At 47.8% G+C, this 60,948-nt stretch overlaps 2 protein-coding genes across 2 annotated transcripts; one reads left to right on the top strand and one right to left on the bottom strand.

Moving 5' to 3' along the window:
- The first annotated feature begins 397 nt into the window (after positions 1-397).
- On the top strand, positions 398-8,610 carry UTP11 (UTP11 small subunit processome component). Its single transcript, XM_038377391.1, is given in 9 exon segments — positions 398-453; positions 455-473; positions 688-749; positions 1,502-1,604; positions 3,238-3,351; positions 4,604-4,697; positions 5,044-5,174; positions 7,611-7,721; positions 8,327-8,610. Coding segments are annotated over 9 exon segments (759 nt in total). The 5' UTR covers positions 398-412; the 3' UTR covers positions 8,411-8,610.
- Positions 8,611-41,395: 32,785 nt separating this feature from the next.
- LOC119845254 (40S ribosomal protein S16-like) lies at positions 41,396-41,925 on the bottom strand. Its single transcript, XM_038377241.2, is given in 2 exon segments — positions 41,396-41,769; positions 41,772-41,925. Coding segments are annotated over 2 exon segments (438 nt in total). The 5' UTR covers positions 41,902-41,925; the 3' UTR covers positions 41,396-41,461.
- Between the last annotated feature and the right edge of the window lie 19,023 nt (positions 41,926-60,948).

The raw sequence follows: 60,948 nt of genomic DNA, 5'->3' as shown, positions 1-60,948 counted from the left end.
GCCAAGGCCACCCCAGTCCAGTGAGGCAGGACGGGAAGGCAAAGGGCATTTGAGCCCTGTGACCCCTTTTACCCCAATTAACTATGCTCCCCTGGAGCCTCTGACCCCAGTAACCCCCTGACTCTTGGGAGTCTCTGTTCCCCGTGAGCCCTGACCCCGCAGGCGTCCCTGGAGCCTCTGACCCCCTGATAGCCACGCGCCCCCTGACCCCGGGGCACCTCGGCGCCCCCTGACCCCTGACCCCGGGGCACCTCGGCGCCCCCTGACCCCCTCGCCTCACTTGACGTTTTACAGGATAACTCGCCGGGAGCCAGCGCCGGGGGGAATCTGCGGCTGCGCGGCGCGCGCGCCTCCTTTCCCCGGATGCTGCGGGCGCTTCCGGGAGCGGCGCGGGCGCGATCCGGCCTGAGCCATGGCGGCCGCCTTCAAGAAAGCGGCCAAGGCCGGGCAGCGGGCACCGGGAGCGGGGACAGGTGAGGCCGCGAGCGAGCCGCGTCGGGCCCTTCTGAGACCCGCCCCCCCCCGCGCGAGGCAGGGCCGCCCCCCCCGCCTCCCCTCTACCGGGGAGCCCCCCCGGCCCCCCTTCTACCCGGGAGCCCCCCTTCCGCCCGGGAGCGGGCCCCCCGGGAGCGGGGCCCCCCGCATGCAGCACCTCACTTAGCCCCGTTTCTCGCTTTGCTTTTCCAGCCCCGGTCCCGCAGGCAGCTGGGCCTGCTGGAGAAGAAGGAGGATTACAAGCGCCGCGCCGAGTGAGTCACGCTGCGCCCAGCTCGGGCGAGGTCCCTGCGACGGCGCGGGGCGGGGGTTCCCCCGGGGCAGGCCCGGTGGCTGCTCAGCCGGGCCCGCCTGGCCGTGGCTGCACCCGGCAGCTAAGAGCGGCCCCGGGCTCGCTGTGAGAGCGCGGTGCAGCCTGAGCAAAGGTCACCTTGTTAGGGGTTTCGTGTCGCCCCTGACTTCCCTGAGGCCCTGAGCCTGCAGACAGTTAAGCAGGTGCACAGCTTTACTCGTCTGGGTATCCTCCTAGACATCGGTGGGACTTCCAGGTGAAGTGTACCTATGCGAATACTTGAGTGTCTGTAGAGTTGAGATGTAAGAGAGCGGAGACAAGGATGGAGAAGAGCCCACCCTTACAGTTATTCTTGTGACTACCACCAACCTTACAAACAAAACAAAAACCGTTTCTTTGATGGAGTTAGTGGATGAGCTTCTTGCAGATCTGTGGGTTCGGATCTCACTGAGACTTGTGAGTGGGTGAGTGAGCCTCAGCTGCTACTTTAGCACTGAACATGGGGAGATGATCATGCTGGCAGCTTGGAGAAAGGAATAAATCCAGTAGATAAATGGTCTGTGGATTTCTCGTTCTTTTTAAATGTCTTTTATGCTGCTGCAAAGCTGCAATGCTCTTGAGGATTTAGCATCATTATTGAGTATTTAGTGTTTCATTTGATGTGTGTGCCCACATGAATGCAGGTGGTGGTAAATGTATTGTCTTGTTTTTCAGTGATTATCACAAGAAACAGAATGTGCTCAAAGCACTTCGCAAGAAAGCCCTGGAGAAAAATCCTGATGAGTTTTATTTTAAAATGACCCGTGTGCAGCTCCAGGTGAGAACCTGGTTTGTTGTATTCAGACAGGGTGGCCCTATTCTGCTTTGAGTAATGAATGTCTGGGTTTCTTGTGCCTCTCTTCCCCCCCCCCATGGAAAAAAAAATATGAAGGTTTAAATAGCCTGGTACCCACTGTGGCTGGCTGCAGAGTGGCCTGCTCCTGATATCAGGGGAGATGCTCATTTTACCCTCTGCAGTTTTTATTAGAAGAATGGGGCATTGAAGGGCTCTTTCTCTGCCCCAGTAGCTTAGGCTTTGTCTACACTACAAAGTTTTGTCGGCAAAAGGCAGCTTTTGTCGACAAAACAGGGGAGGTGTACACACTACAAAGCTACTTTTGGCAGCAAAACTCTGCTGTTTTGCTGACAAAACCACCTCAAGCTGCATAAAGCCTTTTGCTGTAAAGTTAAAGCAGCAAAGCGTCAGTGTAGACACTGCTGTTTGTTTTGTTGACAGAACTGGCTTCCGCCAGTATCCCACAATGCCTGCCATGACCGCTCTACTCGCTGGTTTGATCTGCAGGCATGTGCCCCTCCCTCTGAAAGTATCTTACAGCTGAGAGCGCAAAGAGCACATCGTTGGATGGCACCCTGTTCTGCCTGCACTAGTACACAGCAGCAGGCAGACTGCTGCTGGGCAGGGTGGGGGACTGCTTTGGCATTCTTCAGCACAGAGAGCTCACAGAGCGGCCCAGGATGCTGCTCCCAGAAGCTGTGGAGGCTGTGGGAAAACTTGGAGGGAATCACAGCCGCAGGCTGTGCTGAGCAAAGCTGGAAGCTGGCAAGGGAGAGGGCGAGGGGGGGATGGGGAGTGTTGGCTTACCCTCCCCTGCCTAGGATAGGTCAGTCCAGCCTGCTTCCTCCCCCCCACCCCCCCACTCTCCTCTCCCTTCTATCACAGATTCAGTTGAAAAAGCTACTGACAATCGACTAGGATGCCCCTTGAATGATGGGATTGAGAAACCTGCATCATGTGATGGCTATACCTGCCTCATGAGGCATTTCAAACCCTTCCCAAAGCACCCTGCAGCCAGTTGCACAGTGGGATAGCTACCACAGTGCATTTCTCTCTCTGTCGCTGCAAGAGCTGTTAGTATGGATGCACTCTGCTGACACAGGAACTAGTATGAACATGCAACAGCGGTTTAATTAAAGTGCTTATTAAAGAGGAATAACTCTTGCTGAGACAACTTTGTATTGTAGACCAGTGGTTCTCAAAGCCGTCCCCAAACCCCCCGGCCCCCCACTTGTTCAGGGGAAAGCCCCTGTCGGGCTGGGCCATTTGTTTATCTTGCCGCGCCGCAGGTTTGGCCAGATCGTGGCATCCCACTGGCCACCGGTTCCCTGCCTCCAGCCAATGGGGAGCTGCAGGAAGGGCTGCCCAGCAGAGCCCTTGCCCGTGCCGCTTCCCACAGCCCCCTTGGGGCGCCTGGAGCAAATCGAACGCGCGGCAGTGGGAGTCCGGCATGTCGGCCGAACCTGCGTATGCGGCAGGTAAACAACCGCCCGGCCCTGCCGAGGAGTTTCCGGAACAAGCGGATGGACCGACTTTGAGAACCATGGTATAGACAAGGCCTTGCCTTTTAGAAGCTGTTCATGCTCGGCAATTAATGTGCTTTCTTTGCTTTTAGGATGGAGTTCATGTAATTAAGCAGCCAAAGGAAGAGGTGACCCAGGAACAGCTGAAGGTGATGAGGACACAGGATCTCAAATATATAGAAATGAAAAGAGTGGCAGAGGCTAAGGTAATAGTCTTTATTGATCCTCTCATTATCGTCCAGTTTGTTCATAATGAATACATTTTAACTTAATTTGTCCCATCAGCTGATAGGCATTTGTTTGATCATGTCAGTTTTCAGTCATACCAGAAATGACAGAAGAAAATGTTAATACAGCTCAGTTGTTTATGGGCGTCTTTGATTGAAACCGAGTCCTAGACTGCTCTGTTGCTTAGACAGTGCATGGTATATTGGATAAACTATCGTAAAACATTATGTAGATTTTAGACATTAAATGCTTAGCCTCGTTTCTGATGTTTAGCATGAATTGAAAATTATTGATTCTGAAGTAACTGTTTAGTTTAAAAGGGATGCAGTCAATTCAGATCAAGTTCTGTCTGAAAATGTTATATCTGCTGTTAGAATAGCACGTAAGATCTCTGTAATGAGACTAGAGAAACAAAAGCCTTTGTGTCTTTGCCAGTACTTTGAGGATAGTCACTTCTATTCTTTTCTCTATGTGGTTAAAAAAAAAGAGTACTTTTGGCACCTTAGAGACTAACAAATTTATTTGAGCATAAACTTTTGTGAGCTACAGCTGAATGCATCCGATGAAGTGAGCTGTAGCTCAAGAAAGCTTATGCTCAAATAAATTTATTAGTCCTCTAAGGTGCCACAAGTACTCCTTTTCTTTTTGCGAATACAGACTTAACACGGCTGCTACTCTGAGATCTATGTGGTTAGTTTCCTCTTGTTTGTGTGGCTTCTCATGCAGCTAACAGGAGAAAAAAAGAAGAAAATGATTGTAAAATTACAAACCTAACCAGGAGTTCGGGGAGGGATAGTACTTTAAATTCTTCTTGAATTGACAAGTTTTAAAGAGACACAAATGTAAACAAAAAGAAAAGGAGTACTTGTGGCACCTTAGAGACTAACAAATTTATTAGAGCATAAGCTTTTGTGAGCTACAGCTCACTTCATCATTGATGCATCCGATGAAGTGAGCTGTAGCTCACGAAAGCTTATGCTCTAATAAATTTGTTAGTCTCTAAGGTGCCACAAGTACTCCTTTTCTTTTTGCGAATACAGACTAACACGGCTGCTACTCTGAAACCTGACAAATGTAAACAGTGGACTAATTGTCTGGTTATCTGTTTACAAAAGAATTAATAGGAATGAAGAGTTTAGATATTAAGAAAATGTTTGTTGCTGAGACACAAAGGAAGCATTGCCCACTGCTGAAGGCTAAGTTTTTTTTTTTTTTTTTTCCTCCCCACAGAAAATCGAAAGGATGAAATCGGAGCTCCACCTGCTGGACGCTCAGGGGAAGCAATCAAACAAACACGTGTTCTTTTTTGATACCAAAAAAGAAGGTAAGATTAGGGCTTTATTGAAAAAGAACTTCCCTTCAGCATCTTTAGGCTGTCCCCAAATCTTTAACATTGTGTGGTTGTTCCTTCACACCTTGCTCTGAGCGAGATCCTGTCTCAGAAATAGCGACATGTCTGAGGCTCTGGGGCTCATTATTGAACAGTGAAGGAAATGGATTGCCCCACTTGCTCAGGCAGTTGACACCTGCATAGGTCAAAAAGTGACCTAGTACTCTCCATCTCATAGCAAGTATAAGCCACATATTTGGATGAAATGCTGAATCTGTCCCAAGAAATTTGCTGAACTCTCATTACTAATCTTAAATTCTTTTAAAAAAATGTTTTTTAGTTCAAGAATTTGAAGTTGCAACTCATCTGAACACATCCCCAGAGCTAGTGGACAGAGTGTATAACCGACCTACCATTGAAACCCTGCAGAAGGAAACAGTAAAAGGAGCCACTCAGCCAGCCCATTTAAAGGTAAACTGTTTAGCCACCCTTTGTGATTCAGTAGCAAATGGGGTCCTTGCACTTTACTTTTAAAAATGTAACGGGCACTAGGAAGAGTCCATTGGAGTGTTCTCTGGGTGAACAAGTTTGCTTTTATAGTCTAAGGCTTTTTGGTGGTGATACCAGGGGGTTGAAGGGCACAGTTACTAAGAGTCGGACTGATTGGCATCAGTACTCATGGTGCCAGCCTTTCATATCTGGAATCCCGTAGTCAAATCTTCCCTAAGACCAGAAGCAGAAAAGCAGTTTAGTCACATCCTGGTCAATTAGGGACACTTGTCTAAACTGCAAAACAGTGGGCATGACAGGCATCCTTTCCTTACCAGAACAGGAGTAAGAAATGGTGCTGGATGTCAGGCTTGAGATGGATTGGCAGAACATATGTAGTAAGGTAGCATAGCATGGGTGCACACTATGCTGCTGAGTATGTCTCTTGCATAAGCTTCATTATCTTTTGAAAGTTTTGCTCCCTAAAAGAGGCAGTTTAAATGGATGCTAATAGCATTTGTGCTACATCTTACAAGTCCTGCATGGATGGTGGACTTTTTTCTTAGGAGTCTCTCTTTTTATGCCCCTGTTAATTCTCTTCTACTGAGGCAATCATCAGTATCCACTCCAAAAGTGCTATTGGGAAGTACAGCTTGAAGTACAGATAGAACTATTGGTGACTCCATGTGCAGATTTGGTATTTTACTGCTCTGTCTGTTCCTTATAGAAATGTTGTTTAATTGGGTTTCCAGGATTTTAAGAAGTCCTGGTATGGGGAGACTTCATTTGTTTTTTTGTTTTGTTTTGTTTTGTTTTTTATATAATAAAAAATAAGTGTAATAATGCTGCATCTGAGCACTTCAAAAAAAACAACAACAAAAAAAGAACCTTGTAGCCCTAAGTGGGGATACAGAGAAGCTTCCTGTGAAATGGGTGGCTTTAGTAGATACAAATATACAGACTCTGCTTCTTTCCTTTGCACCTGGCAATCATAATACCCTGGATATATGCAGAGATTTCTGTTTTCTGTTATTTCTATGGCTCTTGGTTAATAAATTTATACTTGGATTCTCTTTCCTTCTGTCTTTGAACACAGTGGGGTTTGTGATCCAGTACTCTGTCTCCTCCTCTTTCCTGTGAAGCTATTTAGGCTGAAATCTCATTTCCTAGCTGTCCTTTAATTTAAAATATGTTTCACACAGGCCTCTGTTCTCCAGCTTCAATTGCTTAGACAGCACCAGCTTTGCTCCTGATGTTTTAATTTCATAGCAGTTCTTGCGGTCTCAGAAGCAGCTAAGCATGGGTTTAGCAGTATAAATGCCTCCTAATTAGTTTGGATATATTGGGCAGTCTTGTAAGCTTGAGTCAGTATGTGCAATAAGGTAAAAATAAAGGTGTTTAAAATTGCTCATAAGATTGCAGCATGCTCTTCTTAAATCAGATGTCGGATAACGTTCCCCACTCCCCTCCCTCCTGCTAACCCTCTCACTCTGGCTTGACGTTAAAGTGGTTGGACTAGTTTCAACTGATGGGTTTTCTCCTCTTCTAAAGACTTAGTCACATTGGAAACATGTCAGAATCTGTCCTATTCAATGATATTAACGAGGTCACACCTGCAGCCATGCCACCTTGTGCTTTGAGTCCATCAGCTATCACAAGTTAAGCAGAATCAGGTGGGTTATTGTTTGGCTGGGAGGTCTCCAAGCAATATCTTGACTTCAGAAACTGGTCTTGGTGACCCTTTTTGCTCTGAATCAGTACAGAGCTAAAAACCAGCATGGTGCTAGAAGGTTATCCAGTTCAAGATTAGCTTCTGTGCCTCAAGATCCATATAGTGGCTGAGTGTAAACAGCAGCAGACTCAGCAGTTATAGACTGTAATCTCTTTCTCAGCACTGAGAAAGCTCTACCCTTCATTCAGAAAGGACTGCCACTCATTAACTGGTGGTCTTAGCCACAACCACACTTACAAGCTGTAAAACTGTCAGCATCATCTTTAGTCACAAAGGACAAGAAGAAGAAGCTAGGAGGTCCTTTGCTGCTGTGGCATATTGACTTTTGGATGAGCTGTGAAACCAAGGTTCCAGCCACATATCATTGGAGAAGACCTAGAGGCCTGTTGTCCTAATTATCTTGCCTATGTTAACCCCTTAGGTCCCTGCTAGGAATATGGTATGTGCAAGGAAATCTCAGTTCTGAGTCAAGGAGTTAAACAATGAGCCTTTTGGAAGAACACAAAATTGGTATTGGGTACTTTAATAGAACTTTTTGTTTGTGAAACTTGTGTGGTTTTTTGTTTAATCAAAAACTCAATGAGTCACCCTAAGTGTGATCCCTGGCAGCCTGGGATGAATTGAGGGAGCGAATACATTTTTCTTGTTCTTTTGCTCTACTAAAAAATGCTCTTTTCCTTCTTCAGAAATTAGCCCAACAAAGGAAGCACCAGTACAGCCTCCTGAAACAGCGTATTGAGCGTGAAAAGAAGATGTTTGTTATTGCTCAGAAGATCCAGGCACGCAAAGATCTCTTGGTGAGGGAGCAAAGACTTAACTCTTGTTCTTTGGACTCTGCTTGTTGAGGGTCTTAGAACTGAGAACAGGTTGTGTATGTGTTGTGTGCATGTTTCCTTACTTGTTGTGGAGCATTTTAGGTAGCTCCTTATAAAAGTTACCAAGAAACATTCCTGCTGTAATGATAGCACAGATAACTTGTTTATATGATATTGAACCCATTCAGGCCTTTGTTTCATAAATTTAGGGCAGAGTCAGTTCTCTGTGTAGCCTGTTCAATCTGTTGTAAAATGCTGTGTAAATTTGAAACTGGAGCTGTGGAGTAACAGAAGGGAGGTTGTGGTCTCTCTAGATTAGGAACAGATCCTCAAAATTCCAATGACTCTAAAGAGATTTTCTGTCAGTTGGGACTTGCCAGTCACAGAACAGGTTGTGTGGCTAGCACCACAATTAGACGAAAAAGCAGATGAAAATATCTTCTGCCCACTAAAGATAAGGAATTGCCCAGTTACCACCTAAGCTAATCTGCACCTTCAGTTCCACCAGCACTTCCATTTTCTCCCCATAGGGTATGTTTCTCTCATCATTTGATAGGAAAGAAAATAATTGTTTGTTTTCGTTTCAGGACAAAACTTACAAAGTGAAGGTGAAGAAAGAAACCATAAATAGCCCAGCTGTTTACAAATTCAAATTCCAACGGAAACGTTAATTTTTCTGGGAAATAGTTTTTGACGTCCTTGTGTAGCTCTAGCTGACATAACGAATGTGTTGCTTCTTGTGGAGAAGTGCTGGTATTTTGTCAGCATTGCTTATTTTCACTGCTGTTTAATGTTTTGTCAAAGTAAGCCCTATGGGTATTTATAACTATAACACATTCTATTTAATAAATCCAAGAAGATTTCTGCTTCAGTTTTGGTATTTACACATTGGAAACCCCAGAAGAGGTGTCCAGATACCTTGGTGAAAACCCTGAGAGAGAGAGATGCTGAACTTGTAACTACATTTTTGATAGGCATTTTGTGTGCACAATACACAAACAAAGAAGAGACTGGACCCTGACCAGGGACAGGGGTAAAGTTTGTGGCTAGGGGATGGTGGTCTGCCTAGGTCTGGTGAAAGCTCCAGACCAGCTCTCCTGTCCTGGTGCTCTAAATGGTAAAAGTCTAGGATCAATCTCTAAGCATCTATTTTCTCTTTTCTATTGCATCTGTCGTCTTCTCCCCCCCCACCCCCGAGCGACAAGTTACACTGACATAAGGGTTTTTGTGCACAGCGTTGTCTGCAGGAAAGCTTCTCCTGCTGACATAACCACTTCCACGAGCGGCATAAGCTATTTGATGCCAACAGGAGAGCTCTCTCCCATTGGTATAGATAGTCTTCACCAGATGCGCTGCAGTGGTGCAGCTGTCTCGGTACAACTGAGGCACTGCAGCACTGCGTGTATATACATACCTTAAGAAGCTAGAATAAAAAGTTTTGGTGTAGGAGCAAGTGATGAATTACCTACATAAGACCAGTCATACAGTGTCATACCAAAGGTCCATCTATCCCAGTATCCTGTCTTCCAACAGTGGCCAATGGCAGGTGCTTCAGACGGAAAAGAACAGAACAGGTAATTGTCTGCCACTAATGGGGGAGAAAAAACTCGGCAACAGTTGTCAGTCCAAATGTGTAGTAGAGATAATACTAGGCAGGCAGATAACTATCTTCAGATCTTCCTACTCGGTTATGCTTTCGTGTGTAGAATCCAGGGCAGAAATGCTAATATGAATTCTGCATACTGCTGACTGCAAAATATCTACTAATATTTAGTCCTGTATGTTATCAAAGCATGGTATAGATAAATGAATCTTCTCAACACTCCTGTGATGCATATAAGCCATTCTCCTCTCTCTTCTGCAGAGAGCGAAATGGAGTCGGGCCAATACTTTCAGAGGTGGGGTGCCTGAAGTTAGGATTCTAACTTTATATTGAGGCACCACAGTGAAAAGCTGGCCACTTCTAGAGCTGCAGCCTCCACTGAAATCGGAACTCTAGGCGCTCAGTATCTCAGAACCAGGCTGTTTTGAAAATGCATACCTACAGATTTAGGGCTGGGCTTTTGAAGATACCTAGGGACTGAAGTGCCATGGGATTTGAGTGCCCCACTCCTTAGGCTCCTTTGACAACCCCAGCCAAAGTGCCTCACTTTAGGTGACTGCAAATGTTGCCAGTGTCCAATGTTGAAGAGCAGAGCCAGGTTTGGAACCTGACTTCTGCCTTAGTCCTGCATCACAGGCTCCATTAGAGCAAACTGCCTCCCCTCCAATACCAGGGCATATTGTAAAACATACTGACTACATCAATACGTAGCTGGAGCTAGTGACCCTCTCGCCAGCCCTCCAGACCCAGCATGAATGGACTCTGGCACGGCTGCTGGAGTGACAGGGAGAATTGGATTAAACTAAGGACATTAAACTCTGCAGATGCAAGTCCCTCCTTAAATGGGTGTCTTTAGTGATCATCTATCATTCTGGTATTTAGCTGAAACATTAGTCCGCAGAAGTTTCCTTACAAATGTGAATAAAACAGAAGAATATTTAAATGATGGATGAGCCTGCAGCACAAAGTATAATTTTCTAGAATTTGTCCTACAAATGAGTTAGAGGTAAGGGGCCCAGCAGATGGCAGAAGTGTTCCACAGAGTGCAGCTGTGAGGCAGAGGACTAAGTGATGGGTACAACTGCCATCCAAAGCTCAGCACTGGCTATGATGTGCGTTGCTATGTGTGGTATGATGTCCAGGACTTGATTGAGAAGTACAATCTGCTTGGTAAATGAAGCCACCACTGTAATCACCAAGACACCAGTTGCCAGAATATAAAGGTCTTCAGGTTACTTTTTTAAAACTTGGGCAGGACCAGAACTAAGGAATTCCATGTCTCTCGCCAAGCATTTCTAAATGTTGGTGACTTTTTCAGAAAGTACCACATGTCGTTCAAGTAAAACAATGCCAATTTGCAAAGTGGGATAGATTCATAAAAAGTTGCAGAATGTGATGTTCAGCCAATTGATATATTTTTGGAATAAAATATTTGGCAAATAATTTTGTGCCCTTTGCCCAAGTGCAGTCACAAATATGGTCGCACGGGAATTAACTTTTGAATTTGAAAAAATATTGATGATGGATTTTCTGTTTTTTGCATTCTCCTGGGTTGTTGTTTAAAGCTGTGGGAGGCAGGACCAGGTCCTGTAAATTACCACTGTTTTCAGCTGCATGGGGGGAGAGGGGGGCTGTCCAGCACTTCCTGCCATTTTGTCTCTATAAATGTCAATTAATGCTTCCCACCCTTATCTACACTGTGCATTGTGTAATTCCAGCTAATATGTACATGTCTGAATGAAGCCCTGATTGTGATAGATACACTGCAATACTTGGCCAGTGAACACAGCCATGCAGAGCAGCATGGTGCCGGGACTTGTCAGAACATGAAGCAATAAAGCAAGTTGATGTCTGTCTGTATCTTCTCCACTCAACTCCCAGCTGGCACTAGGGATGTTCTCCAAGTGACATGCTCAGTTCATAATTGCTACTGAGCCACTCACGGCATTTGGCTCAGTGTTTCACACTTGGCCACAGCGTTCTGTAAGGCATCTTGCACAAGCTGGGTGGTTCTCCAAGATGCATAGTGGGAGAAGTTACTGGAACCCCAAATCAGCTTTCTTTTTATTTACAAAACAAGAAAATGTGGCACCTGCCTGTGTCTAATTGAATTAGAATTGAATTTTATGCATTGACCAAGCTTAGCAGGTCCCCTAGGAGCCAGCTGCTTCTATCATGAAGCACCTTAGTATTCAATTCCAAGGTCCTCCAGGGCCTGACCATTCTGCTGAAGACAGGCTTCTGGGGCTGCTGTCAGCCTAACTCTGGGGTTAGGCTGTTCTAAAACTTCCCCCAACAGAAATGTTTCCAGGATTGTTCACAATTCCAGGGGAAACAGCTCTTTGTTATTTTTTAATTAACTTTTCCCTCGAGTGTTTGCAACTGAAACAATATGGTGGCAGCAGTGGGCTAGCGTGTCAGAATTTAGCAAATCAGTCACTTTCACTTACAAAAAAGAAACTGAACTCTCGGTTTCCCAGTGTTGCTAACTCTCAAATTTATCAAGAGTCTCGTGACAATTGGTGTTTTCCTTAAAACTCCAGCTCCTGGAGTCAGATGGTTACTAGAGACTCAGCTTTCATCTTTTAAAAAAGTAATTTTTTTCCTGGCTATGGAGAAAAGCCTGAAATGTAACCTTTAGAGTCTCAGTAACCAGAATGCAAAGTGCACTTATTTTAGGCATCTCCTGATTGTTAAGGCAATCTGCTTGAATATTGAATGTTTGGGGTTGGTGTTGGCAATATTCAGAAAATGCAAAAAGCATAAGGTGTGAAAAGTCAATAAGATTTTTTTAAATTAATTTTCAATGAATTCTGGTGTAATGTGTAATACAGAGTGGAAAATTTGTTTTAACAATCAATTGGACTAAATTGTAAGATGTATTCTTATTCTTTAACATCAATAAGAAGGGAGTCCAGTGTATTGCATCCTTGACTTTGGGGTTGAAGCTTTCTTTGGGCTGAAATCGAAATGTATAAATAAGTATAATCTTCATCCTTGTGTAAACTTAGCTGAGTTGCAATACTAGAAAGGGTGGAAGAGAAAACCAGAAATTCAAAGCCCCAGTGGAAGAAATCAAGGCAATTCTGAGATGACACACAGCCTGAGCTAGAACAGCTCATCAGTGCAGGGTTTCGAATGGCCAGTGTTTGTATATGTATAAGGCATGTGGCAAACACCTCACCATTGGCAAGTCAAGGTTGTTTTTAGGCTAGTCACCTAACCCCTGGAAATGATCCAGCTATTCCCAATATCTTATAAAAGGCAGGTTAGTAAGGGATGGAAGAGCTGATTGCACTCAGCTGGAGGTCTGTGGGGTTTCGAGCAAATTTTGCTCTTTTACAGAAAGCGTATTTGAGCTCTGGCGGCTGTACAGACTCTGTAGGGTGAATGCAGTGCCTCTTGTAATTGTGCTTTCACAGGGAACTTCTCCCTCATTCAGCTTGTCACCAGCAGCCTGGGGTCTCTTGCCTGCAGTTAGGGCACAATCACCTCCCCTGCAAACTAAAGGCAGATGAACAGGAGTCCAGGCTCTAGGTCCCTTCTCCATGGGAAGTCTCCAAGTTCCTAAAGCATGGAAATAGTTGTCTTCAGTGGGTACATTCAAACTGCTCCTTTGCTGAGAAGGTGGTATGGAGCCTCTGAACACTCGGCACCAGTTCAAATCCAGCCTGTGGCAGTAATGACTGAACATTTTTAGCACCTGACGGCCAATGAGGAATAAGTTGGGGAGCTCCACCAAGGTCCCAGTGCCCATGCTGTGAAATGTGACTAACCAACTTCAGCTGAGGGCCTCAGGATTCGATGGGCATTAGAGAGGGAATCCACCTACCCCCTCACCCTTGGATGTCAGGCCTGTGTCCTGCTCACTGCCCTGCATGGCTGTGCTCAGTGGAGAACTCCTGGGTTGTCAGCGCAGCATCTTTCACCAGCACAAACTTCACACACGCTTTCAAAGAGCTAAAGAAAGTGATGTCCCTTTATCTCCCTGGCACATCCATCTTTGTGTCTGTGCATCTCACAGCGCTGCCACTGCTTGATTTCAAGAGAAACATTCAGGTAATGAAATACTGGAAATGCGGTCACAGGTTAAACACGGCCTCTTGGTGCCAGGAGCCTGTTCTCTGTGGTGCAGACGTGTGGGGCCAGCAGGAGAATTAAGAGCCGGGCACCTGCTGGAAAAGGGAAGGAGTTTTATTTTTTTCTTTATAGCCAAGTCAATGCAGTTTCTGGTATGTTTGGAGCAATGACATCCAGGGGCTGCTTAGCTTAATCAAAGGTGTGTGTCCACTGGAGAAGATCTCGGGCTCCATTATATCTGTAGATTCAGATTCGATGTCAGCTGCCTGCCATGTATGACACATGTCCCTTCAGGAGTCACTGAAGCCACAGTCTGCTCCCTGCATACAGATACAATTACAAAAACATTTAGAAAAGGAGTACTTGTGGCACCTTAGAGACTAACAAATTTATTAGAGCATAAGCTTTTGTGAGCTACAGCTCACTTCATTGGATGCATCTGATGAAGTGAGCTGTAGCTCACAAAAGCTTATGCTCTAATAAATTTGTTAGTCTCTAAGGTGCCACAAGTACTCCTTTTCTTTTTGCGAATATAGACTAACATGGCTGCTACTCTAAAAAAACATTTAGGGCAATTATCATTAAAAAGGAGGGGTTTTAGTATGACCATTTGCATCTCATTGTCTTTATATTCTCTCTTTGCTCTCTCTGTATGTGCGTGTGTAAGGGCAGCCAGCTTTCTACTGCAGATGTGCTCTGCATGCCCTTGTGCGAGGCTTTGTTAATTTCACACTTGGGACAGAGGTGTCAGTGACCTATCAGCCATGAGTTGGTGTAGACTATAGAGAGGGGGAAATCAGTGGGTTCTTGCATTCTCCAGCTGGTGCTTAAATGGACCTCGTGGGCAGGAGATGAGTGTCTGCTTGCTGCTCTGCTACTAAAATTATCAGGACAATGACTGAACCAACAAGTTCCTTAGTGAGGAGATTCCCTGCAGCTTGCCCAATGCAGATATCAAAATACCCCCCAGATTAACAGCTTGGGTTTCAGGTGACTCTGAATAATATTCTGCCATATAACAATTTCATGCAATTCCTTGTTCGAGCTCAAGAACTCAGCTACCTATAGAAGTTAATAGCAGGGTACGTTAAAATGTTTGTAGGATTATCTCTCGGCAACTGCAGCAATATATTACTAGCAGAAAAGTCAGAAGTCGGTAAGCATAGCTGATGAGTTTCCTGTAGGCATCATTTTCAGAGAGCTTGATGCAGCTGGCAGGTCAGGCCTGGATTTCCCAGTCACTACTGAGAAATAGCCCTATTGCCTGGTGGCTCAGCAGCAGCACCAAAGCCTCTGCCCTGGGATATGACCATAAGCCCAGCCCCAAACAGGATCCTAGTTACCAGTGAAACTGTCTCAGGGCCCAGCTGCAGCCCTGCCCTGCTGCCTCAAAGCCAGGAGCCCACACTGAGTGAGGCTTAGGAGATGTGGGTTTAATTCCTGGCTCTGCCACAGACTCCCTGAGTGACCTTGGCCAGGTCACTGAATCCCTCTGTAAAAGGGGGGCAATAAGGACAAGCATTAATGTGTGCAAGGTTCAGATATGGCGGGGCTGGAGCCATGGCAGCAGAGACTGTTAACCCCAAAGAGCATCTGGCTGTCCACATGGGTCTTGCTCCTGTCCTGAGGTTGCTGCTGTGCTAACAGCCTCCTCCCAGCCGGCCCGCTTCACAGCCTGAGGACAGGGGAGGGAGGCAGCAATTGCATTTCCCCCATGGGCCTGATTGATTAATTCAATCAGCACAGCTCATTATTAAGGCCTCAGTCAGCCTCAGGATCTTACAGGATTGTGCACAGGCAGCTCTCGGAAATACCCCACTGGGGCTGGGCTGTTGCTAGAAGTTGAAAGGCTATGGCCATTGAAATCATAGGTAGGAACAAGCCCTGGCTGAGGCCCTTCCCCGGGTTCTGAGTGTGGCCCAGACACTGATCTGATAGAACACACTGCTTCAAGCCCAGCTGCTCTTCCCAGACCAGCAGAAACTTCCTAGCCCTTTCTCATATTCTTAGATGTGTGATGTGCCTAGGGTCACAGAGCAGTGGCAGGGCTCTTGGTTTCTAGCCCTGGCTTTGACAACTGCAAGGCAATTCATGTTTGCAGCAAGAGCATAACAGGGCAGTGATTAATTGTTATTAAATGTAGCAGAATAAAACCCTGAGTTCTCTGAGCTCCCAGGGTGGTTTGGATTCTCCCAGCTCCAAACTAGCCAACCCACAGGCAGGTATATTGTGAGCCAGGTGTGGGCTGGGCCTCTGACATCTGGCCAATCACAGGACAACTGTCGGAGTGGGACTCGCAGGAAATCCCAGGCTAGAAGCTTTCTTATCACACTTGGGTGTAACGTTCAGTTTTTCCTCTCAGCCCAAAGCTCCTGGTCAAATGAACTCAAGGAGAGTTTCTAACAAATAAATAGACGATGTAGCTCCTGTCAGGAGAAGCCATGCATCCTGGCAAAGCAAGCTCTGTCATCAAGTGAAAAATACCAAAATATTTATTCTGCTGTCTGTATAATGTTATGTACTAAAGGTTTTGAGCATAGAGATCTGAGGTGAATGGTGGGCTCTGAGCAGGTCAGAATCCATTATTTAGTGAAAATATGGTCCCAGGACCATGCAGCCAGAAATAGTGAGCGAATATAGATCATCATTTACCTAAGCACTAGCCCTGATGCACCTTTCTAGGGAAGCTCTAATGTATTATGCATTGTCATTAGCGGCAGCAGGCAGCAGGGCTTTCATTAGAGCTGGAGTTAAGGTCTGTTTTGGCTGCTTCATCAGCATCAGTGAACTGCGTCCCTGTGAGGTTTGATACAATTTAATTAACCTAATTAAAAGCTCTGATTGCAGAGATGATTGGGGTAGAGCCAGCAGCAACTGCATATTTATAACGAGCTGGAAGGTGTGGGACTGGAGCCAAATGATATGCATCTCTAATGAGCTGGTGCTATTGAAGTGTGGATTTGGAACACTAACATTTATTTTTGGCAACAATGGCCAGTTTATCTTTACATAGAAGCAATCACGGCTTGATCAGATGGAACAGGCAGCTCAAATGCAGCGTTCTCTCCCTGGGTCTCCCCTGCCCAGGTGAAAGCCTATGTCCAAGCAGACACACAGCACCCCCACCCCAACGTACATACACCCATGCCCACAGAGTCGCAGCCACTCCCACCACCTGCTAACAGTCTAGTGTCAATCAGAGGGACGGGGCCAGGGTGTTGCAGCTTCAGAAGCCATTGTTCTCTATTATTGTCTCCCATGAACTGTTCCATCCACCTGTCCCATCCCGTCCAACAAGTGACTGTGAGCTCTCTGGGGCAGAGACTCCCGTCTTTGTTATACTGGTCTGTCCCGCTCCCAGGACAGTGGGGCCCCAATCCTTCCAAGGCATCACTGCAATAGAAATAATAAAGCCCGTCTGGTGTAAGCTGGTCTTTCCTTGTGCAGGACACTGGCAGCGTGCTAAGCCCTAGATGAGACACTGTCGTTACGGCCCAGGGCTCTAACGCATCCATTCATTTACACAGGTCCTGTTGGATGGAGGGGATTAGCTTTAGCACCTGGGGAAATGGGATGTCACCCCTCAGTCACACGTGCTCTCTGCATCTGCCCAGCACACAGGCTGCTCTAGCCTCGCTTTCTCATGGCCAGAGATGGAGGGAGCAGTTTTCAGCAGCTTTGAACTCTGAGGTCAGGCCGTGCTGGCTCCCGGGGGTCTCTGTCTGACCTGGAGTGTGCCAGGCAGCTGGAGGCCACCACCCTAGAGGAACAACAGAGAGACAGATGGTCCTGCCCATTCTGAGCTTCCACCCAACCCCAGAGAGACCTGCCCCTGCTCCACCTTACTCCTTACAAACATCTCCACCTGCTGAGACCCATCACGAGGAACACAACAGAAGTGACGGGCACATTGGCTGGGGAGCCCCCTCCCCCACACTTTGCTATCCACCCTCTTCCCTGAGCCAGACACATTCTACCAAGGAGCTGGCAGCAAGCCTGCACTGGACCCAATCCAGGGCCTGGTGTTCCGGGCTCAGCCATGAGAAAAGGAGACCCAGACCCAGCTGCCTGGTGGGACCTGGAGGGACCAGGAAGAGCCCTGTTTGGAAGGCAACAGGGACAGAGATGCAATGAGCCAGGGGGCATTGGAGTGAGGAGCTGGCCCAACCAGTTCTTGTTTTGCAAAACAAACTCCCACAATGGCAGCTCCTTTTCCAACTTCCCCTCCAGCTCCAGAAGATTCCGCAGCTCCTGTCTCAGCCCATCTGGGCTCCCACTCGCCACCGCAGCCCTTGGCTGTGTGAACACCGCTTTACCCACAGAGATGGGCTGAGCCAGGACTGAGGTGCCACACAAAAGCAGCGGATAGCTCTGGATACATACATGCAAGTGTTTCCTCCACCAGCAGCACAGCTCAGCTGAGACAATGGCCTCTCCGTCTCACTCAGCAGCCCGCTGACAGCTTGTCCCGGGCCAAGACGTAGGGATGTTCTCTTTCCTTACCAGGGCCGGGATTGCTGGCCCTACCCAACCAGTTCCTAGCACAGGGGAACCTGAGTCCCCGGTGGAAGGGAAGGGGCAGCAGCCCCTGAAGCCAGAGGGTGACCTGCCATGTGCAGGCAATCCTTTGTGTGCTGGGAGTTCAGTCCCCAGTGAATTATAGTAACTGCCTGTGCCATTCTGAATCCCCAGAAAGGGGACTGAGATCCTGGGCTGAGATCAATCTGTTCTCCAAGATTCCATCTGACACACCAGCGAGGCCTTGGCTTTATTTTAAAGCACCAATCTGTGCCAGCTTGCTCCTTCAGCAGATGATGGTGTCAGTACAGAGGTGTCAGAGGGGCTGGGGTCTCAGCGAGGGGCTGGGGAAGGAAGGTCTCGGGTCCCCCACCCCCAAGGCAGTATCACCACAGGGTATCAAGGCTGACTAGCCAAGCATAGCCACGGGTCGTGCCTCAAGGAGCACGCAGTGACGATCAGACACATGGCATCTAGCAGGATCGGGACACGTGTCGGTATCAGCATGTGCAAGCCAAGACCCAGTCTCAGGGCTCTGGGCGTCTCGGGTTGGGGGGTTCAGCTCTGAATGACTTTGCAGTATTTATTCCCACCCCGCAGTAAATGCACCCAGGGCCTTTTGGAATGCTGATACCAAGCAGGCTGGTTCTGAGACCCAGTAGATGAGTCCCAGGGACCCAAGACATAGGCCCAAAGCACAGTGGATCTGGTCAAATGTTCTGCAGGGACAGAGCAGCCTCACCATGACGCCTAGCCTGAGCCGGCAGGGCCTTCCTGTAGCAGGTGGAGAGCCGCTGAGAGCTGGTGCCAGCCCCACACAGGTGTGGTTTGGGGCAAGGGCTGTGGGAGGAAGAAGAGAAGGGGCAAGGCAAGCTGTAGGGCTCTGTTTGCAGAGTGAGTGCCTAGGGCAGGGGGGACATGCTTTTCAGCTCCCCTTTTTCCCCAGGTGCCCCACAGAGCCACAGCTCAGTTCGGGGAAGGGCCCCTTCCCACACCCTGGCTTGTTTGCCTCCTCCACCCCACCCCACATGGGGCGTGGCCTCTTCCTGCCCACTTGACAGCTGCTGCAGTGCCCCTTGCCACTGCCCACTCACTGCATCCCCAGGTGGCCGTTGAGCTGCTCCCCCTGCATTGTCCGCTGACGTCCAGATGGGCTGTGGGATTGGGGAGCCACAGGCAGACAGATGGGCGAGCCCCTTGGAGAGAGCCGCCAACCACTCTTGCCTGCTCCCTGCCGTGGGGTGGAGGCTTGCCCTTAAAAGCTGATTGTTCCCAGCACCTGCCGGGCCCCCTGCACCGTGCATTGGGGCAATGGCTGGGAGGTGTCACAGCTGAATTCAGGCCTCAACTCGGTACTGGTGGAGGGGACAATTCTTAGTTACTTTAACAACCCACCTTGTGTTTCCTCTGCCAATGCTGTGGGGCCTGGAAGATGGCTTGCCACTGTCTGTCTGTTCCCTCAGCTGCTTGGGCCCCCAAGTGACCTTGTGCGCCCCAGAGGAGAGCATCACACTACCCTACAGAACAGCCCGTCTGTCACAGACGTAATCAGTTGATTGCTGATTAGTCACAACCCGCTCTGACTGGGAGGCAGTGAGTGAGCTGGATAATCAGTGCCTGGCAAGGCTGCTCCTGCCAGGGTCTCCGTTACTTGAGCCTGGTGGGTGCTTTGTGCTTCTGTAATACTGACAGACCCTGGTCGTCCGCAGGCGGGATCAAACCAGGGACCTTGGGAGCTTAGTGCATGAACCTCTTCCGCAGGGTTCTCAAACTTTTGTACTGGTGACCCCTTTCACACAGGTTTCAGAGTAGCAGCCGTGTTAGTCTGTATTCACAAAAAGAAAAGGAGTACTTGTGGCACCTTAGAGACTAACAAATTTATTAGAGCATAAGCTTTCGTGAGCTACAGCTCACTTCATCGGATGCATTTGGTGGAAAAAACCAAATGCATCCGATGCAGTGAGCTGTAGCTCACGAAAGCTTATGCTCTAATAAATTTGTTAGTCTCTAAGGTGCCACAAGTACTCCTTTCCCTTTCACACAGCAAGCCTCTGAGTGCAAACCCCCTTATACATTAAAAACACTTTTTTATATATGTAACACCATTATAAATGCTGGAGGCAAAGCAGGGTTGGGGTGGAGGTTTACAGCTCGCGACTGCCTGAGGGGTCCCGGCCCCCAGTTTGAGAGCCCCTGCTCTACCTCGAGTTAAAAGACAACTGGCTCTAATCTAAGGCTGTAGAGCAAACTCATTTAACTCTCTCTAAGTGGTCTCGGTGCCACTAGATGGGACAGAAACCCAGAAGGTGTGTGGGTTACACTTCCTCCGCCCATTGCAGGGCTGTCCCACCCTGAACGCAGCCCTGGAGAGTGGGATGGAGCCAGGAGGCACTGGGGCTCAGTTTTCCCAGACCAGAGGCTGTCTGCAAATATCAGGGGTACCTCACCCTGAGTCGCTCCTCCTCAGCGGCCTCCCAGCCCTGTGCAATAGTTGGGCCCTTGCGCCCTGTGTAGCCTGCCAAGGCCCTGCCTTCCAGGGGTCTGGCTGGTAGTGCCGTGTCTCTCCCCGTATCCCTTTCCTGAGCTGTCTGCTCTGAAGTTTGGGGCCATGTCAGTTCCCACCTCAGCTCTCAGCAGAGAGGGGGAAGTGCCAGGCGGAGAGGAGATGGCATCAGACCATCCATCCCAGCCCAAGCCTCCTGTGCAGCACAAAGAGCCACAGCTGGGACGCTGAGCCTGCCTGGGAGACTCTAGCCGCAATAATTACACTAAAAAGAGCCCTTCTGATAAGGAAGTTGAAAGGAAAGCGAAGATAATCTCCATCTGCAAGTGCCATTAATCTTTAAACCTAGAACGATCGGTGAAAGCGCTGCAGGGCGTATGAAGTAAGGTGTGATTCACATCTGCTCCTTCCCAGCACAGCCTCCTGAGTGGCTGATTTATTGGAACAAGGCAACTTTCTTGCATTGTTTCAACAGAGCAATGTTACATAATAAGATAAGCTGTTTTGCTTTCTTTATCAATCAAAGCATCTCCTTCACATTTTTAATCATCTCACTGTCATTCTTCTACAGCTGGACTCGGGGAGCCTCAAAAGGGAACTCTTTGAGACCCAGGGCCCTCGCTCAGCAGGCACGCTGCCTGCAAGTGCCAAGTTTCGCTCCCTCTTTGTCTCCAGAGACACTTGGGCCCTGCACAAATTAACCCAACTGGGCCCAGGGACTGTCAGTGTCAGCTCCCAACTGCACAGCAGTGCAGGTGGGAAGGAGGTGACTCAATGGTCATGGAGTAATTTGACCTGACCAGGAAATGAGAGTCTCTAATGGATCCACAGACACACACACACTGAGAATGCTCTGAACCCCCGATTCAGGCTCAGCCTTGGGGTGGTTAGCCAGAAAAGGCCCCCTGATCTCGGTTGCCTGGAGGAGATGGGAGGTGCTAGATGGCCTGCAAGCGATTGACTGAAACACTCCCTGAAAACTGCAGCTAGTCACTGGGGATACATCAGAGCCTCACCGCTGATTATCCCTCAGGGCTGGTCTACACTGTAAATGTCCATCGTCAAAGCTACGTCTCACTGGGATGTGAAAAGTACTATGCCACCCTAACCCCTGGTATAAACAGCACTAAGCCAACAGAAGCATTCTTCCACCAACCTAACTACTTCCTCTTGGGGAGGTGGATTTACTACAGCCACTGGAGAATCCCTCCCATCGCTGCAGTGAGTGGCTCCATGGAAGCTCCACAGCAGTGCAGCTGGAGTGGTTTAAGTGTAAACGTAGTCGTAGTAATCTCCAGCCGCTTGGAGCAAGAGGGACACACTGTGTCTGACAGCAATGATGACACATAGGCCACTGGCCTTGAAACTATAGTGCAGGGCATTATTCTTTCACCCAGGCTGCCCAGCTCCCATCCTGTGGCAGACCCCTTGCTGTGCACTGGGCCCCTCTCTCTAGGGCTCTGCGACATGGGGCCCGTTGCTCATCAGGAAAGCAGAGTGGCTGCTGCAGGGCTGAACATGCATCACCCACTCCTTATGAGAGGCTTCTCCTGCCCTTGAAGCTATACTTTGGGCATCCTCTGCTGCGCCGGTGGCCCTCTATGCTGCAGAACAATGAGCCAAGGGGCACTGCAGGGAATAATTCTTATCCAAGGCTAGGGCTGGTGAGAGCTCCTTGTTCTCCCCAGATGGCAGTACACAGCAGGCGTGGGCTCATGTTGGCCAAATAGTTAAGCAATGTGCCTGTGTCACTCAGGTGTACCCGCCCCATCCCTATGCTGTCTCCATCCCCTGTGCCACCTGGATCTACCCTCTGTCCCTGTGCCTTCTCCATCCCTGAGCCCCCAAACATACCCACTCCATCGCCACTTCGGCTGCTTTCATTTTTAAATAGCTCTCTCAGGAATGTATTTGCACATAGAGAACATGAAACAATTGGTGTTACCATACACACTGTAACGAGAGTGATCACTTAAGGTGAGCTATTACCAGCAGGAGAGTGGGAGGAAAAAACCTTTTGTAGTGATAATCAAGGTGGGCCATTTCCAGCAGTTGACAAGAACATCTGACCGCTATTCCTACCTACATGCCTCCAGCTTTCACCCAGACCACACCACACGATTCATTGTCTACAGCCAAGCTCTACATACAACCGCCTTTGCTTCAACCCCTCAGACAGAGACAAACACCTACAAGATCTCTATCATGCATTCTTACAACTATAATACCCACCTGCTGAAGTGAAGAAACAGATTGACAGAGCCAGAAGAGTACCCAGAAGTCACCTACTACAGGACAGGCCCAACAAAGAAAACAACAGAACGCCACTAGCCATCACCTTCAGCCCCCAACTAAAACCTGTCCAACGCATCATCAAGGATCTACAACCTATCCTGAAGGACGACCCATCACTCTCACAGATCTTGGGAGACAGGCCAGTCTTTTCTTACAGACAGCCCCCCAACCTGAAGCAAATATTCACCAGCAACCACACACCACACAACAGAACCACAAATCCAGGAACCTATCCTTGCAACAAAGCCCGTTGCCAACTCTGTCCACATATCTATTCAGGGGACACCATCATAGGGCCTAATCACATCAGCCACACTATCAGAGGCTCGTTCACCTGCACATCTACCAATGTGATATATGCCATCATGTGCCAGCAATGCCCCTCTGCCATGTACATTGGTCAAACTGGACAGTCTCTACGTAAAAGAATGAATGGACACAAATCAGATGTCAAGAATTATAACATTCAAAAACCAGTCGGAGAACACTTCAGTCTCTCCGGTCACTCGATTACAGACCTGAGAGTGGCTATCCTTCAACAAAAAAATTTCAAAAACAGACTCCAGCAAGAGACTGCTGAATTGGAATTAATTTGCAAACTGGATACAATTAACTTAGGCTTGAATAGAGACTGGGAGTGGACGTGTCATTACACAAAGTAAAACTATTTCCCCATGTTATTCTCCCCCCCCCCCTCACTGTTCCTCAGACGTTCTTGTCAACTGCTGGAAATGGCCCACCTTGATTATCACTACAAAAGGTTTTTTCCTCCCACTCTCCTGCTGGTAATAGCTCACCTTAAGTGATCACTCTCGTTACAGTGTGTATGGTAACACCTATTGTTGAATGTTCTCTATGTATATAAATCTTCCCACTGTATTTTCCTCTCAATGCATCTGATGAAGTGAGCTGGAGCTCACGAAAACTTATGCTCAAATAAATTTGTTAGTCTCAAAGGTGCCACAAGTACTCCTTTTCTTTTTGCAAATACAGACTAACACGGCTGTTACTCTGAAACCTGTCATTATGTGGGGAAAATGTTCTTTGCAGAGTTGCCAACTCTCATGATTTTGTCATGAGTCTCATGATCATTATTGTTTCCCTTAAAGACTCAGCTCCTGGAGGCAAGTGGATCTGGGATGATTTCAGCCCTCATTCTTAAAGAAAAAGTAAGTTTCTAGCCCTTGTGGCTGTGGAGAAAGCATCAAAATGTGACCCCAGTTCACCGTGAAGGTTCAAAAAGCAGAAGGCAAATAAAAAGAACCCCGCCCCCAGCGTTTAACAGCACACAGCACTGCCCCTAGCACCAGGGGCTGCCGGGCTGCAGCAGTTGGTTTTCGTTGATTCAGATCACAGCATCTCCAGTGCCACACTGGGACAAGCACGGCCTCAGAGTGAAAAGCGCCCTGACTGAGTCACCCCCACCAGATGCTGCAAGCCTGAAGTGTTCCTTGGAAGTCTTCTATCCAGATATTGAGCCAGCCCAGAGGGCAGAGCTTGTGAATTGCTAGAGAAGATCCTAGCAAAGGCAATATGCTTGCAAAATACTGGGCTGTAAAATTTACCAAAGCATCTTATAGGAAAGCATGCAGGCCAGACATAATATAAATGATACTGTGAACACTTTTAATGCAAACCAACAAGAGACGAGGAGGACAGCTAGCATCGGGGAGTGCCTTTGAATTTGTAAATTTATTTGCATATGTAAATCCATCAGTGTATTCTCAGTGCATAGCCATTCAACTGTCAAAACAAACCTATCCCCCAGAGGGATTCTCAGGAATTATTATCCCAGAGAGTGAATAAGAGAAGTACAATGAGAAACCACATTTATCAGCAACTCTTCCCATGTGCAGGACTCAACACCTCTAGCAATGAGTGGGGGATCCACCACCATCACCAGGTGGGGAGCTGGGGTGAGGTCAAATGGGTGCTTGGCCTGGGGTAGCCCCTCCTAAGAGGGCTAGCTCATGACCACTGGGTGAAGCACACAGCTGCTGGGAGGGTCACATTTTTCAGTGCCGTGTTGCCCTAGCAAACAAATGTCCCAGGATGCAGACAATAATGTTTTTATGAAACTCTAAATTTTAGACTCAAATGCTCTTTGTAGTGGACTAATAGCCAACACGTGCCTCTTCGTCTCATGCTGAACTTTCATAGTCCTGCAGGGAAAGAAAAGGCCCTGGTGAGCCTTTACACTGAGTACTTTGTTCTCACGGATTTACAGAGCAAAGAGAATAATGTATTGCGACTCTCAGCCCGTGCCAGTTTGGCTTCATTTGCCCTTCTGAACTTGCCCTGAGAGATAATGTTTCCTTCTAATCTGCTGCCGTCCACCTACAGAAGGGACCCGATGAATAATTCTCCCAAACAAGCCTTTATTCTTAAGGCTGTAGCTGGCCCTAACCCTTTCTCCCTCGTACAGAGTAATGGTTGTGTTCATTAGATGATAATAGCCCGAGCTGTATTCCAACCCACACTTGCCATGGCCACACAAACAAGGTTCAGGCTGCATTATTCTCTGGATAATGCTGCTCATTTGGCATTACTGAAAAGAATGTGCCTTGGATCAAGGATCAGCTCTGCTGCAGAGGCTCTGGTTTCCCTTTCCCGCAGGAAACAAGTGCAGCGCCCAAAGGGTTAAGGCTTTTAGCATCATCAATACATTTTAAAGGAAACATTTCCCCCAGGTTCAGGTATAAATAGCAGGTAAGAGTTTCTTATTCACTTGTATTCTCTTCTTTTCAGGCTCATATGCCACCCCCTCCCTGTGGTATTTGAATGTGTCCCTGGTGGCTTCAACAATTGCCCCTGTTATATTTCTAGCAGGCAGGAAGCTCCTGGGGATGAGAGATCTTTTCCTGTTTCTTTCATACACAGACATCAGAACTTGATATTCAGGTTCCAAAGCCAAAGGGTAACCTCTGTATCAAGGGAGGCCAGGCACTGGAAATCACCCTCCAGGTGGTGAGTTGGGCACTCTGCCATCCACCATACGAGTTATATTCTGCAATGCTGCCCCACAGTAACAGCATGGGGAGGAAAAGAGGCCAAGTGGCTGCGTGGCTCTGACTGCTTTGGACAAGCAAGCGAGTTGCCTGCTGAGGCTGGTCCAGGATCTGTGATCAAGTGGCCAAAGATGCAGGTGCAGCGATGGACTCCTGAATGTACTTAGTGTGTTAGACTCACTTTCCCACGGATGCTTCCACTCGGAGGACGTAATTTTCAGTTCCCTGGCAGCACTGATTGATCGTGCATGGAAAAGGGCCAGTGGAGCCCTTGTCCAAGCATGAGTGAGCTCAGCTGCCATAACAAAGCGGCGTTGAGAGATCAGCTGTGGTGTCACGCTCTGGCCCGCAGGAGTGGGATTCCTCCCCTGAATATGAGCAGACCGTTGAGTTGGTGCTGCATGCTTTGTCCTCCCTGAGTGTGGGGCATCCATCAACCAGAGATACCATAGGTTGGTTTCAGTTCCAGCCAGACTGAACAGTAATGGCAGCTTGCTGAAAGCCTGGTGGAGCCATGTGCACTAGCACATACAGCCTGGAGACTGGTGTATAATTCAAGCAGTCAATAATAATATGGGTGGCCGAATAGAGCTCTGTGTCAACAAACACAGGGTGGCAGCTGAGCTGCAGACACAGAGCCATAGCCAGCTGGAGCAAACATCAGGCCCTACAGATGTATGAAGGAGCAAGGGGTCTGGTCCCCGGGAGGTTTTTGGATCAAGATGGGATGGGAAGAGATTGGGGAGCAAGTCTGTTGCCTTCACGTGGTGCCCTCCATCAGCAGCAAAAAGCAAAGCTAAAGTAGAGGAAATGCAGAATTGGAGCTCAAGTTTTTGTTGTAAAAAGTGAGAGACAAAGAAGCCAGAAGGGGGTGTCCAATGGGGTCCCTTTCAGGGCCAACATCACAAACCCTGACGAGTGGCCAGCTCTCCAGGCACTACATGTCAATAGCCAGGTAATCTCAGCAGCCAAGGAGGATACCCCTCTCCAGCTGGACAGAGAACACAAAGCACACGTTGTCTTGCTGCGGGAAACATACGTTACTACAACAAAGTCCTGAGTTTGTTATTGTGTCTCAGGGGATGGGAGAGGTACACAATCAATACACTACACACTCACTGGCTACTCTGGGTCTAGAAACTGTCCGCCTCACAATGGCAGAGTTGACGACTTCTCTGAACATACACAGGGCAGCTATATCTGTAGCAGAGAAACATCAATAATTATCAGCACAGATTTTATGGAGCCTTTTAATAGACAAAAGCTAAGCTGAGGTCAGATAGTGTAGCCAGGCACTGACAGGGGCTCTCTTCCTAGCAGTAGCTCCTGAGTTAAACAAACAGCTAAAGGTCACTCTGCGATATCACCTAGAAAGGCTAAAAAAACTCCTAGACCATCAGTTCTTACTGGTCTCTGCACTGACGTTGGCTGGAAAAGTGTCTCTTTACCAAAGGGAGGTTACCAGTGCTGATTTTGACATATCATTAATGTAATTATTATTTATTGCTAAGTGACTGAATCTCTCAGAAGCTGGGGTTTGCATTGCGTGTGTATTTTTGCATATGCCAATAAATGGATGTGTAGGGATATGGTTGTGTGTGTGAGCCATGTGTGTGTTGAGTGGAGCTGTGCTGATTGTTTACCTCTGCCCAGTTTATGCTTGGAAGGGGATTTTCTCTCCAGGAAATGGAAGAAAAAGGAAAACGCATATCCACATACACACATGTGAAGACATGAACACACACATGAAAAACCACACAACTGCCTTACATACATATGCAGAGTCAGGTGCACATGCATTAGGGGGAGGGATAGCTAAGTGGTTTGAGCATTGGCCTGCTTAAACCCAAGGTTGTGAGCTCAATCCTTGAGGGGGCCATTTAGGGATCTGGGGCAAAAATTGGGGATTGGTCCTGCTTTGAGCAGGGGGTTGGACTAGATGACCTCCTGAGGTCCCTTCCAACCCTGATATTCTATGATTATGGACACCAGGTTCCCTAATTCTCAATGAAGTGATGTAAAGAAGAAAAAGGACAGCTGAAAGCAGCTTGGTTTTATCCTACTGATTTACAATACAGTCTGCAGGTCCTGTGCCACCCAGCCTGGGAACAGTTACATGAAATATGGAGCCCCCTGCAAATATTAGTTTCTCCCCTTTTCCGGGGGCCCCAGACAAAGCACTGAAATATTACGACACAGAACAACTTGTTCAGAGCAATCAGGAGCACTGAAAACCTGAGCAGGAACGGCAATGTCCTCTGTGTATCATGAGGCTGGAATCCTGCCAAATTCCTCTGCACCCCACAGCCTCTGTTAAACGCGTCAGTCATTTCTTGGCAAGCCAGGCCCCAGAGAAGAGTTGAGAAGCAACCTCAGACATTTCAGCTGCTTTCATTAAAAGGCAAAAAACACAGGCTTAGTGTGAGCTGGGTCTCTGCTGGAGCTGCACAGAGAGCTGGGAGCAGAGCCATCTCTGCTGGGGACTCAGGGACGAGAAAGTGTGGCAAGGGCCACAGGCTGAAGCCTGGAGAATCTCCCACGTCTGTGAACCGACTCAGTTGGGTCTTCACAGTAGAATGCCGGGAGTGTCCCTGTGCCAGGCTCAGGTTCTTGCTGTGCCGATGGTGAAATTCAGAGATGGAGGCTGCAGCAGGGATGGTCCAGATGGGCAGGTGCACAGAGGCACCTGTTCAGATTTTGGTGTGTGTGTGGGGGGGCAACTTTAATTGTGATTCCAGGGGCTACTTAGGCACCTGAAAACTCTAAGGTTGTTTTTTTTTTGCAGATAACTTAGAAATTAACTGACAGGAACACTGTATCCAATTCATATGTAAACAAAGAGAATTTAATAAATATTAGACCCACTTAGCTTGAATACGAACATGTTCTCACATCTTGTGTCAAATCACTTAAGGGACACTGGTTAGGTTTAAAATTTTAACATATATTCTTTGTTACTAACTCTTAAATACAGCAATTGAAACAATTGTAGAAAAATCTAGATAACGTTCTTTCACTTTTTTGCAGTTCATCAAGCTTGGAAGAGATCATTTAACTTTGGAAACATCCTACTAGGGCAAGGCCCCCTGAGTTTATACTGCACCTGCCTGGGGCTCTAGAGGTATTACTTCACTACAAATAATAGAGGAGAAACTAATCTTAAACAGGAGTGAAACTGACACTTTCAAGTCACTTTCACAGTATTGCCAATCCCAAATGTTCAAGAATCATGCATCAGACTCACCAAAAATCATGAGATTGGCTTTAATATCATGAGATTATATAAAAATAAGAGATTTGGGGTTCTTTTTATTTGCCTTCTGCTTTTTGAGCCTTTAGGGTGCACTGGAGTCACATTTTGAAGCTTTCTCCATAGCCACAAGGGCTAGAAACTTCACTTTTCTTTAAGAATAAAGGCTGAAATTATCACATATCCACTTGACTCCAGGAGCTGGGGCTTTAAGGAAAACAATCATCATGAGACTCATGACAAAATCATGAGAATTGGAAACACTGCTTTTACTTCTGTTTAAAGGCTAGTTACTTTCCAGAAGGCTCTTAAACACAACACTGCAGCGATTGAATTGCAGTTCTCACAGGAGAATATTTAAAACCAAACACTAAGAAAATTCTATATTTAAAGTTGAGAAAAAAACTGAAACTTCTGAGGTATATCAGGGCCACTGCAGGCAGGAAAGGCAAATAAACAGGCACAAGAGCTCTGGGCAGCTCTTCCTTTAGAAAGAAAGTTGGAGGGTCAAATCTTCTAGTCCTTGATCATCTAAACCTTCTATTGCCATCAGTGCCTTCACTCATAGATATAAACATCACAGTGACCATGTGATAACATGTGTGGTCAATAACTATACCCTTCATACTTAAATATCTGAGCCATTTTATCCAGAGTTACACATTCTTAGATGCATTGGCTCAGGGACTGGATTTTTTGGCATATTCTGAACAGTGCTGAGCACATAGATAGTGCTCAGTGAATAATGCAAATCATGACAATAATTGTCAACTTTATGGACTCTGTTGATACAGTTTCTGTTCTTTGTTCTGGAATTGGCCTGAATACAGCCAAAACCCTAAGAATTTGAGGCATAAACACATTGGATACTCAGACGACACTTTCTCATTCCTTCCTTTTCTCAAACTCAGAACAAAAAATGACTGAACAAAATGGTTTTCAGTTAAAATACAAAATTGCCCAGTAGCCATTGCTTTACAACCCAGCCTGGGGCAGAATCTGCCACCCCTGGGGAGTCAAGTCATCTCCTCTCACCTGACTCTCATTCTCCAGCCTTCCTGACCTCAGCACTGCTTTTCATGCTGTCAGCCATGGCCTCCATCCTGGGACCATTTGCTGGAGTCTCAGAGAACTGGCCACCTTAGTTTTGTTTACATCTATCAGTCCTCTTTTTTTGCTGCATCCAGCAGAGAGAGAGGCTGGTCTGCTGGATAGGAAGCTAGCCCTGAGAGTTCTACTCCCCCCATGGACTTCCTGTCCATGGCCAGGGCTTTAAGGACAGAATTTCAAAGGTTTTTAGGCACCCAAAGATGAAGCTAGGCATCTAGCGGGGTTTACAAAGCCCCTAACCTTCTAAGTGCATTTGAAAATCTCACTAGGGGCCTAAATACCTTTGAAAATCTGGCTTTAGTCTGTGTGTACCTCAGTGCCCCATTTGTACAATGGTCTAAGTGGCTTCCTTGCAGGTGTGTAGGACAACTGCAGAGCACTTTGCTCTTCCTTGCACTGCTGCTGAGACATTTGTTGCGTGGCTGGACACATGCTTTGGAGCTGGATCTTCTGGGCAGTTTTACACGCAGAAGATTCCTGAGGAACCCAGGCACTCACTGCTAAGAGGGACTGGAATTCTGAGGCCAGCTGCACAGGCTGGGGGGAGGGAGTTCCTGGGATCGGGGCAGCTGCAGCAGCTCATAGTCATTCTGCTTTCACGAATCTGTGCAAATTTCCCGGCAAACACTTCTACCATCACACCTTTGTAGCAGAGAAGGAGCAAAAAACTGTAGCTTTCCCCCCTCACTCAGAAATTCTGAGGCCAGCTGTAAAGTGGTCACCAGTGGACAAGCTAGGGTGGTAACTGGGGCCTTCTTGCCAGCTAAGGAGACTGTTTTGCTGCCCCCAACCAGAGGTGGGGAAAGGGGATTAAAAAAGAAGGACAATGGGAGAGGAAAAGAAAATCCAGGGTGAAGGTGACTCCAAGATTCCTGGCCTGTGGAGCAAAGTAGACATCAGTGAAGGAAGTTAGAGCAGAGTTAGAGACATGGGACACGGTGGGCAGGAGCTAAGTCCTGTGGGAAGAAATGGCAGAATTAGAGGGGTTCAGAGACAGTCAGGGAGGATGAGTAGGTGCCTGGAAAACCCCCATAATGGAAGTCAGTGATTGTTACCTTACAAAGGAGTCTGTCCAACAAGAGGGGACATGATAAAAGTCTATGAAATAATGCCTGGTCTACAGCTGAGAGATTCTGTGCTTCCCATCCCATAAGAACAAAGGGACATTCAATGACATTGAAAGGAGACAAATTCAAAACAGAAGGAAATCCTTTTAATGCCGCGTGTAATTGGTCCCTGGAACTCACTACCACAGGATTCACTGAGCCCAAGAACTGAGCAAGATCCAAAGTGGGACTGGACATTTCTATACATAGCAGGACTATCCAAAGCTATAATGAATGATAACAAAATGTTGGGAGAGATCTAAACCCTCTTTTCTTGGAGAGTGACCCATACTGTGTGATTGGCCCCAGGGCTGAGTGCCTCCCAGCCTAGGCTGGAAGGTTGAAGCAGTCCTGTAAATGAAATACCAGCTGATACTGAAGATGGTCCCATTTCCTTCCCCTCTGCCGGCAGGCCTGTTGGCCCCAGGAGCATTGCTGCATCCTGCTCTCAGCTACTCTGGAGTCACGGCTGCAGAAATCCATGGGATGAGGTTAAAAAGTGAAAAGGGAACAAAAACAACCCAAGATCTTGCTCCCCAATAGAGTAGGCTTTGACAGAGTCTGAACATATGGGGTGGAGGCTAGGGGTTAACTTGGCTGTCGTGAAGGAGGCAGGGTTGCACAGGGCATGATGGAGCTGGACCCATGGCCAGCAGATGAACTCACTGCCAGAAAAGAGAGGGCTAGAAACTGATCAGGATACTGGTGCCACCTCTCACAGGTTTGTCTGGGGCCTGGGGACTGGTTGTTTGCTATCAGCTCATGTGGGAGGTGCTCAGTGGCTGCTGATCCCTGGGGCTCAGTCATGTCCCACTGGCAGAGCAGAACCTTTGCTATTGATGTGGGCTGTGTGCCATTGGCTCCAGTGGGAGGGAGCTGTGAGCATCCAGCACCTCCAAGGATCAGGCCTGAAGACACAGAAGGACACTTTCTCCTTTGCTGGCTGCTGGAAGGGGAAGGGCAGGAGATATTGGCTCTGGTGATAATTAGGAAGATAAACAAGTTTGGGAATCAGAGCAGCCTCGCCCACTCTGCTCATTGTATCAACCAGGATGTTCCCACAGGCAGGAACACCTACCAGCCTGTGCAAACCATGCCTGGGTTTGAAAGCAGTTCATTGTCCCCTCAGGCTTTCTGGCAGCCATCTTGGGAAGCTGTGGTATGATCACTGTGATTTAGGGACAGTGATGGTGGATTCCGCATCAGAGACAATAACATAAAACGTAAGAACATAACATAAGAAAGTCCAGACTGGGTCAGACCAAAGATCCATCTAGCCCAGTATCCTGTTTTCCAAAAAGGCCAATGCCAGGTGCTCCAGAGGGAATGAACAGAACAGGTAATCACCAAGTGATCCTTCCCCTGTCGCCCATTCCCAGCTTCTGGCAAACAGAGGCTAGGGACACCATCCCTGTCCATCCTGGCTAATAGCCATTGATGGACCTATCCTCCATGAAGTTATAGAGTTCTTTTTTGAACTCTATTATAGTCTTGACCTTCACAATATCCTCTGGCAAGAAGTTCCACAGGTTGACTGTGCGTTGTGTGAAGAAATACTTCCTTATGTTTGTTTTAAACCTGTTGCTTATTAATTGTATTTGGTGACCCCTAGTTCTTGTGTTCTGAGAAGGAGTAAATAACCCTCTATTATATCTATAAATCTATATTATATCTATTATATTATACCCCCTTAGTTGTCTCTTTTCCAAGCTGAAAAGTCCCAGTCTTATTAATCTCTTCTTATACAGAAGCCGTTCCAGACCCCTCATCATTTTTGTTGCCCTTTTCTGAACCTTTTCCAATTCCAATAGATCTTTTTTGAGATGGGGTGGCCACATCTGCATGCTGTATTCAAGATGTGGGTGTACCATTTATTTATATAGAGGCAATATGATATTTTCTGTCTTATTATCTATCCCTTTCTTAATGATTCCCAACAGTCTGTTGGCTTTTTTGGCTGCTGCTGCACATTGAGTGGATGTTTTCAGAGAACTATCCACAATGACGCCAAGATCTCTTTTGTGAGTGGTAACAGCTAATTTAGACCCCATCATTTTATATGTATAGTTGGGATTATGTTTTCCAATGTGCATTACTTTGCATTTATCCACATTGAATCTCATCTGCCATTTTGTTGCCCAGTCACTCAGTTTTGTGAAATTCCTTTGTAACTCTTCTCAGTCTGCTTTGGACTTAACTATCTTGAGTAGTTTTGTATCATCTACAAATTTTGCCACCTCACTTTTTACCCCTTTTCCCAGATCATTTATTTACTGCAGTTTGCAAGGGGACACGTTTTAATGCAGCCAGGGTTACTCAAACACCAGGCGCCTGAGCCAAAGCCCACAGGAGCCAATGGGGCTCTTCCACTGACTCCCACAGGATCTGGGCCAGGCCATATGTGACCTTGCTAAGCACTACACAGAAATGGCCAGCCAAGGGTGAGCTCTGCCCTCAGGCTGCCAGGGGCACTGGCTGCTCACTGAAATCTCGCTGGCTTCCCAAGGGCATCGTGGTCCAATCTGAAGCAGAGCTAGTCACTGTGTGAAGGGCCCCTTCAAAGCATTCCTGAATATTGGGCCCTTCTGCCCACACTCCCACCCACCCTCACTCTTGACTCCCTGGCTTCTGCTCTGCATGCCCTTGCTTGGGCAGTTGTACCATCCCAGTTGTGCACCTGGCGAGCTGGAGGAGCGCATGGCCACAGGGTACTGCATGAGAGGGAGACAGAAGCCTGGGGTTCTTTCTGAGAGCCAAATGGCACATCTTGGCTCTGCTCCAGCTGAATTACTCATGGTTCCATGCCAGCAATTCCCCCAAACCAGAGATTTCCATGTGTGTAAGGGAGTTGGTGGGGGGAATTATTGGACTCAGCTGAATAAAAAAAAAAGGCTCCTGGAGGGTGGCTGGGGAGTCCACAGGAGATGAGGCTGCTCCTCTCAGACTCAGCTGGCCGTGGGGTGAGGAAACAGCTGTGGGGGCTGGGTAGAGTGAAGAGGGAAAGCAGGAACCCAAGCCCAGCCTCAGCCAGAGCCGGGTCACATCCCCCCTGCTCCAGCCAGGCCAGAACCCCCAGGAACTCTGCAGTGAGCAGGCTGGGGAGAGCTCCCTGGCTTCCAGGAGCCTCCTCAGAGAAAGAGGGAAGGAGATGGGGAGAGGGGAAGGTGCCCTATCCTTCCTGCCTGCAGCTCTTGTGTTGAGTGGCTGCTGCATGCCCACAAGCCCCGGCACATGACTCACTCCCAGACCCCGGGTGCCAGGACTGCCATTGGAGCTCTCACTGAACACTCATGTCCACGCCGCCGGCACAGCGCGAAGGGGCGACCTAGGTTGTAGCCAGCGGATAGCTCCCCCACCCCTGCAGCATTCACAGTGCAAAGCGGCTAGGGGGTCTTCTTCTGAGCGTGTGCGCAGTGTGCCGCAGGGGCATGTGAGCAGCATGCCGCACTGAATCTGGCCTGCTGGTTGGATCATTTGCTTTCCTGGCCCGGCCGGGTACTGACTGGGAGTGTGATGTGAACGCTGATCCAGGCCCCCATGTGGGGGTGACGCATGTGCATGCAGAATCAGAGACTCATCCAGAATACAGGGGGACTGTGGGTGTGGCAATGAACCCCAGGGCCCCGGATAGCCACCTCTCTGACAGGCCATGGCTGGATCCTCCCCTAGGTGCCAAGTCTCTGGCAGCATCCTCATCCTCATCCTCCCTGTCACGCCAGCGCCTAACTCCTCCCCCTCCTTCTCCCACACATTCAGGCTCTGTCCAAATCCTGCCTTGCCTTTCTCCATGACGCCTCTTCCTTCCTGCCCAGGCAGCTGGAGCTCTCTCCGGGCCTCATCAGCTGCTGTTGTCTCTGCTCCCCATGATGCCCACTGCCCCCTCCAGCCCGACATTGCTCTGACCACGTCTCCTCCTCCTCCACTGCACCAGGCTGAAGCATCTCACTGCACCGCCACAGCCCTGCTCTGCCCCGGTTCTGATTGCGTTACTCCCTCACCACCTGCTCAGCCAGCCTCGAACGCCCATTTACCTGCTTGTGCCATGCTTTCATCCATGCCACCCCCTGTACCGAGTCATAAGGGCCACTGCCCGCGCTGCCTTCATACCCCTTGAGAGGCTTGAGCGTCATGCCCAGCTCTGCCATGGACCAACTGTCACCCCTCACTGTGCCTGAGTGTCCCCGCCTGTAAAAATGGGGATACTGACACTTCCCTCATCTATGCCATGATTGGAGATCTGTGCCTGGAGAGGGCAGGAGCAGAGCTAGGTGTCATTACTGGGCCAGCTAGGCATTTCTCTGCCACCATGGCTACAAGGGGCTGGCTAGCCGTGGCGAGATGGAGGAGGCAGGCATGGAGCGTTTCCATGTAATTCAAAGAAAGCCCGTGAAGGTGATGGGACCTGGTCTCATTGCCAGCCTCTCCTGCACCCTCTGTATGTCGCTCGTGGCTCTGTGGAGCAGAGACCATCTCCCTGCATATGAACAGCCCCCTTGTGGGGGCACCAGAATTCTGTCAGTTATTAGTAACAGCAGGACCCCACATGCACCATATGCATGCCAATGCAGAATTGCGTGCCTTACTCAGAATGTCACGGCCTGTCTGATGTTAGAAACAAGAGTGGTGCTAAAATCTCAGTTTGGGGCCTCCTTGGGTGCTCCCGGCCTCAGGGCCTGTAACACATCACTCTCCATCGTAGTCTCACGTCCTCGGCTGTTTTCTTATACACAACCTTTATGATGTCCCTTTTGATGCTGATGCGTATTGATGTCTATGGTCCCTCGCAGCCTGGCCCAGCTTTAGGACGCCATCTCCCTGGGGAGAAAAGCCCTGCCAGCTGGGGACAGCAGTGCCAGGAGCCATGGAGTGGGGGATGGGTGGAGAGAAAGCCCTCACTTTGTTTTTACCCTCCTTTGTCTAGCAATACCAGAAACCTCCCATGCAGCATTTGCTCCCCAAGCTGAGCTCTGCAGTATTACCTGATGCAATATTAATGGGTCAGGAGCTGGCGAGGTGTTGGTGAATTTGAGTTACCCAAATTGAGCTGCTGCCTGCATGGATTTCAGCTGACGCACCTGCAGCTTCCAAAGGACAAAGACATGGGGCATTACAAGGCTGATTGTGTGGCTGGAAAGGACAAGGCAAAGCTGACCACATTCTCTGCCTGGGGGTGGGGTGGGGTGGGGGCGAGTGGCCGGCAGGGCTCCCTTCAGAGCAGGTATCTGCAGTGTCCCTGTTGGCCGCCACTCACTGCAGAATTTGCTTGCCATTTTCCAGTAACTCTAGAAACAAATGAGATGCTCCTGCAGTGGGTGAGACAAGTGGGGAGGCACCCCAGGGGCTTTGGCAGGAATCTGCCAACCTGAGGAATCCACCGTAGCAAGAAAACAGCCACAGTCCTTGGGGGTGGGTTGGGCACAACATGGGGGGCATTGTGCTGCTCCTGTTCTGGAGAGACCTGACTCATCCCCCCCCCCGCCACACATCCAAAAATCACCTCAAGTTTGGGGATTGGTGAGGGAGGGATAGCTCAGTGGTTTGAGCATTGGCCTGCTAAACCTAGGGTTGTGAGTTCAATCCTTGAGGGGACCATTTAGGGATCTGGGACAAAAATGGGAGATTGGTCCTGCTTTGAGCAGGGGGTTGGACTAGATGACCTCCTGAGGTCCCTTCCAACCCTGAGATTCTATGATTGTATCACCCATCAGAGCGTGAGCTCAGCAGACAGGAGCTGGGCTCCAGGTCAGATGGAGAGAGGGAAAAGACTTGCTCTTGCGGCACCCAAAAGAACGGCTTTTACACTGAGCTCAACAGAGAAACAGAAACCGGGGCTTGGGACCCTGCCATGCTCAGAGCAAATGCCTGGCACTGGCTCTGAAAATCGGGGGGTGAGTCCTGATCCCCTGCACAGCCGGGACACATCGCTGTTCAGTTACATTCAGCATCACAGGCCCACTGGAACAGCCCAATTCACAGAACACCAGTGCACAGGGGAGCTCACAGCTCTGGGACTGGAGGGGCTGCCCCCCTGGGAGAGAGCTGTGCTCTGTAGACATCACTGGGCCCATGGGAGTGAGGTGCTAGGCATATACCATCCCCCTCAATGGAAAGCACACTAAGGAGAGAGAGGGTTTAAATACAAGAGCTGCTGCTGCTCCCCAAATCATCTGACTGCCCACAGCGAGAGAGAGCTCAGAGGGGAGCACCAGAAGGCAAAGAACACAACCCAGAGCCCTTGGAGATGTTGTCTTGTCAACAGCAAAGCCCCCAGCACCTGAACTGGCCACACTGGCCATGAATTATGCCCTGAGAAAAGGGGCGGGGGGGGAAGGGGAAGCTGGGCTCAGCAGCCTGGAGTCCAAACACATCCTGAGTTTTCCATGCACATACATTACGAAGAAAGCAGATATTACTGGCCAGAGACTCATGGCTTGTACAGGAGCTATTTGTATTCCCAGCTGTGTAGATCTCTGCTCTCAGACTGCATGGGATGTGATAGGCATTAGATGGCAAACTTCTCTGCATTGCTGAAGGATGCGTTGCTGATTAAGGGACAATTTAGAACCCCACCCCCCTTGGGGCTCACTGTGTTACCTCATTTAATCCAGCTGATTGGAAAGCTAAAAGCCTTGCCTGGAAGCACTGTAGGAGGGTGCCGAGACCCAGGATTCTTCCTGTGCTCAGGAAAGGAGAGAAGCAACTAGCACAGAGAGCAGGGAGAGGAAAATGCTCCCATGGAAATTCCCAGCATCAGCCTTCACTTTGCACTTCTGGGCCTGAAATGAAAACAGCCTTGTACAGAAAAATCAACCCCCATCTACGCAGGCTCCACGGTTGGCCTGGTGAAAAGCCTCCAGGACTCAGCAGCTGCCAGACAAGCTCTGGTGACAAAAGACAAACTTCCTGGCACTTTTGCTCTCTCGCACAGGCAAAGCCACAGCTGGTAAATCCTGTTTTGTTACTTTGTGGGAGTGTGTATGAGAGTGCGTGTGCACAAGAGAGGGCGAGCGAGCATGTGTGTACGTGTCGTGCCTGTGAAGGGTGAGGACACACCTGCAGCTCCTGAGAGCCCAGGACTCCCCCATGGCAGCACCGTTTGCTGTCACGAGGCCCGTGCAAGGCCAGCCTCAGTTCACCTTGTGCTTGTTTTCCTGACTTGGTCGCATATATTATGAGCTCAGCTTTGACAGCTCTGCAAAAGGAGGTGCATACTTTATTAACTCCGCTACTTTTTTTCTTCACTAATTAAAATCAAATTACATCCGATGCATGTTGCACACTCTGCCACTTAAGCAACCTGCTTTCCCACTCTGCTCTCTTCAGCCTTCTCCAGTGAGCTGAGAACAGCCCAGATCCTTTGCTGAGGTCGCCCAGGACTAGGAACGCTACTCATCACAAGAGCCCTGGAGACCGAGTGCTGGAGAGCCTAGTAGGTTAGACATTGGGCCTGGGCCAGGCTCGCCAATCTGGGGGGGGTCTGTCCAGTGTTCTGAATAACAGAACTCCATCAGCCCCCTGCGAGATGGTCCCTCAGAGAGGGGCAGGACGGGCCCAGCAGGCAGACAATGGTGGTACCACACTGGTTCCAGCTGGAGGCTTGGAGGTGTCACCACTGACTTCTGGAGTTTCCCACCTGTTCAGTGCACCCTCTGTCTATGTGGGAGCCAAGCACCGTCCCCTCTGTATCCTGCTGACCGTGAATGGCACATATGACTAGCAGCAGCTTCATCTCAAGGCTCAAAGTGGTACATACTCTTGCTGGAGCATCAGCTCAAAGACACCTAGAAGAGTGAGCACAGGGCTGGGAGTCAGGCAGGGCTCAGCTGTATTCCTAGATTTTCTGGGTGTCCTGGGGCAAGTAATGTCCCCTCTCCAAACCTCAGCTTCTTCCTCTATGAAGTTGGAATGGTTGCACTTCCATCCGTAGCACCAGAGTGCTGGGAGGATTCATCGGCTAATCTCTGTGCCTTGCCTTGAACATTAGAAGTGCTGTAGAACTGCACAGCACTGCTAACTTTGATCGGCTGGCTCTTGTCACTTTGTGTTGCAGCACACAGCCGCTGTCAGAGGACTGTGGATTGTGAGTCAGTTTGTTCAGTGCTCTACTGCCTGTTGTCTGTTCACCTAAAGTTTTAGTAACATGATGCAGGGTGCTAAATAAAAAGGTTGCTAAGAAAGATTTTCAATTTCCCGCTGCAGAGCTCCCCCATCTATCATGAGGCACATGTTCCATCTCACCACAGATCAGATATTTGGGCAGCTTCCCATCCATCGACAAATGAACCAGCTCATGCAATTTGACAAATGAAGTAGCAAACGATGTTAACGTCTGTCTATGTCCTGTAGACAGGAAGAACGAGCAGGCACAGTTATGTTTATTTTACAGAACGGTTGATGTCTGAGAAAAATGAGCTGATGTGGGTCCGAAGCCAGGCTGAGCAGAGAATGAGCCAGCCCCACGGTGCCTCGGCTGTGTGGGGAAAGGGGGGCAGGGGATCGAGCCTCATAGAGAGAGGTTCAACAGTTAGGGTTCAATTGGCTTCAGTTTCCCTGCTGGACTGGGGCTAATGAATGGAAAGGCACTTGGACAGCAGCATGTACACAGGCAGAGACCCAACACAGGGCCTTCCCCCCTCCATCCCCCACACATGCGCACGCAGGTGCCTGCACAGCTCTGTGAGGACCAGGCAGAGAGGAAAGGTAAACAAAGCAATACAACAGCTAAACCCCAGACCCAACCCCACCAGCTCCCGGGCCCCTCGGCAGCAATGACCCACTGAACACAGCATAGTGGGCCTGGGAGCCAGTCAGGGGCAGAGCATCTCACTCACCCAGCCAGCCCTGATCGAGCTGGGTCACTACACTACATGTCTGCCTCAGACAGCTGTCGGGGGTCAGCGAAGTGGCCCACACACTGACTGGCATCACTCTCACCTAGGTCAGAGAAGGGAAAACACCTGCCTCAGGGAAACAGGCTACAGGATGGCAGCATCTCCAGGAACCGACCCGAGATGCCAGCGAGCTGACAAATGGCTGACTTCCCTCCAGAAAGTAGCAATGACTAGACTGCTCCAGCCCCTACTCCCCTTTGCAATTTGGGTGCAGGCTGGACCATGGCTCAGAGATGGCTCCAAGAGCACCCCTGGATGATGTCCTCCTTATGGCTGTGCTCAGAGCCGCATTGCTTGGCTACTCCTGCTTCTGCCTATGGTTTCTCTATTGCACATACCACTATCCACAGCCGTCCCTGGGCATCCATCCTCCTTTGCCTTGCCTTTAGAATGGAAGCTCTCTGGGGCTCTGGGCTGTCTGCTATTCCCCCATTAACTTCTGGGACCAGTTCATAGTCCTGTCTTAAATGCCAAAGCTCCGAATGGTCTGGGACCTGGGAGAGGTCTGCCAAGCTGTTGTAGTGAAAGGCAGCCTTTAAACACCCTCATGGCTTGACAGGTAAGAGGGCCGTGCACATCACTGGGGTTGGTGCAAAGGCCTGGCCTTTAGTGCTGTGTCTTTGTGTCTAGTTTATTCAGTGAAATCCTGCCCTTTTTGGAGCCCAGACAGGTACATTCTTCCACTCTCTGACAATCAGGAAACATTTCCTACACAGGGCTCCAGGTCTTCGGCTAACGCACTCGACAATCAAGTGCCCCATCCTGTCCTTAAAGGGACACCTCCCATTAGCCAAAATACAAACACTACCACAGTATTACAAGCAAACAAATATTAACACAACACTCAAATGTACTTCAAAGTACAATGCTTCTGTAATATAAAATAGTTTCAACAATTATTCTAGAGTCCTGGCACTAACTTAAGTGTGTTCCCCATATTACAGATATCATACCGAAAAACTAAACAACAACAACGCCAACCCCTCTACATTAAAGGAGTTAAAGTACCCACACACCCTGGTTCAGCCCCCTTGTGCATATGCATCATGATACAGTCTTTAATTATGTGATTCCATATTACTCTTTTCACACACGGGGAGTCAGCAGGGTTTGCCTCCAGGACCTTCAGCCCAACCTCTTCCACTTGAGCTAAAGGAGTGTCTGGTAGGGGCAGTAAGCTGTTATCCTCTATGTACATTAGCTCACAGTGCAGGACACAGCACTCTTGGCCTATGGGTTACACAAGTATTGGAGACCGAGCTGTGGGAGGTTTTTTTTTCCCCCCTAGACTAAGAAACTTGAAATATTTATTAACTTTTTCTCATATTTATTGCAAGATACAAAGGTAAAGAACAATTTTAACTGTAAGACTTTGGGTAGCGTGCACAGGCATCAGGTCCACCAGACTTCTTGGACTTGCAACGACGAGGATCTGCAACCGGTAAGGTCCTATCATACTGGATTAAGATGTCCTTGATTTCCTTCTTGGAAGCTTCATCAACATACTTCTGATAATAAGCCACCAATGCTTTGGAAATAGATTGATGAATTGTGTAGATTTGTGCTACGTGGCCGCCACCTGTGACACGGACTCTGATGTCAACACCAGCAAAGCGTTCCTTGCTCAGGAGGAGAACAGGTTCAAGCAGTTTGTATTGCAGGGTTCTGGCTCAATCATTTCCAGGGGTCTTCCATTCACTTTAATGAGACCATTTCCTCTTTTGCAGTGAGCAACAGCAGTAGCTGTTTTCTTCCGCCTGAAGACCTGGACGCTCTGCAGGGGCCCTTTGGCCAGCATGGCTTCTCCTTCTGCCAGGTAGGCAGAGTCCTGAGTTCTGTGCCTGGCTCTGGGGGCAGACTGTGGCCTAGTCATTACAGATAGCTTAGCTAGGGCACATTCAACCAGGAAAGCAGCCTCGCTGAGATTTGGCTCTGTGTTGGCAAAAGCCTGGGGTTCTAGTCCTGGATCTGCTTGAGGTGACCTTCTGCAGCCTCTCTGTGTGAATGGGGGGAATGGCACTTGCCTGCCTCCTACAATGAGGGCACAAGGTCTTTGTCACCAGGACTATTTCTGTGCAGTTCATGCCCTTACCATCAGTCAGTAGAAGAGATAAGCCCAGAGCTCCAGCTCCCGGGTCAGTGCACTTCCCCCAGGCTGGTGTGTTCAGGCCTGGGGAGGGCATATGAGCAGGTGTGGCTGGGCTGCCAAATGCAGGACTCTTGACCCCTTCCTTTGTATATCGCCCACCCCTCAAGGAATCAGGTGACTGCTGCTGCCAGTGCAGCTCCCCAGCATCCCAGAGCAAAGGGCTGGGGCAGCTGGCTTGGGTGTTTAACCCTCTGCTTGCCAGAGCCGCTTTGAGGTCCCGTCACATTGTCACGCTGCCCTACAGACACTGCCATATTTTCTAGGCACGTCCCGTGAGCTCCCCAGGTTCCCAGGCCCCACAGCAGGCTGCTCAGCACAGAGCAAACATCATTTTCAAAGGCCCCAGAAGGGAGGCTGTGGGGCTCCAGGCCAGCCTGGTCTGGCCTCCCTTAATGAAGCCATTAGATTTGGACTTTTTCCTTAGGGGGAAGGGGAGAAAAATGCACAAAAGGAAAGCCTTTTCCAGTGGCCCTTGTGCCAGTGCTGGCAGGAGCCATGTTTGGAGCAATACATCATCAATGGGACAGTATTTAGTGATGTATTGCCCTAATACATCACCATAGCAACACTGCTCTAATAATGTATTATTCTAATGTGTTACCCGAGCGCACATTCTCCCTGATGATGTATGGCTGGGATCACAGCGCTTCGCAGAGCCCCAAACGCAGCAAAGATTCTTCCGAGTCCAGACCACCAGGCTCAGGGCTAGGCATGCTGCCTAAGGGGACCCACATCCCAGGCTGTGAACAGGGTCACTTGCTCGTCAGCTGGGGAGACGCCTCGAGCTGCACTAGGGGACATTGCTGGAATCTCTTCGCTTTGTGATAAGCACCTTATGCAGTCAAATGGGGCATTGGGGACAGGGTGGGCTATTTCAAACCCATGAGTTGGGTAACCTTTCTAAGGGAGATGTGCTGGCTGGAGGGTGAGCAGGTGCTGTACAAGCGCCCCCCCCCCTTCCTCCACACAGCTCCGCTGAGACACCTCTGCCCAGACCCACAGCACCCACAGCTGTTCCAGGCCTGGGATCTGCTGATGCCCCTTAGCCCTGACTTGCAGACCTCCTGGCACTCTGCACCTTCCTGAGATGATTCACATTCTACCAAGGAGAGAGTCACACCCATGCCACCTTCCAGAGGACGATTAACCCCCATGCTCCGTGGCTGGTTTACACCAGTGCTGCCCACCGTCAAGGCTGGGTTAACCCCCTCTCCCACCCTTGAGGCAGAGCAGCAGGAAGGGGAAGCTTTTCTTATTTGTGGAAATGTCAGTCACAACTTGAAAAGAATTCCTCGCCTGGCATTTCCAAAGTTCAGAAGGGAAACTGACAGGCTGGTTTGTACATTTCCCCAGCCCCTTCCAAGGTATTCAGGGCTGCAGAGCACTCCCAGTGTCAGTTATTAACAGAAAATACCAGCTGGAATTCTCCTGGCTCTGCTGCCACAGGGAAAGCATTGTTTTCGATTCACACTATCTTTTTGACCATCCAAATGCCATTAATTCAGTCACCCCAATGCGTAGGACAGTTATCTGAAATGTTTTCCCAAACAGCTTAGTGAGTATAGAGCAACAATTCATGGAATTGCTAGTGGACATCTGTGTAAAGCAATCCACAGCAAAGAGCTTGTCAGGCAGTGAATGCTTTCTGTGTGGATGCCGGATTCCAAAAAGGAACAGCGAAGCCGAGAGACAGAGAGACTGAATGAATGGCAGGAGAAATCATTTCATCTATGCAAATTCATGCCAACCTCTATGCCCAGCTGTCATCAGAACGGAGCTCTGCCCCTGCACACTGACATGTCAGAGGACTTTATTGTGGCTTAGACTTTCCTTCCACCAGAACAGAAACCATTCATGGCACAGTGAAAGCGTCCACTCGACATTCTATGCAGCAGGCTCCTGCCTTTAGGAAGTTTCCTAGGAGAGTCTCACCAACAGGCTTCTTCCTTATGGAAGGGCCCCACATGGCTAAGTGCAGTGTCAGGGCCAGACAAGAGCTGAGAAGTGTTCGCAGCGAGGGCTCCTGCCTGATACAGAGGCCATCTAACAAGGCAGCTCCTCCGCTCTGAGATACAGAGACCGTTGCTGGAAGCCATCGGTAGTTAGAGCTCACTTTTAGAGCTTGTTTTGCTTATGGCTTATTCGTTCCTCCGCTGGGAAGGGAGCTGTAGATAATGCTGCCTACCTGGGAGCTGCATGAATCCCCATAGACATACTCACTGGTTAGCTGATTGCAACAGCGGAAAATAGAGCCAGCTGGGGTCCCAAATCGGATGTGCACAGCACTCCCTCTGCGAGAATGCCCTGGAACCTGGGCAAGGACCAAGACTGGATGGGAGCCATTCCCAGGCCAAAACCTTTGTCAAGGGCAGTTTGCTGAGCTAGAGAACTGCTGCAAAACCCTGGGGAGTAATCATAATGGGGGAGGTGACAGAGGCAAGCTGACTCACGTTCTGAATGGTTATCCCCAAAGTCAAACCCCAGTGCAGTCAGGATCGATCAAAGTGATGTGTCTCATATCAGTATTTATTCTCTCTATTACAGCAGCACCCAGGGGCCCCAGTCAGAGATCAGAGCCCCATTGTTCTAGGTGCTGTACAAACACATAATGCTAGCGGCTATAGTGGCAGGAGTCAAAGGGGCATGGCACATGGGAGGATTCTGCTGAAACCCAGAATCGTTCCCATGTTATAGCACATGGGGCTCACCTGGTGACATCAGCCATGTTCAGAGAGGCCCTCAGAGAAGTTCATGGCTGCCCCAGGTACAACTGGGCTGGGCAGAGCTTGGCTCAGCCGTCCTCTGGAGAAACCGATTAGCCACCCTGTGACAGCATCACTAGCAATGGCACATAACAGATTCCAGATCATTATGGCTCAATATCATGAGATGAGTTCAAAAAAGAACTAGATAAATTCATGGAGGATAGGTCCATCAATGGCTATTATCCAGGATGGGCAGGGATGGTGTCCCTAGCCTCTGCTTGCCAAGGTGACAGGAGATGGATCACTTGATGATTACCTGTTCTGTTCAATTCGTTTCCTCTGGGGCACCTTGCCTTGGCCACTGCCAGAAGACAGGATACTGGGCTAGATGGACCTTTGGTCTGACCCAGTATAGCCATTCTTATGTTCTTATGTTCTAATGCCAGGAGCCAGCAAGGGTCTGCTATGATCCAGTGCATACCAAGCTGGCTGGATTTTATGGCCTTCCCTGACAGGGAGAGATGTCAGGACCCACAGTGGCTCAGCAAGGTGAATTTTAAACGTAAATGCCATTGTGAGAAGCAACATTCAAAATGAAAGGCCTGATCTAAACCTGCCCCCCAGCATGGAGCCCAGAGTAGTGCAGAAGCAGGGCTTTTCCTCCCCCTGTATCATAAGGCAGGGATGACTATCTTATACCCTCCATAGGAAGTGCTTTGCAAAGAACCAGCTTAGACATTGGCTGCAGGTAAATGGCACCAGACTCTGTGTTCAGTGATCTCCCAGCCAACCATGGGATGGTACAACCTGCTTTACTGAGAAGGGGGCTGTTGTCCAGGACACCAGAGTGACCCCCCCCCTTCAGCTTTAATACCCTTCTACAATGTTCCCCCAGAGATGGGCAGAAGGGGCCTGGGTTCCAAATCTTCTTTCCAAGTTCCCTGTGTCAGGATGGCACCAAATGCTTTACCACTGCACCCGCGGTGCTGGGCATGCTCTGGAGGGGAGACTTAAACCTCCCACCTCCTGACCCTGTGGCACAAATGCTGTTGTCATGTACTAGCCTGAACAGCCCCTGGCAAGAACTCTGCTATGCAGCCCCATTTAACTGGCAGGCAGGGTGCCCAGGAATTTACACCATTGGGACAGCAGGGGTGCAGAGGAAAGCAGGAGTCAGTCTCAGCCCTTATATCTCCAGGACACCAGCTGACCAGGTGCTCCTGTTCCTATCATGGTGGTTGCGATGCAGCTGTGGAGAGTTTTTGGAGATTGCCCAAGATGTGAATCCTGTTTGTTGCCACAATCAGGCCATGTTCCTGGAGCTGCTTCCTGAGTTGCATGGGCCCAGCCACATTTCCACCTTCTTCATTCAAAGTGGTCATTCATTCTCAAGAGCCATAAGTGGGGCTGGCTGCTCTGGAGCGGCGCCTGAGTGTACTTACAAGCAGTGACATTACCCTGTGTGCCCACCGGGGTCTGTGACAGAACTTTAGTGGGGTTGAACGAGAGCAGAGTGATTTCCAGCGTGTTACAGCCCTGTTCATAAGTGTTAGCTGTAACTAATGCAGGCCGCCTCCCTGAGCTGCATTTACAATGCTCCAGGAATCCACCTGGGCAGAGATTCCAATCTCTCAATGTTACAGGAGGACGGCAGTGACAAATTACAATGTCTGCAGCAGAGAAAAAGGGAAACGGAGGGACCCAAGGAGGAATGATTGCATTATCAATAACACTTCCAATAGCTGATGGATGAGGACACCCAAATGATTTTTAAGAGTTTCACTGGAAATCTTCCAAATGGCAGAGAGGGAGGTAGAGTGTATATTAATCCAAGTCCTGCTGAGGATGTCCTGTGGGGCTGGGCGTGCCAAAGCGACCCGCAGGCAGAATGTGTGCTTAGCATCACACTTTAGACAGCACATTTAATAGCAGAAAAGTGCTTGGTGTTTGAATGGTCGGGATAACACAGTTCCTGTGTCCTCACCTCAGAGGGAGGTGGAGGTGGAGGGAGAGTGAGTTAAAACTCATGAAGCTCTTTGGCGAGGTTCAGCTGGAAAGTACTTGAATATATTGGTGCCCAGCTGCCAAGGTGATTGGGGTATTGCAATCAATAGATAATATAGCGATAACAATGGTAAGACTCAAATCCCAGTATGTGCATTGGCAATGGCTCCAAACACTCCAGCTGGAGAAACCCTCCATGAGCATTGCCCTCAGCCACAGGGCCTTTCTGCAGGAGAGCTAAAAAAGGGGAAGGCGGATATGATATATTGGAAACACTTTAGAAACACATTTCTAGGGGGCTTGAGAGCCTTGCCAAAGGGCTCAAGTCCATTGCAGCAAAGGCCTGCCCCACCGAGTCACGTTAGCAGTAGCACTGAATGGAAGGGGTGTCTGGGCATAAGGCCCCATAGGACAAGAATTGGGAAGGAGCCAGGGCCTTGCGCAGATGGCATGACTTTGTCACTGTTACTTTTATATACACCAGCATCCGGGGGGAGAGAGAGAGTGTTTGAGTGAGCATGTGTCAGTCATGCCCCTAGGAGGAGAATGTATTGTTAGCAAGTAAGCATATCCCAAGTGCTCTTAATTCCTACAAAGTGGCTTTAACCCACCTAGGCCCCTTCCCATCAGCTCCATCCCCCACTCCTCAACAAGAGCCATATCAGCATAGTTTGCCCATCTCCGCACTCTGTAGGAGTCCCAGGTGTGTGTCCCATGCCACAGATATTGTACCTGCCAGAACAGCCCAGGAGGACCATTGGCATCTGGGTGCAAGTTAGTTCTTCCATCAGGCACTCTAACCTGCCCCAAGGGCAGAACAGACCCCGTCAGTCCCAGCACCAGATGGGATGGCTGCCTTCACCCCACACTGCTCATCCCCTCATCGAGTCATCAAGCTCTATTCCAGTGTGGGGATGAACGTGACCCATAGGCCCTATAGCTGCAGTCTGTCCCACCAAGTGCAGTCTGCCTGTGAGTTCTCTGGCTGAAGGATTTTCATGCACAGGCTCGTGCTGGTGAAGTTACCAGAGTAGTGTGGCCTCTCCTTTACCTAGCTGCAGAAAGGGAGTTCCCCAGTTTCTGTGAAGGAAGGAATCCCAAGAGCTTTCTGGGAAAGAGAAGCACACAGAGAGGTTGTGCAATAGAATTCTGCTTGGTTTATGGGATTTTTTTCCCCCTGGGCCCAGGGTGACTGTATGTGGAAATACTTTCTGGCAATAAACAGCATCTATTAGATCTAGGTGGCATCTGATGACTGACAGTATCATGTTAAAAATTAGGAGCTTAAAGGAGGAAACATCTCTTGGTCTTTCATGGGGCGGAATTCACAGCGCAGCCTACCATTCCACTATAATTAAGTACAAGCATTTCCTTCAAAGTGTAGGAGTGTGTCCTCTCATGTTGCTTACGTGGCATGATGGGCAGTAAATAAGTGCTATGATGCCATCCATCAGACACAGCCTAGTAAAGGCTACCATGGTGGAAATCTAGCAGCCAGTGTTGTTTTGCATTGGAAGCCAGCAAATCTCCAGGCTGAAGTTTCCAGGGATAATTTGTAAACTGAATGCTGATTAATATTATTATTATTGGGAAAGGCTGTGCTAACTTTGCTTTGCTGCCAATTGCATGTGTTGATTTTTTCATGCCAAAGAAAAGTGGCAACTCCAGAAAAGCTGAAATTTTCAGTGTCCTTTCTCTTAAAAGCAGCTAATGCCTAGTGGGAAAGTCTGAGCCCTCTTCTGCCCGTGTCTGGTAGCTCTGTATTGCTTAGCACGTTTGCATAGACACAGGAACTTTATTTCTTCTAAAGTCCCCGGGTTCCTCCTGTGAAGTCATGCGCCTCTGACATTCCCACCACACTCAGCTGTGTTGCCATGATCAGAGGATTTGGATGTCAGGAGCAGGCATAGATGGAACCGTTGGGCTGAGTGTATTTTTTTTAGGCCATAAACTCTTCGGGGCAAGGACGCTACCTGGGAAGTAACTGGCATTTCCATAATCCAGCTACTACATGAGAATTTGGAATGGTGTGACATGGTCTTGCACCTGGATAATCTCTCTGGTGCCAAATCTCGCACTGAGAGGCTGATGTTTTATTTACGGAAGGAAATAACTCCATTGTGTTTCAGTGGCAAGGACCTAGCACAGCCTGACATGGTGAATCAGAAAACTCTATAGCTTGGAGTTTGCATGTGACCTCTCCACAGTATACGAGGGATGCCTGCACCTCTTGCTGTCAGGCAGACTCACTCTTGAGCCACTTGGCAATGCACTGTGACCCATGATGATTTATGTGGCACTTGTGCAATTGATGTGCTTTGTGCCTGGGGACAGTTAAATGGTAGCGCTGTCATTAGTTTAAGAAGAGGTTAAAGGTGATCAATAACAAGGGTTTCATGCCCAATTGATCATCCTTTGCGATTTATTTCTGGCTTTTGCCTCTCATCCCATGGTGCTTTTAGAAATAGTAATTAAAGACATAACAAATGTTCCACTAAGCAGAATATCAAACACTCAAAAGACTGATTCAAGCGTTTCCCTCTTAATGACTCTGAACGGTGCACGTGACATCTGTCTGTCTGTTCCCCAGCAGTGGCGAGACCCAGATAAACGGGAGCAGTTATGGGTTTTCTCTGCTCTGATGTTCTGCGCTAATGAGCAACCACCTCCACAAGAATGCTGCTTCTAGCACAAGATGCTACAGGAGTCAGTATTCAGGCTCCATCATAGGAAATCAGCCAGCGAGCCAGTGATTTGTTGGGGTTCATGCAATGGGGTGGGAAAGTGAAGGTAGGACAGTATGAGGGGACCAACGTGTACAGAAAGCTTCTCTACGCACCAGGTTGTCAGCTCTCATTCTCCAGCCAAGCTGCAGCACAGACACTATGCCCCAAATTTAGCTATTATAGCAAGCACAAGACTATACCTCAGAGCCCTAACTGGAGACCTAGGTAATATACTGGCAGGCCTTAGAGCGAGTGCAGCTGGCACTGATTTATCTTTGGCCAGCTCAGAAGAAATCTGGCTCTTGGCATGCCCAATGGCTAAGCAGAATAAGCCCGAGATTACCCCATGGGACAGAAGGGGTTAACTAGTGTAAGTAGAGTATGGTCCCCAGATCACCTGTCCCTACTCCTGTGAGAGACTGAACAAGGTCTCAGTCGGCTCTGACCAGGGCCTGGCCCTTATGGAGTCCCAGGCCAGCCTTCCACTGCCTTGAACTACAGCCCATCTGCCTGACCCTCAGTCCTGTCTGACCACTCAATGGGGCGCCAGCACTGCAGAGCCAGCAGGAAGCCTGCAGACCTGCCCTGCTGAACTCATCCCAGCTCTGCCACCCTGCCATTAGGGTGTGGCCAGTGGAAAGAGGGCCCAGCTGGCCTGCTCATACGCTCTGGCAATCTGGAGCCATGACCAGCCAGCCCAATTTAGAACAGCACTAAGTCTCTTCTAATTTGTTCTCCCCTGGTGCAGCCTGGCACCTAGCAGCCTGGAGAAGATGGAATAGGAGGAATGCAGTCGCTGAGCCATGCTCCCTGGTGCGACAGTAATCCCTGCCTCAGTTTCCCTTCAAGAGTCTGGGTGTGAATAGATTAGCCCTGAGTCTTTAACCAGAATGCTCCCGCTCCTGAGGGCTAATATATTGCATAACATCTGCAGCCAAAAGAGCTTCTCCGTGCTCCTCCCACACTGGCGTTCAGGGCTCCACCCTCCTTCTCAGGCCAGTGGCTTGGCTTCCTCAGGCTGCAGATTCTCCCCTTCAAGTCAAGGTTTTCATAGCCCTCCCTGCCAGGACCTGCAACCTGGCTGAGTGCTCCCTGGCTGTCCTTAACTGGTCTTGCAGCCTCCTTTGCGATTCACCGGCCCAGTCACCTGCCCACTGCCTGACCTTCTGCAGTTGGGTCTAATAACCCCAAACACCTGGCTGGGAGAAGGGAACCATGTCCCGCCCTCTCTACAAGGATCCTGGTCCTTGGCTTTTAAAGGAACAGTGGCCTGGATGTTCCTATTCCTTCTCCCTCCTCGACACTAACTACCCCCAGGGCTATCTTTCGCTCACTTCAGTCATGGAACGAGGTGACTGGCTTCCCAGTCTGCCTCCTCCAGACTTAAATGGCCAGTACCCCTTATGTGGCATAAAGACCCACATCCAATGAGCTACACTGGGCCTAGAGGGCCAGTCCTGAGGCTATGACCCATGCAATCCCAGCTGGTTATGTACAAGCTGTGACAGCTGCTGCAAGGGGACAGCTGTAGGTGATGGCAGGAGACCGTCAGCTGATCATCAGGAGACGAATCCAACTGTGGGCTCCATTAGACTATTGCTGGTCAAGGGAGCCAGACTTAGCAGGAACCTTGGGGATCCCACTGATTGAATATAAAGCACCTTCAAGGTCAAATTCACCCTTGGCATGTGCAAGTGTGACCTCGGCAAGTTTCACCTTTTCATTCCGGTGGGGCATTTCGACCTTCTCTGGGCTGCAGGAGTGGGGGCTCCTGCGAGCTCTGTTCCAGTAGTTTAGAGAAGACTGTGTGCAACCCAGGGTGTGTGTGGGGCACTATTGCAGTCCTTAGGCGTGTGCGTAGGGGCTCAGAGGTTAGGATGTGTTATGGACAGTCACCAGGAATCAGGTTGCAGGAGAATTACTGAGGAGTGGGTCAGTATCCTGACAAAAACCAAGGGACATGCAATTCCTCCCCCATGCGAATGCAGGTCCTTTCAGGAGAAATAGTCCAGAAGCTTACTGGTGTTGGAAGTGGCAGGTGCTGCAAGTGATGATTTAAGTGATTTTTATAGTCTCTGTATGAAGACAAAATTGCATGTAGCTGTTGAGGATAAATGAAGCAATTTCAGGAAAACAAAGAGCCTACTAATTGTGCAAGCTGAAGTAAATCCCATCAAGTTTCAGTCCAGTTCTGAATGTGCTGGGAGCAGCATTGAGTGAGTCTCACCAGTACCCCAGCCCCAGCGAGGCAGGCGAAAGGAACAATTACTCCAGCACAGCAAACCCATGGTGCTTCTTGTTTGCTCTGGTTTGCTGAAGAATCCAGGCTCCTGTGAGAGAAGGCTGGCTGGAGGGCGGGGAATCTGCCAGGTATTTTCACAGTGCTCACCAAGAGGCTTGTTTCTGTTTTGAGCAGTGGGGTTCTGGTGACTCCGGTTGCATTCACAAAGCTTATAAAGTTATCAAAACCCCCTCAGTGCCTCTATGGTACAATATGATAAGGGGGCTTAGTTGGGATGGACTGTTTATTGAGAGGCCTGTTTGTTGTGTGTGTGTGTACAGCACCTAGCACAGTGGGGTCCTGGTGCATGACTGGGCTCCCAGGCGCTAAGAACATGTCATAGCAACATAAGAGTGGCCAAGATGGGTCAGACCAATGGTCCATCTAGCCCAGTATCCTGTCTTCCAATACTGGCCAGAGCCAGATGCTTCAGAGGGAGTGACCAGAATAGGGCACTTTATTGAGTGATCACTCCCCTGTCGTCCAGTCCCAGCTTCTGGCAATTAGAGGTTTAGGGACATCCAGAGCATGGGGTTGCATCCCTGACTATCTTGGCTAATCACCATTGATAGACCTATCCTCTGAACTTATCTAATTCTTTTTTGAAGCCAGTTACATTTTTTCCCTTCACAACATTCCCCTGGCAATGAGTTCCGCAGGTTCATTGGAGGTTGTGTGAAGTACTTCTTTAGCTTTGTTTTAAACCTGCTGCCTACTAATTTAACTTGTCCTGGTTCTCGTCTTATGTGAAGGGGTAAATTACACTTCCATGTTCACTTTCTCCCCACTGCTCAAGATTTTATAGACCTCGATCATATCCCCCCTCAGTCATCTCTTTTCCAAGCTGAACGGTCCCAGCCCTATTAATCTCCCTTCATATGGAAGCTGTTCCATACCCCGAATAATTTTTGTTGAGCTTCTCTGTCCTTTTCCAATTCTATTTTGAAATACGGCAACCAGAACTGCACCTGGTATTCAAAATGTGAGTGTACCATGGATTTATATAGTAGCATTATGGTATTTTGGAAGCAAAGTGAGGAGAAGTGCTTTGACCAAGGTCAACCAGAAAGTTAATAGCAAAACTTGGAATAGAATCCAGAAGCCTTGATGCTCTGGTGATAGGCATGGTATAAAATTCAGATAGACTCTTGTTCCAAGCAATAGATCCCACTTCTTTTCCGTACCACACTCCCTCCTGGGCCCCATGCTTTTGTTGATTCATTTAAAAAGCCCTCCCTTGTTTTGTCTTTACTCTATTTGCTCCTTGATAATTGTGTTTGTGAAACAGAAAAATATCCACATTCTTTTAAACAAAATCTTTAATATTTTTTCAATAGAAAAATAAGAAGCCCAGTGCAATGGGCAAGCCATTTAAATTAATACAATGGTCATTGTTATTGATATCAGGACAAAAGAATGCAAACATACAAGTCTATAGCTTTCATTTTCTTTTTCTTTTTTTAATTGATCAGTTGCAAATTAAAACTGAATGAGGTTTTTAAATGGCTCTTTATTCTCAGCCCCTAAATTGAGGAGGATTTTCAGCCACATCTCCCAAAATTTGTGTCCCCCTGTGTGGGTGAGACAGAAATGAACATGAGGTGATGAAGAACCACAAACAGGCTAAATTTCCATGGAAACACTATGAAAAACTGAAAACTTCCACTGGCTTTGGAGCAAGCTCCCATTGAGGAGAAGACACTGTTCCAGATTAGCTGGTTGTATTTAAACATGTACAAATATGATTGTATGTAGAAACAGAATTTTGTGCATTTATTCATTCGTATAATTTGGACACACTAGGGATTAAGTGGTTCCAGCTGCTCAAGACAGAGCCCTGAGATACTAACCCTAATCTCACCCAAATTACTTGCAGAACGGTCAGTTTCAAAAATGATAAAAGAAATACTAGTCTGCGGCTGCAAAGATCATTGTCCCAGAGCAGCTACTCTGTGGGGATTAAATAATAACAGGACTTTGAAGGATAATATGGGGAAAGCTATCAGGAGTGAATCACAATCTGTAGGGCTGTGTGAAATAATGAAGAAAATAGGACAGTTCATAAAAAGGCAAATGAATTGGGCGCTGGAGCTGGAACATAGGTGCCTTTATTCCCTAGAGGCCTCTGAAATGAAGATGCCAAATACAAATTTTTTTTTAAAGATGTTTTCTTCATTTTTCTAACATAGGCAGCACACTTCCCAGTAGTATTCTCAGCAGTCTGTGAACCTATAGCACAAGTGTAATTAACAAATGCCTTCTTTGCAGGGCTTACAAGAAATAACACTGATTTTGACTAACACCAAAAACAATGTGATATCAAGCTACATGAATTATTCATGGGGTCTGATTTAACATGAACATTATTTCTTGTGTACAATATCATATGCTTTAATGCTGCCTTTGCAACCTCATAATTCCCAGACCTGGTATGATTACTTACACAAAGAAGCCTGGTCTTATTAGTTCTAATTGAAACTACTGGGAACTTTCACAGGCATAGTTTACATGAATCACAAAGGAAAACATTTGATTAGCTACAATTGGCTAAATTTTAAGAGAGAGCAAGTGTGTGTGCATTTATATACCCCAACAGATGTTAAAAATCAGCCTGAGACACAAAGTTTGACCCTAAAGCTGTACTCCAACTTTGCAATGCTCTGTGGGACTCTGAATCAAAGGTTTGGGATTTGTATCTCTCTGAATTTTTTCTGTATATAATATGGCCCGATTTTAGTTCTTTTACACTAGAGTAAAGCCAGGGTAATCCTGCTGGCTTCAGTGGGATTACTTATGTGAATAGGGTTTGTTGGGTCAGACCCTTGTGAGCAGAGAAGTTATCAAATCCAGACATTTGAATTGCCTGGTGTACCTTTTAATTCCCCCTCCCCCCCCCCAGTTCCCGTTCAAAATGTCAGAGCTAATCTGCTCTCCTGTATTCTCTTCCCCTTCAAGGACCAATAGAGGGCAGTCAGTCTACATGGTATTCTCATGGCAGCAGGGAGGCACCAATGTGGTGGCTAAGAGACGCAGAGCACGCATGAGTGCCACAGCTGGACATGCATTGTTTCTCTAGCCCACATAACAAACTACAAGCAAAAGCAATTGAGTCTGTTGCTTATTATTACTTGCTAAGTTCAATTTATATAATTGTAAAAAAAGAGGCAGATAAATTACTGGCTTCAGTTCTGATGCATGATCCCAGTGCAATCCAGGAAAATAAGGGCTCAACTACAGGGCATAATCCAGCTTCTGTTGAACAATGGAAGTTTACTGATGGAAAAAAAGGACCTGTAAAATTAGCCATTCCGTGCCCTGGAGCAGTGGCTCTCAATCTTTCCAGACCACTGTATCCCTTTCAGGAGTCTGATTTGTCTTGCATACCCCCAAGTTACACCTCACTTACAAACTACTTGTTTACAAAATCAAGACATAAAAATACAAAAGTATCACAGCACACTAGTACTGAACAACTGCGTGCTTTCTCATTTTTACCATATAATTATAAAATAAATCAATTGGAAGATAAATATCACACTTACATTTCAGTGTATAGTATATAGAGCAGTATAAAAAGTTATTGTCTGTATGAAATTTTAGTTTGAACGGACTTTGTAGTGCTTTTTATGTAGCCTGTTGTAAAACTAGGCCAGTATCCAGATGAGTTGACATACTCCTGAAAGACCTCTGCGTACCCTCAGGGGTAAGTGTCCCCTGGTTGAGAACCACTGCCCTAATAATACAGAGTTAAATATACATCAAGTCACACGCAGCCTAATCCTTCAATGGGGGCCAGAGTGGGCCAACTGAGGAACTGTCACTCACTGCTTCAAAGTTTCATAACAGGCCTGAATTGACCCAAACAGGGATTATGTTGCTAGTGCTGCTGCTTCTTTAGTTTGTGGAGAGGTAGCTCATTCTACCAAGAGCTTAGCAGGATCAGGCCCCATGGCGCACTGGATCTAGGCATGACCTACAGTTAGTGGAATAGCAGGGCTCTGTTGCTAGATCAAATAGGTTTCTGGGGCATCAATAACCAAGAGTGTCTAAGGTGGCAAATTTCCCCAGGTTGCAACACTCTCCAGCCACTTCCATGGCTGTGTGCATGCGATTAGCACAGGGCAGGTTTATTCCTCACAGACAAGGTCTTCCTCCCTTTGCAGGTTGCTTTCATAACATTCTTAGACAGGAATCCTGAGTATGAAGATGTTGTTCTTGACGCCCCCTGACCTTTGGCTAGATAGGCAGGCAGGCAAAGCATCCATTGTCACCACCACGTTTGCCCATCAGTTTCCTACCTTATTAAAGACACAAGAGAAAACAAGCACCACTCTGCTGAAAATTTCCCCTGCCTCACAGAATAGAGCCCGTCTCTCTCCCTGAAATATCTGGTAACAATATCTAGGGCAATGGCTTTTGGGAACCACTTCCCCCTCCACACTGGCTAGATAATCATGGCAGGTTATTCCACTCACAAATGAGCGTGACCTTCCCGCTTGGCTCATCAGGCTCCCTGCACTGCTGTGCATTGGGCAGCACGAAGGCTGGGGAAGGGGTGGTCTGGTGACAGGGACATATTCATTGGGCTCCAACTGTCCCAGCTGGCAAGTGACACTGAGGGGCTGTGGCTACAACTTCAGCCCCTGGTGTGCGGCTGGATTTTACCTTCCGGCCCCACAACCCCTCGGCTGTGTAGAGCCCCATTACTCTGGCTTTCACCCACTGGGGCTACGCCTGTGAGCAAAGCAAGATGGATTAAGCCTTTACTCCTCTGAAACCAAACAACTTGGAGCTCCAACCCAAGGATTGCTTCCTTGGTGTATTGGGGAATTTCTCATAATGCAGTTTCATGTTAATTAAAAGCCTGACTAGTCCGGTGATGAGCGCCAAGGGGGCTGGAACAATTTTAATAGTGGAGGTGCTGTAGATGAAAGCCATGTATTTGGTGTTTTTAATTATTGCTTCAAATCAGGGGATGTGGCAACCCCTCAGCACCACTGATAGAGCGCAGTATACAACCTATGTAGACTAGAACAGAATATGAATGCAGGTGCAATGGAAACACCTTCTGTTTTCTGGGTATGTATTCCGTGGCCCAACCACTGCCTATGGGAGCAGAGTCAAAGTTCCCTTTATACCTGCTGGTAGTGGACAGTGTTTTCATAATTGTACTTTTTCTGACCACCTAAAACTACCTCCCCATCTTTACCTGTGTTATGTCCATGTAATGGACTGAATGCTCATGTTTAACTCACTCACTAAAGGTTAAAAATAAAACCAAAAACACCTCCACAAAAATCCACCAACACCCTAATTGTCATTTACTCCTGGCCTGAGAAAAGTAACTGTTCTTCTCACCGAGGCAAACCCTGGGGTATTTGGTTTTTGAAAGGACTAAGCATTATGGAATTGCACAAATAAAAGTATCTTATTTGTGCTGTGGAATAGCATGAGTGCACTAATGCAGCGGGGCTGCAAGTGCCTGATATATTCTGACAAACCAAACAACCCAAGGGTGTTCGTCCTCAGCAGAACTCACTTCAAATCTTATCCATTATGGGGATGAAATGTGAAAATTGACCCCTCTTTTTTAAATAGCAATGTAATACCGTTTGCTACATAGGCTAGTTAAAAGAAGAGAGACTATCTAAATTGCTCATGATACACACAGGCACTGGCTTCAATTCTGTACTGTTAATCCCCAAATGCAAACAGGAAAGACTTCCCGCAAGCCACACAGTGGAGCGTCTCTCTCTCTCTCTTTTACTTATTTCCTTCTTTTGCTTTATGACTTAAAAAAGCAAAGCAAAACAAAAACAAAAAAAACCCCTGACTAGGTATCACCAAAAGGTTTGTAAAAATGGCCTCAACGTTACAATACCAAAAGTAAAAGCAAGTGTCTGGGGGTGAAACAGAGAAAAAAATAAAAGCTGTAAAAGGATTTGAAATGTAGAAATGTTTCATAATGTATTTTGGATGATAACCTGGTTTGCATGTATTTATAATTGTTATTTCTGATGGGCGTACACTATCCAATCCATTGCATATGCTCAGCAAATTCTAAAATTTATAAACACACAAACTTTTTTGTATTCAGAATTCCACACCCCATTTCATGTTGCTGAACTACAAATCCCTGCATTTTTGTGAAACAGTCACATAAGCAGAAAGAAATTAAGAACATGAGCATGTAATCAAAGCTGACAAAATGCTTTATTAATCATGTGTTGAATCTTTTAAACAATATTGCGTTATTTTGTTCCTCTAGAGGAGTTATTAATGCGGTCTTCTGCAGTGTTTGCCAGCTTATTTGTACTGCAAGGTGAACCCATTTGCTGGTGTGCTAACTTATGGGTATCAAACATGATATTTAGTCTGATAACGGTCCACCATCGTGACTTTTTTTAAATTAAAAAAAAAAAATCCCAAGAAACAGTTGATAAGAGTAGGAAAGCTGTAGCTATTAATATCCTTTGTATTAGCCACTACACAATAACTACATTTTTGAAAAGGACAGAGAAAATAGGATAATTAATTTATAGTAACATGGCTGATTGTGACATTTGCCTGAGCAATAATGCATTTGCAAACAACACTGAAGGCACAAAAATACAATAAAACCAAGCAGAAGATTTTTGTGGAAAACAGAAGATTTTTCATGTTGGGTGCAAACTGAATTATTCACACCTAAAAAATAAATTTGTAAATGACACACAGTAATGCCTGATCATTAACAAAAATTCCCTTTACACCCGCTGTTTCACAAAATATAAAATGTATCCAGAGTCAAGTAGCAATGTGTCAAATATTATAGACTGCGGATAGGAAGTTTTCTAGCAAAATTATCTGACATTTTACCCACTTTATGCAATTAAACATTTCTCCAGTGTGCGAGTTCCACAGACACAGGCTTCAAAAGTTCTCTCAACATACAAAGGTTGCTGGAAACAAAAGATCTGTGAAAGTGAAGAGACTTATGTGATCTTTCCTCACAAATTCTGAGAGAAAGCAGACTTTAAAAAGATACAAGTTAATTCTTCTAGAAATACAGAGCATGAAATAAATAAGTATTCTCTGGACCCTGGTATAGGCATAAATATTAGGATATGATGCTATATAGAAGGATCTGGTGAAATCAAAAACCATGAGAGCACAGCTTGAGTGCTAGGATGGAATTTTCTTGTATTACATTGTTGCATATTTATTTTCTGTAATATAAGGTGAGAAAATTCTTTAAAAAAATTTTCTGCTTGTATTCTATATTCCAAAAAGGCATTTATCTCAATGGACTATCATAGCACCCCAAATACAATTTATGCTATTTCACTGGTATTATACATTTTAAAGCTCTGCGTGTGTACATAAGTGTATGCAGACACACAATATAAATGCCTAAGCCATGAAGATGGAGTTTCCCAGAAGTGTAATTAACAGGAATGTGAATGCTGATTAACTGTATTTGTAACAATTGTAAACATAGGTGAGTAATAGATTTCACATATTTGAGTTATCTGACAGCAAAGATAATATTAAAAACAGAACAAAAAGTTAGAAAGCTGAATATGAAAATAAAATTACAGGTCTTTTACCCCAAAAATAAATTAATAACGTTGTATGTTCAGATTTAAGTTTACAATAAATGAAAAATGAGGAGTTTTTTCTCCCTTTTCAGATAAAATGTACATTACTAGACTAGTGGCTTCCGCTTCAAAAAAACCAAAAAAGGTTTCTCTTTCTCTCTCAGGTAACACAAGCATTTGGCCCTTTATGTGCATCTCTCTCTTAGGGCACTAACTGCGAATATGATGGGGAAGGTATTTACAAGAGTCACATTTTGTTTTAATGACAGGTTTCAGAGTAGCAGCCGTGTTAGTCTGTATTCTCAAAAAGAAAAGGAGTACTTGTGGCACCTTAGAGACTAACAAATTTATTAGAGCATAAGCTTTCGTGAGCTACAGTTCACTTCATCGGATGCATCCGATGAAGTGAGCTGTAGCTCACGAAAGCTTATGCTCTAATAAATTTGTTAGTCTCTAAGGTGCCACAAGTACTCCTTTTCTTTTTGTTTTAATTCTACCTTCTCTATAGGGAAACCTTTGGAACGAAAAAAAAAAAATGGAACATGCAGTGTATGAAGAACAAATTAGACCAGATTCTTTCCCCTTAGCTGGGGGGAGAGGGGGAGCACAATATTTAAACTTTTCCTGAGATCCCTGTACGGACAGCTAGTCTCTTCCAGAGACCCTTGTAAGTTTAAGAGCTTCCACACATTTGTTTAAAGAGCTTGATTTTACATTTCCCTGTTGATGGAGTCCACAGCTCCTGGAGTATCAATAGCAAGTTGCACACACTGCAGAATGGAGAATAATTTTGGTAAAACCCTGCCTATAAACCGTAGGAGTCACGGGATCCGAGTTGTAAGATTTTAGAAGGATGCAGCCAGTAAACATGGACCCCGAATCTCAATGTGACACATTCCCCTTGGACCAAACATGAACACCCGAAAGCATGATTTAGGATTCAATTCCCCACGCGGAATCAGCGGCTCCCCCCTCCAAGTTTAAATGCCAAGCGATCAGGCCGGCAGGTGCCCTGCCCCGGTGGCGTTTATTTGCCTCTGTTTAAACAATTGCAGTCCCGGTCTCTCTGGAGCTGCCCCATTGTCCTGCAGGGAGAGCACGGGACGCCCCTGCTGCTGGGAGTGGGGGCTTGGCTGCTACAGAGCCAGGCGAGGCGATGGGAATGGTCCTTGCAAAGGAAAATCCCAACTTGCCTCAAACTTTCTACGGGGATGAAAAAAACAAGCCGTCGGAGCAGCTGAAGCGACGGAGCCCACCTGGCCCGGACTGAAGCAACGGGCAGCCCCGCCTGGCCTGGGCTACAGGACCAGGGAGCGTCCTGCCTCCTTGGGGCCGCTGCCCTGCCCCCGGCCCTCTCCCAGCCCAGCTCCCCTAACTCCAAGCCCTCGCCAGCTTCCCGG

The sequence above is a fragment of the Dermochelys coriacea genome, chromosome 19 (genome assembly GCF_009764565.3).
Source record: "Dermochelys coriacea isolate rDerCor1 chromosome 19, rDerCor1.pri.v4, whole genome shotgun sequence".
In the NCBI taxonomy this organism is placed as follows: Eukaryota; Metazoa; Chordata; order Testudines; family Dermochelyidae; genus Dermochelys; species Dermochelys coriacea.
Note: the sequence above shows the minus strand (reverse complement) of the source record. Positions and strands in the feature narration are given on the sequence as shown.